Source organism: Hippopotamus amphibius, chromosome 6, assembly GCF_030028045.1.
Source record: "Hippopotamus amphibius kiboko isolate mHipAmp2 chromosome 6, mHipAmp2.hap2, whole genome shotgun sequence".
Lineage (NCBI taxonomy): Eukaryota > Metazoa > Chordata > Mammalia > Artiodactyla > Hippopotamidae > Hippopotamus > Hippopotamus amphibius.
Genome location: NC_080191.1, coordinates 162,548,956 through 162,620,165, shown reverse-complemented (window position 1 = coordinate 162,620,165; position 71,210 = coordinate 162,548,956). Strand labels below are relative to the sequence as shown.

Genomic DNA, 71,210 nt, shown 5'->3' with positions numbered 1-71,210 from the left:
AATTTCTTTTCTATAAATACGTGTGTGAGTGTACACGTATATATATATATATGTAGAAGGAGATATATTTGCTTTAACTTGGGAAGATATCTTGACTGATAAATGCTAACAGACTGAAGGAGGAAACTTTAAGTTCATTATGTAATGTTTAAAAAGAACTGCATAAGGGTAATTTTTACTTTTTTGGGCTTTTAGAACTTTTCAAATACAAACTAACACCTGCCCTCTAAGGAAGGAGGATCTGGGCACACAGGAGGCGCTTTTGTTCTCTGATTACTTACTGTTACCTAAAGGAGACCCAACGGAGAGAATTTTCTGTGCTTGGGGAGGGGGGCAGTCTGGAGCGCTGGGTGAGGACTTGAGATAGGAAAGAAGGCAAAGAAAAACCCCTGAGAAGGCTGGAGGCTGTGGGCCACCACTCGAGGGGAGGTAAAGCCGTCAGTAAAGACAGCCTAGCAGGTCTGGTAAGCGAAGAGGGATCGTATCTTCAGTTTGAAATTATTTGAACATTTTATTTTATTTTTTTGGCAGCACCACGTGTCTTGTGGGATCCTAGTTCTGCAACCAGGGATGGACCCTGTGCCCCTGCAGGGGAGGTGCGGAGTCCTAACCACTGGACCACCAGGAAGGCTCCAGTTTGAAATTATTTGAGTTGCTAGCATGCCTCCTTCTTCTGTGTCCAACCCTGGATGCTCTTCAGTGAAGCCTATTTCACACACATTCACTCACATTAAAATTAAAAACATGTGCACCAAGGACAAAGATGACTTCTATCCTCTCTAAGCTCCCTTCTGATTAAAATTCGGGGTGTCTCTGTGCCTTTATATTCGCCTGTCCTTATCTGGACCCACTTCCACTCCACCTTTATCACCAGCATCTACTAAGGTGGTTTGGCCGGTTCATCCCCCAAGTAAGCCACTTGCCCTTCCTCACCTTCCAGCTTCTACCTGTGATTCTCTTGGTCTAGGATTCCTCCGCTTTCTCTGCCTGGTGGATCCTACTCAGCCTTTATGGCTGTGCTCCACTGTGCTCTTCCTAGAAACCTTGCTTGTCCTGGAAACAGGACCAGTCACCATCATGCTCCCAACACGCTCCGCGCACACCTTCCTACTATTAAGTTGGGTAGACGAAGCAAAGTCACCACTGTTCCCTCCCTGAGGCCCATGGATGCGTTTATTTATCTCCTCAACCTCTAGCACAGTGCCCCACCCATTGTAGATGCTCACAAATTCTTGGAAAAATAACGAATGTACAAATTAATGAATCCAGCTTTGTCTAGCTTTGATTTCAAAGTCCTTCCTGGCCCTGAAATCTTTCTCCCTGTAATGCACACCCAGTGATCCAATATCTATGGGAACATTCTGTTCCAGGCACCTCCTGCTCCACCCACAAATATGCCCTAAGATCACTCCATCAATTGGATGTTCCAGGCTGTGCTGGCCCCTGGAGGGTCCCTGAAGCCTGTTCAGATTCCCAATGGTCAGTTTCCCCAGGCCAAGGGGCGTGGGCTTCCTGGGTCCCTGGCTGGGCCTGGCTGAGAGGTGGATGCTGAGCCAGTGGAGGTGATGTCGGCATGGGAAGAGGGTTTTTCTCAGTGTAAAAGGCTGATTCTGCCTTGCAACCCTGATTCTGCCCTGCAGCTGATGTCCTTTTAGTAGCTTAATGATCACGTGAGAGTCTTTGGCTGGCCTGGCCTTGTCGGGTGCTGAGAGCTGTCAGTGCCAGGCCTGGCACAAGAGAGCCCCACCCAGGTTAATTGATCTGTTTCAATCCTCCGACAGGCCCTGGGCAGGAGTCAGCACATTTTCCTCTCTGTCCAGATCTTTCCTGTGCCAGGCTTACAAACGAAATTTTTGTGAACTGAGCAGGTCAGGTAGGCGTTAAGTTGTCCCTGTCTTGTGTGTGTAACCTACACTCCATTGCATCCCTCTTCTCTCTCCCCAGCGTTTTCTCTCATTCCCAACCTAATTCTGATTTTCTCTCCGGATGTCTGTGCCTGTCTCTTTGTAGATTTTACTGTCCCTTCCCTCACTCCCTCTCTCCTTCCTTTCCTTCTCCCTCTCTTCCTTCCTTCCTTCCATCCTTCCCTCCCTCCCTCCTCCTTTCCCTCTTTCCTCTCTCCTTCCCACCCTCCCTCTTTCCCTCCCTCATTTCCTTCCTTCCCATATGTATTTGTTCTCAGTCTTTCTTATCTCTGTCTCTCATTCTTCCACCCTCAGTCCAGACTCTTCCTCCATCTCTTGTCCACAAGGACTTGCTCTCACTCCCTCATCCCCGTGCCATCTCATCTTTCACTACCATTTGAGAAGCCTCTCCTTTCTCTCTTGCCTGCACTGTTGGACAGAAGTCACATGGATTTTTATATTATCTCCCCCTCTTTCTCCTCCTCCAAGCTTCTGAGTAAAAAGACCAACTCAGTTCAAAATTGTTTCAGGTACCACTGTTCGTGGCTGTCTGGCACCAGCATCCTCTCCCAATGGCCAGGTTGACAAATGCTTATGCACAGAGAGCAGACCTAGGTCCCTAGCCAAAGTCAGTGGGAGGTTGGCTCTGGGATGCCCTCATGCTGAGACTGGCAACCTAAAGTTTAGGAGTTGGCTTCTTGCTCTTGTTCCCCACATCCTAAGCCTGGGCAGGGTCCCTCTGTGTACTCTGGCCACACAAGAGTGCTCATGGATAAGTTTACTAGAGAGACGTAAGGTAGGAAATTCAATGAAGCCAAGCCCATTCTCTGGCCTTTTCTAATTCCTCATAAAGGATGAAATGAAGGCCAGCATTATCCTCACTCTGAGGGGCTTCAAGGGCACAATCTGGATACGAATGAAGTGCCTCTTTCTTCCGTGAATGTATTCAATGGACAACTGAGCAGCATTTCTGGCCTTAAAAGTAGAGATGCAAAGATGTTCCCAGTCCTCAAAGAGCTTATGACTTAACAGAGGCGATGGATCTGTACACAGGGAAATTAGAAAAGCTCGAGGAATATATGGACAAGGTGTTGTAATATAGACTGACTGGCAGATGGGAAGATACACAATAAGGAGATAGTTCAGCTCTTAATTTTTGCAAAAATGGAAAAACATTAGTGCGTGTGCAAGGTAGTTGGCGGAAGTGGTATGAATTACAAGGCAGAAAAATGAAAAATGTAGGAGGGAGAGTATGAAAAAATGAGTGATGCCCTAACAAAAACTAATGGTCAAAGATTGAATCCACTCCCACCCACGCAAAATTCTACTGATATGTTTATTTAAAGTGGGCACATGTCATCAACCCCTAAGCCCTGTTTCTAGGTCAGACATACCAAAGCCAGAGGAAGAAAGACATGGCAGAAGGAGAATTTGGAGCCACTGGGTTGAATCACAGTTGTCTTTAACTTGCCACTTTGAGCAAATCTCTTCTCCTTCACCCCGTAACGATTCCAAGGTCCCATCAACTTTAAAAGTGATGCTTGTTTCTCAGGCTGATGGCGGTCTGCTGGGCTCTGCCATGGCCCTGCCAAGTGGAACTTCTGTGTCCTCCATGTCAGTCCTGTGTTCCTAAAGCCACAGTCTTTTGGCGAAAGGAGTATAGGGTATATTTTCACGCATTTTATGAGGAATAGAGAAATATCTGAGTCCTACACCTTACCTCCCAACCTGCCATTCACCACATCTTTCCAAGCAGAGTGGTAAAAAAAAGGCAGAAAAAGACTTGAGTTTTCAAAGGGTGAAAAAAACATATGGAATAAAGCAAAAAAGATAACCCAGTTCAGCCCCTAATTTTAAGGATGCAGAAAACGAGGCCCAGAAAGAGCAAGCGGCTTGGCCAAGTTTACAGAGCATTAGTGACACAGCCTGGACTTAGAGTCCTGTCAAGCCAGTGGCCAGTGCTCTGTAGCTCACCTCAGTCCTTCAGGGGCTCTGTGGTCAGTTTGCCACCACAGTCTGACAACAAATGCCACCAGTGAGACTCCATCCTTGACTGAGATATCCCGTGTCCTAGAGAGTGTGTCAAGGGCCACTGCAAAATGTGCACTGCTGAGTTCCTGGGAGCTGCCACCCTTCCTCAGGGTGGACCACAGAGTCTTTCTCCAACACCCAGGTATCTCATGGGCAAAGGTCAACACTGCCGAGTGGGCTTCTGGGAGCATGTCTGCTTGACCTCTTCTCACCCATGCGGAGGATGGGGCGAGGCCCGATAAAGTGGAGATGGAGCCCTACCTGTCTGCTAGAGGCCACACACTTCTCAGTTTCAACCAGGACAATATACACAGAATCATGGTTCTCCCTCCTAACCCTCACAAAAGAAAACTGATCCTTTAGCCATTGAAATAATGTGACCGAGGTCAGGAGGGGCACATGGAGGTCATCACTGTGGACATTTTTATAAATAATAATTTTCCAGTGGGGACTGTGAACTCGCCTTGTCTCTTCTACTTTTAAATGCTAATTGCTTCTGATTTTGTTGATGTAGGCGGAGCTAATAAGAACGTTTGCTTCCTAACCATTGAACTTAATGTATCTGTTTTTGGACACTTGTGATTTATTTTTGCACACATGCTCCAAATTGGTGCTAATTACTTGAAAGGATCAGGGTTTCTATTCCAAGAGGGATGACGACAGAATGTCAATTTGCAGTCTCTGAGCATAATGTCCCAATTATCAATGCATTCCAGACCAGAATGGACTTGGCATCTTCTTGAAGGGATTTGGCTGCACTTTTATCAGCCGTTCCCTGGACGTAGCTTCATTAAAACTTGCTTTCTAGTAACTCGTGGGTGTGCCTATTCTTTCCTCTGTCTCGAAGACCCTTTAGTGACATATCAGTGTCCCAAATACCTACCTTTCCATGTCCAGGTCGAATGCTTCTCTCTCAGAACCTTCTTTGATCTCTTTGGCTAAAGACAAGTTTCACTTCCTATCAAAGTCCCAGAGTACTTTGCTGATCCCTTCCTTAAAGGACACGGCACTTTCTACATTGTATTGAAATTATTTGACCACCTTCTTATCTCCTTTCTGCATTATAAGCCCCTGAGGGATAATACCTTATCTGAGTTATCTTTGTCCCCACTGACTACACACTGAAGGTTCACCTCGTGCCCTATGCTTAATATGTGCTTCATTCATTCACTTAATTGAGGTGTTTTTTTCCCTAACAGTTCACCTGCTTAAGAAAGGTTTTAAGGTGGGTGTAAATAAGTATGGAACAAAAGAGTGACTACATGTATACACACACAAATAAAATGACGAAAGTCTATAATGATTATATGAAGTACATCTGGAGAATCTGATATTTCACTACCAGACCTTGGAAAAAACAAAATACTGTGCCGTGGGGGATGGTTATGGAGTAGTGACAAAGGCTTTAAAACTTGGCCACTACCACCGAAGGAGCCAAAACTTTTGCGATGATGTCTGCTCAACACAAATGTGTAGATGAGCACCTCAGATGAAAACCACCTCACCGGGCTCACATAAAATGCACGTGGAGCATGCTGTGACCAAGGAGATCTGGCCGCAGCGGAAAAGGAGGGAAAAGGTCCACCCTTGCTTGTTCATTTTCCATTCACTCGTTCAGCCAACAAAGTTTCATGGAGGAGCCCCTATGTCCAGTACTGTGTCTGCACTGCGGATACAAAGGTAACTAAGGACATAATAATTTAGCTTTTTAAACCAGGAGTCAGCAAACTGTGCCCAATGGGCCAAGTCTGCCTCACCATCTGCATCACAGCTGAATAACGTCTAACTGGAAGACAGCCATGCCACTAGTTTGTGGAGTGTCCACGGCCGCTTTTCCTCTCCAACTGCAGAGTTGAGTAATTCTGACCGAGGCCATATGCCCTACAAAGACAAAAATATTTCTTATCTGTAATCTGCCCCTTTACAGAAACACTCTGTTGACCTGGTTTGTACATGGGTTTAAAAGTCCTTAAAATAGGATTTCCCTGGTGGCGCAGTGGTTAAGAATCCGCCTGCCAATGCAGGGGACATGGATTTGAGCCCTGGGCCAGGAAGATCCTACATGCTGTGGAGCAGCTAAGCCCGTGTGCCACAGCTACTGAGCCTGCACTCTAGAACCCGAGAGCCACAACTATTGAACCCACATGCCACAACTACCGAAGCCTGAACACCTAGAGCCTGTGCTTCACAAAAAAAGAAGCCACAGCAATGAGCAACCTGCATAACACAACGAAGAGTAGCCCCTGCTCACTGCAAGTAGAGAAAACCTGCACACAACAACGAAGACCCAACTCAGCCAATAAATAAATAAATGCATTAAAAAAATAAATAAAAGTCCTTAAAATACACTACAGACAGTACCATGTAGAGTGAGGACAGGGCTCCATGGGAGGCCTAACACAGACTTGGAAAGCCAAGGAATGCCACTTGGACTGGGACAGTGGGGGCAGAGATAACATATGTCTTGCTTGGTGTGGTATTACAAGTGCCTGTGTGGTGCCTAGCACATGGTAGTTTGCTTAGCAAATACTTAACAAATGAATGAATGAATGAGGTTACTTCTAAGGTGAGAATGAGAGGGTGAGTGGGGTAATTTAGCAAGGGTGTAGAGAGATGAGCAGGGAGGTGCATAGCACGTGCTAGGCGCAGAGGCAGGAGAGAGCCAGGGGCCATGGAGAGCAGAGGCAGCTCAGCTGCTGGGAGTGTGGAGTTTAGGAGTGAGGTTTGGAAGTGAGAAGGAGACAAGGCTGGAAGGTAAGCAGGAGTCAGACCAGGCAGGGCTGCTTAAGCTTCATTATGGACTTAGGTCTTTATTCTGAAGGCCGCAGAGAGCCATTGATAAGCACAGCAAGAACAAGTTCAGAGTATTGCTTCAGAAAGACCACTTTGGCTGCTTTGTGGAAAATCAGTTAGAAGCGGGGTAAGACCAGGGCATAGCTGGTTAAGAGCGTGACAGAAATCCAGGGACCTGCATTAAGGTAGTAACATTGGTGGTAGGGGTCAGTGGACTGATTTGAGAGACATCTAGGAAGGAGAGTTAATAGGCCTTGGTGGTTGAGTGTTGGGGGGATGAGGAGTTAATGGGAGGAGTTAAAGAGAATAACAAGTTGTCTATCTTGAGAAGCTGGGTGGAAGGTAGGACACTTCACTGAGATGGGGAACACATGAGGAAGAAAAGTTTAAGAAGAAGGAAGAATAGGGCTCTATTTGGGGCATGCTGAATTCGAGGTGATATCCACAAGGTGGTTACATATGTGGATTTGAAACTTGGGCGGCTCATCCATTCTAAAGATTACAACTCAGGAGTCATTAGAATCTAAAGAGTAGTTACAGCCATTAGAGTCGATAAAGTTTCCTCAGGAGGGTATGTAGAGTGAAAAAAAGAAAAGGGTCAAAGAAAAAATTTCAAAACCCCGAGGAATGCCAACATTTAGTAGAGGAACAGAGCTCAAGCAATCATTAAAAAAGCCTGAGGAAGAGCACCCAGGAAGAAAACCAGTACAGTTTTGTGTCCCTGGAACCAAGGGACATGATCTAGCAGGGGCGAGAGTTTCAAATAATTAAGAAATGTCTACCGCAATAAAGATTGAAGCAGAGACGGAGGAGGATGCATTTGCAATGACCCTTCAGGATGGCAGCTCAGATACGATGGTCAGAGCGGAAGCAAGACTCCAGTGAGCTGAACCGTGACCGGCAGGTGAGGAAGTGGAGACAGCGCAGACTGCATACGAAGGAATTCGGGTGGGTAGGACAGCTGCCGAGGGACGTTTTTCTTTTTCTTTTCTTTTCTTTTCTTTTCTTTTCTTTTTTTTCTTTTCTCCTTTTCTCTTTTCTTTTCTTTTCTTTCTTTGTCTTTTTTTTTTTTTAAGTTTGGAGAAATTTGATCATGCTTAAACATTAACTGGAAGGAAACAATGGTCTCATTGTAATAAATCACTAGGGAATCTTGGCCTCTGCTGATGACTTCACAAATCATATCTCATTAGAAAAAGAAAATTCAGTAACCCAACGTGTTCTCTTTTTGTACTTGGTTCCAGGAAACTTAGAATCAAATTCAGTTCCTTCTAGATGTCTGGTAGTATTTACTGCCACTTCCTTCACCTGCTTTCTGTTCTGTTTTGTACCTCAGTATCTTATTTCTAAAGAATAACTATCGTGAGCAGTATACAAGGCACTTTCACACATGATGTGTCACAGCACGCAGCCTCCACACAGCACGCGTTTAATGAGTGCCTGTGGGGCCACACCCTTTACTCCGTGTCACAGATACAATGGCGAGTGAAACAACTTGGTTGCTTCACATGCAGTCCAGCTGAGGAGACTGACAGTCACTGAATTAGTATAGCAATAATTACAACTGTGGTAAGTGCAACAAAGGAAAGTACTGGAAGCCCTAAGAATCTGAGGGGTTGGGAAGAGCATCTGAAGCATGAACAGAGACGTGGAGAGGGTGAGGGGGACTTCCAGTCACAAAGAAATCTCCTCTGTGGAAACCCTCTACATGATCCTCCAGCTCCTGCCTGGACATTAGCAGGGATGAAAACCAGTGCTGCATTTTTGGACAGTACAAATCATCAAAAATGAGTAGAATTTGGCTCACATAACCTCTGCCCAGAGACCTATACCTTGTGCTCACACAAATAATCTCTCTAGCATTGTCTTCCACAGCTAGAGGGTGGCAGCAGAAAGCCCCCATGTGCATACACTTGTAGAGTTAAAAACAGGTTTTCCAATTTTCTTTTCTTCTATTTCCAGATGATGTCTCTTTTTTTTTTTTTTTTTTTTTTTGGCTGCTTGTGGGCTTTCTCTAGTTGTAGAAAGTAGGGGCTACTCTTCATTGTGGTGCGCAGGCTTCTCAGGGTGGTGGCTTCTGTTGTGGAGCACAGGCTCTATGTGCATGGGCTTCAGCAGTTGCAGGGCATGGCCTCAGTAGTTGTGGCCCTTGGGCTCTAGGGCACATAGGCTTCAGAAGTTGTGGCTCTCAGGCTTAGTTGCTCCATGGCATGTGGGATCTTCCTGGACCAGGGATCAAACCCGTGTCCCCTGCATTGGCAGGTGGATTCTCAACCATTGTGCCACCAGGGAAGTCCCTGATGTCATGTTTAAAGAGACTTCTATTATTCACAAATATTTATCCTTAGCTCCTTCTATAGAAATACAACACCTTGCTCCCATAGACACCTGCTGCCCAGCTAACAATTCCATATATGGGAGTAAGGAGTTGTAAAAAAGACTACATTTTCCAGTTTCTCTTGCAGCTAGGTGCCGCAGAATACAAGCATATTTTTAACAATCAGCTTTCATGGAACGAAACAAACACCTTGATTCATAGCATTTGCCAGTTTCTGTTGTGTTAATTCTCCTGTGACTGATCTCAAGCTGCCAGCGTGATTCGCTGAACGTGGCATTCAGAGGAAATGCACATAATGGGCTTTCACATGCCCTGGGACTGGGACCCAGCACACTGTTGACTAAATCGACCATAAGATGAAGTTCTCAATTGGGATGTGAGTGGAAGCAATGTGTACAACTGCCTAAATGTGCGTTAAGTGGAAGTGGGGGACCCCTACCTCCCCTTTCCTCTTTCCAATGGTTTGGAATACAGACATGCTAGAGAACCCATTTTACACCATTGAGATAAGGGCAACATTCTGGAGATGGCAGAGCAACAAGATAGGAGGAACCTGGCTTCCAAATATTTTAGAGCTACCCTACTAGCCCTAATTTCCTTGTGGGTAGTTTTTTACGTAAAAAAGAAAGAAATTTCTAACTTGTTTCAGCTATTACTATTTGGGGTTTCTCGTAGAACAGGTGAAATTGTACCCCAACTGATAGAGTCATTCATTACAGAATAGCAACCAGACCAATGCTCTAACATTATGCAAAATCCGGCTACTTACAAGGCACAGTGTGAGCTGATGAATTAGACAGGCTGGTCTCCCTCCCTGCTCTAGGGAGACCGGCCAGGACAAAAGATGTCATGTACTCAAATTGCTATGAGGCAAGGTATAGGTCATGAGTGCTCTAAGGCAGTACAGGTGGTCAACCATGCAGATTTAAAAGAGGGAATGATGATGGTGGTGGTGGTGGTGAGTGAGGGTGATGAATGAGGCAATACTTGAAGTCAACCTTCAAAAATGGTTCTAATTTTGACAAGTAGAATGCGGCAACACAGCATTTCAGGCAGAGGGATTGTACTTTTCACTCAGCTTTTAGATTCCAATCATTCTGAAAATGTGATCCCTCAGAAAATCTCTAGATTGTTATTTTTCCCCTCCGTAATAGAACAAATTAATATTGTAAAACTATGACAAAAATGTTTCAGATATTGAAGAGAATCAATTGTTTTCTGACTCTCTGATCCCCCTATTTACAAAGAGCCCTTGATATGTTCATTTCAAAGCATTCTGATGGATTAATTAAAGCATTCCTCTAAGTGCTTTCCTAAGCAGATCTTTCTGGGCTTATTTTGAGCTACGAGAGGTGTATAGAGACACTAAAACGTCATTCCTTAAGAAAAATCTATAATGTAAAATTTTCACTAATGCAAAAATTCAATTAAATTTCCTTAAGGGAAGAAATGATGCCTTATGTTGCTTTTCCATTACTCTGTGGTGCCCAGTACAGTGGTGAGCACAAGAGAAGCTCTCAGGAAATATGTATTCATCGGAGTGTGTTACAGAATTTGAGATTATGAAGGAGGATGTTGGGATTGTGGGGTGAGGAAGGGACTGCATAAATGGCCTGGGGATGTAAAGAAAAGTCTGGCGCATGTGTGGTGAAGTCTTAGGAATGAGCCTTTGAGATCCCCCAGCAGATGCTGGCAGCAAAGCCTCAATCTCCTCTTCCCTTCATTTCACAGGTCAGATGGTAGAGTTGCTGAAGGAAAATGGCCTTGATGAAGGCGACAACCCTAGAGCTGGGTCTAGCTTTCTAGCGCTTTTCTGAGCTGACTGAGCCTTGTTTTCAAGTTTTTTTTTTCTTTCCAAATTTGTGTTACCATAAACATAATAAAAAGAATCCTATGCAATTTTTGACTTTCAAATTCACACTGTGTTCCTTCCTCAGAAAATCAATGCATGAGGACATATAAAGTGGTGTGAACAGAGCCACATGTTGAAATTCCAAGGCTTAACTGCGACTCCTTTTTGTGAAGGAACAAAAACATTAAAATTGGGGGTTTTCCCAACCCATCAGGACAGCCAGGTATTATCTGCTTGGCTTCTCCCTCTCTGTGGAGTGAGTGTACAAGCCAGGCGGGCAGATTCCCTAAGGAAAGCAGAGCAAAAGACATCACATCCCCATGGGGTTATGTGAGGATGGAGTGTGGACTGGCAGAGAGGAGATGAAAGAACTGAGATGGTGGGGTCAGGATGATGTGGGTGGACCAGACTCTTGTCAGGTGTCCAAGAAATGGAAAAGACTGGGATTCCTAACAGGAGCAGTTGTAAATGATACACTTCAACCCCTGGAACACATTAGCAACAAAGTATATTTATAAGGAAAACTTTTTATGGAGGAGGTTTCATGCTTAAGCTCTGGTCCAAACTTAGTAACTTTTGTGTAACTTGGACAGTTTATCTCCCTCCTGAGTCTCAGTTTCTTCAGGGACAAAGTGGGATCTCTTCCACATCTAGCGACTTGTGCCTCTTTCACATGTTAAGATAACACTATTTATGTTTCTGAGAGAACTTCAACTTTTCTGATTGCAATATACTCTACTTTACCATTAACTTCTGTAGAGTCCTAACAATTATTTTCTTTTGCTTCTTTTATCACTTAACAACTGGCTAAATTATTCAGCTCAAAACCCATTTCATGATTCAAGTCATAGAAGAATTGAAAGAAGTGATAAGGAATGTAACTTGATTTTCCAAAGTTGGAAGGGGAAATTGCCTATATTTTTACTTACCAAAGACAATATTTGTATTTCCCTAGAGAGGTAGAAACAGTCACATAACTTTACATTGAGTTTAAATTTTCCTGAACTCTCTCCCATAGTTCAAGCCTTTAAATATAAATTATCCCTAAATTTGACCTAGAGATTTCTCTTTATTTGGGCCAACAGTATAGACTATTGTGGTCCAAGCCACAATCACTTTAGACTTAAACTCTCAGAATAGCCTATTTATCCATTTTCCTTCTCCTCGCCATACCCACCTCCCAAGTCTGCTTTCCACACAGCAGCCAGGGTGATCCTTTTGAAACCCAGGTCAGATCGTGTGACACCTCTGCTCGAAATGCTCCAGAGGCTTCCTGTCTCACTCGGAGTCAGACCCATAATCCCATGCAGGCCCTGCCGGACCCAACAGCCCCCCCGGCCCCCTCTGCCCTGCCGATCTCGATTCCTACCCCTCCCCCCTCAGGGACTTTGCTCCAGCTACACTGGCCTCCTTGCTGTCCCCAGGCCACCCAAGCACCATCCTGCCACAAGACCCTTTCAGATAACGTTTCCTCCTTAGGGAACACTCTTCCCCCAGATGGCAGCAGGGTATACTCCTTCCTTCAGACCTTTGCTCACATCTCACCTCCACTAAATAGTACATCCATGCCCTTTGTCACCCATCCCCTAATGCACTCTGCCTAGCATGTAGCACCCCTGTTATATTTCCTATCCGTGTCTGTCTTGTCTGTTTCTTCCCACTAGAACGTAAGCTCTGTGAGCTCAGAGATTTTGTCTGTTATGTTCATTTACTCTTGTATCTTTAGGGCTGAGAAGTGAGTGTGGTGTATAGTCAGCGTTCAATAAATATTTATTTAAAAAATATTCAGAGTGAGTAGCTTTTTACATATTTTGTATGTATTTTGTATATTGATTTTATTTTATTGGGCAATGCGTATAGAATAATTCGAATTAGGAAAATTTAATTTTTTTCTCAGATATAAAACAATGACCACAAAAAAATGTCAAAAGTCCCTCTGAGATCATTGCCAAGCATGGCAAATATCAGGGCACTATAAAAAGGCTGAGCTAGTGGTCAACTAGGTAAAGTTCAGGAGACTTGGAAATGCAGAAGTTTGACTCCATCACCCATAATGGGGCCAATTCTACCAAGCTGTAGTGTTTACCTTTCCTCCTGGGGAACTTAATTTTACAGAGAGATGTGCTATGCAGTTATGTCACCTGACAGTAGCTGTACTGATGTGGAGATTTGCCTTTAGATTGTAAGGCCGTCCTATTATTTATCTTGATTCTACAAGTGTTAACATTATCAGATGACTTGGGCTTGGGCAGGCAGTACTCCTGTTTAGCTGGCTGAGACATTGGGAGGTGGGAGAGATGCACACAGGGAGAGAGCGCTGGGAACAGGGCCCAGAGCCTCAGTGGGTGATTTCAAATCTGGGCTCAGCCACTCCACACTGGGTGAGCTCAAGCAAGCTGCTTAACTTCCCCAGACCGCAGTCTTCTCTTCTGCAAAATATGAGTCACAAACAATTCCTGCTTTACCACCTCATGGCATGAAATAACCAGTGTTAGAATTTTTCAAAGTGAATAGGATTCCATGCAAACCACTCAGTAAATGACTAAATGGCGTTAACCTGAGTTCCTTAGACCGATTCCTGAAAAGATGAGTGGGCGTGTCTAGGTAAACAGTCTCACTCGAGTCCCACCTTTCACCGAGAGAATGAAACCAATGTAGAGTTTTATGCCAGTTTTACAGCATTTGATTTTAGGAGTTATACTTGGGGATCTGTTCATTCATGCAACACCACATCCTCCGAGCACAGCCCTGATAAGGGGTTTAAGTTCATACTAAGGGCTCCTTGCTATTCTACTAGGGAAGTCAGTTCTGCGATCTTGGACTCTTGAACATTTCTGAATCACTTAACCAAATATTAAATAGTGAGGACTAGAGCAAGTCATGTTACTCCCCCTCAGATAGGTTAAGTACTGTGAAAAGGTTAAGAGCTGTGAAAAGTAAGGTTTAGAACAGATAGGTTAAGAGCTGTGAAAAGTAAGGGTTAGAACAGATAATGTTTGGAAAAGTATTAGGAAGTCAATAAAGGACTATACAACTGGTTTGCTTCAGTAATGACTCATGCTTTTCCTAATCCAAATGTTAATGCTGATATTGTTTACACTATTTTATGGTAAGCCTTCTCAAATATGTTGATTAAATGGGCAGTCTATAGCTAATAAGTGCATGAATAATTAAAATCTTTCACTGAATTTTTTTTATTTGACATCTTACCAAAAAAGAGGAAGTTGGTTTATAGCTTCTAAATCCATATATATATCACTGTGCCAAGATGTTCATCTAGACGAAAAAAATCACTGCTGTCATCCCAACAAACACTTATTGAGCACATGCTATGTGCCGAAGACCAGGTTAAATATTCTCCATCATCTCATTTAATTATCAAGAGGCAGGTACCAGTGTTTTCTCCATTTTATAGATGAGGAAACTGAAGCCCAAAGCATCTAAGTAACTTGACTAAGATCACACAACTATTAAGTAAAAAAAGACAACTTTTTAGGCGTATACATAGTGTATTTGATATCACTTTTGTACTACATCTGTCAAAATAAAACTTTTCAAATGTCTCGAGTGACTGACAATCAAGGTCTGTGGCACAACAGAACACAAGCAAAATGTTAAAACATAACTAGTGAACTTGTGTGTGTGTGTGTGTGTATGTGTGTGTGTCAGGAGGGATGGAAAACAGGCAAAAAAGCATACGAAAATGCTAGCTAAAGAAAATCCCTGTAACTGACCACAAGTTGTCACTCTGCACTTCTTTACATGGAGAGACACCTGCATGCTTACTAACTGGTTCACTAACCAACGAATGCCTGAACACTTACTATGTGCAGGGATAAGTGTTCAAGTCTAGGGAATAGGGAACAGTTAGTCACAGGACCTCCCCCTTGGACCACACAAATTCCTGGATAAATTGTCAGATAAATACACTGAAATGATTTTGTGTGTGTATGTGTACTGCTTAAGTAAATTGCCTCTGAGGTATGCTCGTAAGTTGGTTCTTACCCAAAGTGCCCATTTATACAATGGCTTAAGAAAAGAAATAAGGGAGAATGTCTAATTTTGTGAAATATGAGGATAGGATTTGGAGAAGGTGAGTTATGTAAACTGATCAAGATGTTGGGACATAGGATACTTTTATCTTCAGTGGAACTTTGAGCTCTTGGAGAAAAAAAAATCCAATGTCCTGAACGCTAAATAAAGCAAACTGGGCCTATGATTCCCCAAGGTTCAGACGAAGAGCCTAACTCTTCTGTGGAGGACCATTGTCAAATCAACTGCCCAGTGACTCAGGAGCCCAGAATACGGGCTTGTTCTTTAACACCTCCATTTATTTGTTGGGCTATTTCCACCTCCTGGAATGCCTTTCCCCTGCACATCTGCATATCCAAACCTGCTTAAATGCAGCCTTCTCCAGGAAGGATGCCGTCTCTGATTTTCCCTGTTTGTAAATCATCTCGACTTAACCTGAGCAAAGCCTAGCATTTTTATTTGTACTTCATATTCTAAAAATTTATATTCCCATGAATTTATGGGTTCCTTGGGAAGGATTATGTCTAATTCCTTTTTGTTTCACTTACCAGGGAAATGATAATAGCTAATGGTTAAGATTTACTGAGTTCTTAACATGTGTGATCTCTTTTAATCCTCATAGCTAACTGAGGATATTGATACCGGTATTTTCCTCATTTTGCAAATAAGGAGATAGGGGCTCAGAATGGTTAAGAAAGTTGCTCAAGTACACAGCTATTAAGTGGTGAAGTTAAGTTGGAAACCAGGAATTTCCAGTATAAATCCATGGTTCTTAACACCCATGCCTCCACTTACTGCATGTTCTTAGCACAGGAAGTACTCAGTAAATGCTTATTAATTGGGTGAACGAACAAACGGATGAATGAAGAAAGTGTGAGTCTTCAAGCTTGAATACTCCCATTCTATGCACAGCACTTTGGATGTTCTTTCAGGTAGTGGCCACTCAAGGAATATTTGCAGAGTTAATGACTGAAAGAATCAGTACTAGAGCAGATGTCAGGGAACTGCTAAGTCTAGAAAGTTCTCAAAAGGGAGTCATTAGCTCATTCTTTCAACAGTTACTCACCACTATTTACTCTTTCAGCATGTATCAAAGGGCTGCTATATACTGGGAAGATGATATAGAATAAAGAATAAATCGGACATGAGTCCTGGTCTGTGGGTGCTCACGTTTTGGTAAGATGAGAATTGACTGGTGTTTTCCAAGTCTGTAAAAGAGCAGACGTGGGTAGAGTAAAGATAACTCAGGCTCAGGGAATGGCCAGCAAAACATTCAGAGCTGACCAGTAAGGTAAGGCTAGTGCTAAAGGGGCAGGGGCCTCCCCTTAAAGAGGAAATGCAGCCGAAGAGCATGAAGAGGGACTGATGCCTCACCCATCAAAATAGGAAGCTCTGTCTGGTCAGGAAGATGGTGGCATCCAGGCCGCTGAAACCACGAAGATCCTGAGCAAATGCTTACCCCAGTCAGCTTCAGCCCTGCTCCTTGGACTAGCAGCGGAGGCATGGAGGACCTATTCATTGGCCAGGGTGGAGGCAGGGCAGTGCTACGGTGGGACATCCCAGGCTCTCGGAGTCACTGCCTCACTCTGAACAAAGACTCCCTCGTGTAGCAGCTCTGTAAATTTGGGTATTTAGGAAGTAGATAATCACAGATCCTTTTTCACTGAATTGCTGTAAAGACCAAAGAGTTAATACCTGAAAAGAGCATAGAACGATGCCTGGCTTATAAGGAGCAGACACGTAAGGTTAGCTATATTTATTATACTTCTATCATTGATTCTAATTGTTTGTGTATTTGAACTGAAGAATCCCTAGTGAATTTTAGAAGGAAGAGAGAATGCTTACATTTCACTTGGACACGAAATAGGAGTATAAATAATACATCTTGCATCTTGTAACCACTTCATTCCTAAGATGGCAGTACTCTTGTCGGTCCGGGGATGGCTTCTCTCAAGTACCATCCACTTGTCCCCTGTGGCACAACTTCGAGGAGATTGTGATGGTCCGTGTTTGTGAACGTTATCCCAAGACCTTAAGAGGAGCATAGAATAATTCTGCCAAAGTCACATAGTTACCTTTTCTTTCACTTTACCAGACCACTGCATCTATCAGAATCCATGATCTATTTTTTGGTATTTAAATGTTACTCTAACCTAGAAAGTAGATATTTCTTTACTAAGTTAAAGGCTGATTTAATCCCTGTATTTCTTTTCTATTTAAAACATCAAGTATATATTTTAAGAAATACACATTAAAGAAAAAAATTGTATGTATGCAAGGAATTTATAACCAGATGCTGGACCAAACTCTACAGCAAAAAAAAAAAAAAAGAAAAAAAAAGGAAAAGAAAAAAGAAAAAAAAAATATGATTTTACATTTCACTGTTTTTCAATATAAACATGTATTAGTACAAACAACAGTTTTTAAATTTATGACTAATTAATACATTTTTCAGAATGTATTATTTCTATCTATTTATGTTTACATATCAAACATTGCAACTTTGTCCTTTTTTCTATAAGATGCCTTAAGTGAAAGAACACACCAATGAAAGCGGGAGATAGTTTCCAATCTGTCTGAGGAGATAACTAAGCTGAATAGTCAAGGAATCAAAAAAGAATTCTCAACTGATTCCATACCAACACCAGCCACAGAAAATATTTAGGTCCTGTTTGTGGGCGAGGCACAGGAGTAGGTTTGAGATAATCTAGAGAAGGTGGTGGCTGTAGTGTAAATTGCACAGGCTTTGGAGCCAGGAACATTGGGTCCCAAATCTGTGCCACACTGGCCATGTGTCATCCAAGCCTCAGCTTATTCATACGAAAAATAATAACATCAACCTCACAGAGTCGTTGGGAGGATTAGAGTTAATAAGTTAGGTAAAGTGCTTGGAGGGACTTCCCTGGTGGCGCAGTGGTTAAGAATCTGCCTGCCAATGCAGGGGACACGGGTTCGAGCTGTGGTCTGGGAAGATCCCACATGCCTCGGAACAGCTAAGCCCGTGTACCACAACTATTGAGCCTGTGCTCTAGAGTCTGCGAGCCACAACTACTGAAGCTTGCATGCCTAGAGCCCATGCTCCGCAATCAGAGAAGCCACCACAGTGAGAAGCCCTCGCCCCACAACCAAGAGTGGCCCCCACTCCCTGCAACTAGTGAAAGCCCGTGTGCAGCAATGAAGACCCAACACAGCCAAAAATAAATAAATAAATAAATTTATATAAAAAAAAGTGCTTGGAACATAGTAGATGCACAATAACTAGAAGGTCTTATGATCACCATTTTGATGTATTTGCGTGTAGATACAATTAGATGGTGTTCACAGTTGTCATTTTTGGTGTCACTGTGTGTGAATATCTTAAAAGGCATGTTAGCAATCCTTCCTCCAAGAGGTTGCCATGTAGGGAGACGGGAGCGTCTGGCTCGTTCTTCTATTCCATAAAACTTTCCATAGCAGCTGTCGCAAAGCACGCTAGCAAGAGCATCACTCTTTGTATACACTCAGCATATTACCATGGATAATGGAGAGCAGAGCATTCTACTAGGAGTAGGGAGACCAGTGGTTTAGTCCTACTCCATCCCAAAAGGGCTCTGTGACCTCGGGTCAGTTGCCACCTCTCTCTGGGCCTGAGTTTCCTAGTTTTAAGAAGAAGAAATCAGATAAGCATTCTTCTGGCAATCTTCCAGTCCTAAAACTGCATTAGGCACCCAAGTCTATGATTTTCTGACCTAGGTATAGGTTCAAGAGGAAGAAAACCTATAGAAATGACTAAGCTGGTGGGAGAGATTAAGTGTCCATCTGGTGTCTGAAAAAGTATGATATTGACCTTAATTTCATATGTTCTCTTAAAAGTGAAAGTCAAAAGATATCAGTTCAAGTTCCTTTCTCTGTGACCAGTGAAGGATTTTCACACAAGCTTTATCATAAATACCTAAGACTATCGTTTGCATATATGATAGTCTTATACAAATATATCTTGTATATAAATATATCTCTAGTTCTGACACTGTGTGCAACATCCAATATTTCTCTGTTCACTCTGCTGACCAAGGATATGGGTTGGGATTTGGGGTATAGTCTGTGGTCATGAATCCTGTTTGCAGCATTGAGGTCACCAACCCACACACAGACCCAAATATCTTTGGTGAGTGCTATCTTGCTGTGATAAATCCCTTCCTGTAATTGAACCAATAAATAAGTCCAAGTTTAAAACACCCAGCTTCTAAATCTGATCAACCATGGAATGGGCCACCTTGGGAGGTAGAAAGTTCCCAACCTGGAGATATCTAAGAAGGGGGATGATGAACACTTTGTTCGGCGTATTATGTTGGAGATTCAGATGTGGAGTGATCTCTGAAGTCCTTCTGAACCCAACATTTTTACGATTTTCTGGTTCTATCTAATCTTATCAGGCTAATTCTGAAATGTGGCTGATGGGTTTTATATTTACACTTAAAAAAAGAAATGAGTTTTTCAACCCTGCTGAGGAAAAAGAAAGGCCAACTCTGCACATGGACTAATTGAGTCCTTTAATACTAAAGACACAAATACTCCAGGTTTCTGAGCCGTGGGTTATAAATTTTGATTAAATATGAATGGCAGCATTGTGCAAAAAAGTTCAGTGGAGGTAACTGACATGCCCAAACCTGGACTTGGCATACAGGAGGGGGCAAGATCACCTAGCTGGTATTTGCTGTGCTGCCCGACCATTACCTGCCTGCCTACTTCTTCCTGGATCCTCCGAGAATCCCAGGACCTGGCTTGGTTGCTGCCCAGGTCAATGCCCATGCTTAAAGAATTGTTCTCTAGTTTAATCAAGTCCTCCTTCTCTTGGCATGTTGCCTGCTCCAACTCAGAAGTTAAAAGTTTGCACTTCCTTAAAATACAGTATTTCCCAACTGAACCTGCATCAATCCACTGATTGGTATAACTACACATGCATTGCTCAAGGCACAGCATGGGCTAATGATCAGTGGCTTTGTCTTGGACCAGGCTCGTCTTTCCTTGATCCAGTGGTGAAATGACCAGTTGAAAAAAGGTGTATGGGAAGATCTAAAATGCAACCAGGAGGAGACTATGCCAAATTGTCACAGCCCTTGGAGGCAGCGTTTGGAGCATCTATCCAGATCTGGTAAGGCGGTTGAGTCTTGGTTTGCACTGTGGGGTGTGGAAAGTGAGTCAGGAGTTAAAGAATGACATGGTAAAGGATCCATCACAGAGGTTTCCTGCCCTAACTCTCTTCTTGGGCTCTCTACATGGCCCTGTGTGCCGCACCACCCCCTCTCCCCCAACTCATTTTTCTGATTCCCACACCTCACCTTGGGTTTGCGTTGATTTGCTGGTTGGATGAAGGAGGAGTGCAGTCCAGCGCTGGCAGGCATGGCAGCTTGGTCTGTGTGGATCCAGAAGGGTTCAGAATCTTTACAGGACTCACGCTGGCTTCAGGCGGAACCAGAGACCAAGGAGAGAAGCCCATCCCTAGAAGGACTGTACCTGAAAGGCCAGGTCCATGCTTGTTAAGGCAAGGCGGGGTGTTAAGGCCTGGCTTGCTCCTCTGTTCTCTCTCAGGAGTCACAAATGGGTGGTAACATCACCAGCTGGAGAGCAGGCCTCACGTTTCTGCTCCTGCCTGCTCCTGTCTGGAGTTGCCTTAAACTTCTCTGTTTGAAAGAAAAACTATTTGGCTCTAAACTAAAATATGAGTCTCGTTAACCATCCTCCTTCCAAAGAATACAACCTTACCTCTCTCTTTCTTCTCTCTCCTCTTCCTTCTGCTCTGTCTTCCTTTAGGTTGTTTAGGTTATAATACATGTATGCAGGGGAATTAAACGTCTAATGTGGTCACCAGAGAAGCCCAAACATAAGAGTTTTGAATCTGTTGGGAAAAAAAGGGAAGTGATACTGGCTATGGGGTGAGGGTGACATCAGAGAAAAGCCGTGCTCTGTTCTCTACAATGTGGCTGGGATTTTTTACTCCAAGAAGAGGATTAAACAACAGAACTTTCCTGGAAAAGAACGACTTTTTCTTTTTTTCTTTTTTCTTTCTTCCTTCCTTTCTTTCTTTCTTTCTTTCTTTCTTTCTTTCTTTCTTTCTTTCTTTCTTTCTTTCTTTCTTTCTTTCTTCCTTCCTTTCTTTCTTTCTTTTTCTTTCTTTCTTTCTTTCCTTTTCTTTCTTTCTTTCTTTCTTTTCTCCTTCTACATTTTTCCCCAATCCATTCAGAAATGTGCAGATACACTTGATACCCAGAGACCTATTTCATTTTATGCAGAGACCTAATGCTGTTGAAAACTAGTACTAAACTATTATTAATGAAACAATAGTATTCAAATGTTTTTAAACCTACTGTGTTGATCCTCTAAACAGCCCAGAAGAGTTTGAAGGGGAAAAGTATGAATACTACCCCAGGTTTTGGAAAAAGCAGGGCCCGAAAGTGAAACGCCTTGCCCAGGGTTGTACACCTGACAAACAGAAGCATCAAAACATCATCACTTTTTTGACTTTAGGCACAATGTGAGTTTTACTACATCTCACTGCCTCTTCCCACACAATAATCTTTTAAGATTAAGTCTTTAGATTCTAGAGTTGAGTCCGTGGAGTTACTAAAAGGACTCAGAAAAAAGGAGCTTTGAAAAGGTTATATTCTCATTCTTCTTTCTCTGCACAGTGTCTGGGAATCAAGGGAAAGGATTATTTTTTAAGACTGCTTTGAAAGTTTGCTGGCCTATGATTACTTGACTAATGCCAGTAATAAAATCCTGTATATCAAAACCATATCCTCTTTGGTTTTTCTTGGTTCATTACTTGTTTAAGCTGAGTGGCCAGCTATGTGCAAGTTTACTGGTAGGGAGGTCTTCTGGGAGCAAAGATCGGTTATGTGGTTTCTGTTGAGATTCAGGAACAAATTTCGGCAGGTCCATATCTGTTATCAGGGAGAGGGACCAGATACAGAGCACGCTTCAGGCTGGTCGGTCAGACTGCCAGGGGCTTTGTCTAGCAGAGTCTAGACTGATCACCTCTGGAATATGAGGGAGAGAAGTGATGATTATTGATCAGAAGCTGGGTCTGCTGCTGTGGACAAGCCAGGATCTTGAAGATAACTAATCAGTTTAGGGTGCCTACCATGGAAGAACGTTTCTAGTTCCTACCACATAAGGCTAAGATGAAAGGGCCCTTCCTCCCCTCTCTCCTCCTCTCTCAGTCCTTTTCAGCATCATCAAATCAATCATGGGTGGGACCTGGGGGCAATCAAGGTGTGGTGGCCAGTGCACTCAGTGAGGAGCCTGTTTCTCTCTCTATGTGGTCTTAGACAAGTGATCTGGGTTTCAGTGTCCCCATCTTAAAGATGAGGGGGTTGGACTACGTAGCCTTTGACATTTTCAGGCCTGACATTCTTTGACTCTATCTAGAATATCAGATTCTGGTCTGTACATGCTTTGCCAAGAATGTTAAAAGATCCTCAAGCTTCTTGCCTTTGGTTTTCCTCTCTCTTCTCAGGGTTGCCAGGGCGACAGTGAGCAGGAGAAGCAGCACCTTTTCCCCCACAGTAGTCAGAGGTCTCACTGTGATCACCCAGCACCCGCCTCCCAACCTCCCCAGTCCCCCGTCTGCCAATGACCTTAAGCTCCGGCAAATGAAATGCACAGACATGACAGGAAACCCCTTATGCAGAGGGCTCTCACTTTAGAGAAGGGAAAAGCGAGTCACAGGGAGGGTGAGATGAGCCAGGACTCCAGCCCAGATGCACTCACCTCCCAGTTGAGTGCCTGTTTCATGGCATCACCACGCTGGATATTTCTTTTTTTTAAATTCTCACCTGGATGAGATAATATCTTCTGTTCCTAACTTACATCAGGTTCAAGTGACTCTCTGTCCTACCCTCCTATCCCATATCCATCCTAGCTCCTTCTTGTTACTTCCCGATAATTAGCTTTATAATCATAAGGATTTCCAATACTTTGTCTTGTGTTTTTTTAGAGAAAAAAAAAGATGCTAGGTAAAGAAAGAAACAATAAATATTAACAATTAAATAATTCCTGATTTGAATACCTGTTTAGTGTACAAAATTAAAAAGGAAATAAATGATAGTAAATTAAAACCTCTCATTATCCCATCACTCAGAAATATCCACTGAGAACATTTTGGTGAGTTTCCTTCTAGTGATTTTTCTATACGTACGCACGCCTATTTACTATTTTTACCTTTTCGTTGATATGTCAAAGAGGTTTTTGGACTTATCATAATGATACACTTTTGGTCTTGTATCAGTTGTGTAAGATCTAATTCCTCTAATTCCATGTCACTTCTCTTTCCTAGTTGAACCCTGATTGATACAGAGCATGTTGTTGAAAATCCTAAAACATGTCGGGTCTGGATTTTGGTACTGGCTTCCCCACCTAGACATAGTCCAGAAATGAATTTTTTTTCTATTCTTTTTCAACTCTGCTCAATGCTATGTGGCAACCTAAATGGGAGGGGAATTTGAAAAAGGATAGAAAAAAACAGAAATGAATTTTGAAACATTGGATAGTATGTTTCAAAACAGCTTCAGGGTTTTTAAAACATCAGCCATTGACTATTACATTTCATATTTATTAAATATCTGCTGTACATGTCAGACATTGCTAAGTGATTTACACGTATTCTATTACTTAATCCTAACTCCCTGGGGGTAAGTATATCATTGTTCCCATTTTGTAGGTGAGGGACTGGGGCTTAGGGAAGTTCCATGGCCCGGTTTTGCACAGCTAATAAGTGGCAGAGTCATGATTCAAGCCCCGGCAGTTTGGTTCCAGAATCCATGCTCTGGACTCAAAGTCAAGTCACTCACTAACACACCAAGCTGGAAGGGAATCACCTATGGGCAGGAGGGCAGGGTCTGGGGCAGTCACTGGTACTGCAGGAATACATAACCTTGTGAGACAGGCCTGCTGAGGCAGGCAGCAGGTGTGCTGCGGTGAGCACTGGATTCTGAGTCCAAGAGGCACCGCCTCCAATCCTACTCTCCCAACACGCCAGCCTTGTGACCCTGGACACGTCACTTTCCTGTCCTAGCATCACTGCTCTCACCTGTAAAGGGGGGATAATAGGATCCATCTTAGGGGTGGTGGCGAGGATTAAGAATGATAACATGTAAGAGCACCTGGCATGTTGCCAGGCATATAGTAAATGCTCATAGAGTTTAGCTGAATCTGCTTCTGCGCAGAAAGTTTCAGGTTGGGACTTGGTGTTTAGTCTTCGATCCAACACACTTGGTATGTGATTTTGAACAAGATACTGGGGCCTTTCTAGGCCCGAGTTCTTCATCTTTCTAGGTGGCGGTTGGACCAGATGATGTCTGTGATCCTGTCTGGGATCCTGGGTCTTCAGCTGATCTTAAGAGGAAGGAATATGGCAGATGGTGTCTTCCCTTCTCAAATCAACCTGAAACGAGGCCAGCGTACTGCTCCTTAGCCCCTCTGACTGGTGGTGGTTCTTAACTAGATCCAGGTCCTTGGAGCTTTCTGAAATGTCTGATGTCTGATGGAAATCTCAAATAGCTCTTGGAAGGAAGGGGGTGAGGCCTTTGATTGCCAGAACGCTGTTGCTTTTATTAGCCCTTCTAGGAAAAGGGAGGCCATAGCTTTACAGTTTTCCCGGTGATGAAATAAAAGAACTTGCTGACTTGCTCCAAAGAATACAGTTGGGAAATCATAGAACCAGATGATTTCTTGGGTCCCTGATACTCCATCCTTCTGTGATTCAGCTGTAAGACAACCGGCTGAGTTTTAACCAAAGGGCTCCTACACGCTGAGCACCATACAGACTGGTTCTTGCTCTCAAGATGCCTGCAGTCTGCCTCCACCCAGCAAATATAAGCCAAGGGTTGAAGAGGGTAGACAAGTTTATCAGGATCTCACAGAAAGATATCAAGGTTTTCCCTTATCTTCCTGGCCACTCCTCATTCATCTTGGCTCCTGAACTTCTCCCAAGCCTCTGACCCGGACGTGTCCTAAGGCTCAGCCAACCGGCCTCTTCATGTTTGCGCTCACTGCCCTGCGGATCTTATTTGGTTTCACAGTTTTACTAAAATCTGAACAGTGACAACTCCTAAACTTCTACCTCCAGCTTCGATTTCTCTCTGGGACTCCAGACTCCGAAATCCAGCTGTCTGTTTGGTCATAGCCCTTTGCCTGTGTATTTGGCTTCTCTGACTGAACACCGCCAAGTTGGAGTTCCCAGTGTGGCCTTCTTTCAGACCTGCTCCATTTGCAGTCTTTTCTTTTCTGATAAATAACAATTCCACTTGTTACAGTGGCACAGGCCAAAGAACTTGGAGCTGTGCTTGACTCCTGTTTCTCCATGACCCACATCCAAAATACCAGTAATACTACTGGCTCTGCCTTAAAAATATGTACAGAATTTGAACACTGCTCACCATTTCCTAGTCCAAGTCACCATTGTCTCTCTCCAGAATTGTTATAATGTCTCCAAAATAGTGTCTATACTCCCACCTTGCCCATCTCAACAGTGCAGCCAAAGGGATTCTGTGAAAATAAACTTTAGATTCTGTCCAAACACTCTATAGCTATCCATCTCAAACACAGCCATAGAAAGTTCTCCCAATGCCCGACAGGATGTGTACCGTGTACTTCCCTTTCCCCTGTCCTCCTCTCCCACTGCTCTGGCCTCCTTCACCCTACTCTGGCGACAACAGCCTCTGGTCTCACCCCAATATTCAAACGTCCTCTCCCTCGCCTCCTCTCCGCCTCTAGTGTAACTTGCTCAGTGTGCTTACACTAGCAGCCTGTCTCACTTTGCATCCTTACCCCTCACACAAGCCCTGTCCCTCTTCTCTGCTTTTTCCCCCTTTTAGCTTTTTTTACCATAAAAACTAATGTACATATTTATTCTTGAGTTTATTGTCTGTTTCTCCGCCCTAGAAGACAATAGAGCACAAAATTCAGTAAATTTTATTTTATTTTTTAAAAAATTTATTAATTTATTTTTATTGGTTGTGTTGGGTCTTCATTGCTGCACGTGGGCTTTCTCTAGTTGTGGCGAGCGGGGGCTACTCGTTATTGCGGTGTGCAGGCATCTCATTGCAGTGGCTTCTCTTGTTGCAGAGCACGGGCTCTAGGCACATGGGCTTCAGTAGTTGCGGCACTCAGGCTCAGTAATTGTGGCTCACGGGCTCTAGAGCACAGGCTCAGTAGTTGTGGTGCATGGGCTTAGTTGCTAGAGGCATGTGGGAACTTCCTGGACCAGGACTTGAACCTGTGTCCCCTGCATTGGCAAGTGGATTCTTAACCACTGCGCCACGAGGGAAGTCCCCAGCATTCAGTAAATTTTGGAGGAAAAAGCGGGTGGGTGGTTGGCCAAAGGCTTCGTGGAGGAGCGTGGGTTTAAAGTGATGCTCTGAACCATGGGGAGGACCTGAGTGACGAGAGGCTGAGAAGGGAGTGCCCGAAAGAGAGGAACACTGGACAAAGACAGATGGCGCCCAGTGGGGATGCGGAAGGCAGACTAACAGACTTGTTCTCTGTCAGTCTATACCTTCCCGGTTTTATTTCTTTCAGAACACCTATTGCCTGTCTCTTAGTATGTAGCAAAAATCCCATGGCTGCCTGGTATAATAGAAAGCTCGTGGATGGAATTCAGAGTCATAGAGCTGCATCTGGAGCGTGACCCTGGACTAGCCACTTAACCTCTTTAAGCCTGAGCTTGCTCATCTGTCAAAGAAGGATAACAACACTGGCTTGTGTTCTCATGGGGCTGTTGTGAAGATCAAATGAGGTGACGGATGGGAAAGTGCTTTACACTCTGAACGCAGGACGATTGCAGGGGATTAGTGAAATGCATGAGAATGTCACTGAAATCGTCCCTCAACACATGTAGCACATGTAGATTATCTACCTCCGTGGCAAGGAGAGGGGAAAGGAAGCTCTAGATTGGTGGTGAATTCAGAAATCCTTCATCAGGGCTTTCAAACATGGGAGGCACATGGCAGGTGGGATGGGAAGATGTACCTTCCTGAAGACGTGGATAGTGTCCTAGTGAGGTGCCGTTTATCCCCTGTGCGAGATAACAATTCCATTTCTTACACTGGCTCAGGTCAAAGAACTTGGAGCCATGCTTGACTCCTGTTATTCCCTATACACCAGGTTCTGGGAATTACTTCTCTTTTCATCCTTACATACATTTGGGAGTTGGGGATTATTCCCCCTTTCTTCAGAGCTAAGAAAACCGAGGCTCAGAGAAATTAATTAACTTGCTCAGGGTCACACAGGTATTCGGCGACAGAGCCAGAAGAAACTAGCTTTGTTCCAAGAGTCTGTGCTCTTTCCACAGGCTGCCTTGTCAGAGACCTAGATGCAACTAACTCAGCAACCAACAGTGCTGCCTCTGTCACTGACTTTGGATGAGTGAATAGCACACGAGTCTAACATCAGGGGCCCAGGCAGATAACAGACTCTGAGCTGTTAAATGTAATCCTAAAAGCGAAAAGGAAGCTCCATGTGCCACCTGTGAGTCTAAACCCTTCTCTAGGCCACTGCCTTGTGTTGTGGATGTACTATGTACAGCAGCACATGGTGACAATTTAGAAGAAATCAGGATTTTGAGCTAAATTTTCAGTAGAGCATAAGAATAATACAGCTCATAGCAATGCCCTCTGGTCTTTCTAAGCATCAGACTTTTTTTTAAAAGTGATGGCATAATAAAAAACTTTTTTGGATAGTTAACAATCCAGTCTAGACTTTAACCTGTGACACTTCTGCAGCAACTGGCCTGTTACTGGTCACATATGGGGTTTAATCAATGTCCACCAAATACATGCAGGTGTCTCCATGTGCATGTATAGCAAGTATGCAATAGGTGTCATTTTGGTAATTACGTATGTAAATTCATTTGAATGGATAATGGAATGACAGATGAATGGATACTGGGGCCACAAGCCAGAGAAATACTCCCCCCTCAAAAAAAAAAAAAAGGAAGAAGAAAAGAAAAAAGCCAGTAACAGTGCATGGGATGCTGAGAGAATGCTTGCTTTAAAAGTTTATGCACGTTAAAGTGTATTAAGCACCTACTGGGTGATAGTGGAAGGAAAAGGAAGATAATTTCTTTGCACTGGCCTCAGATAACAGTAAGAAACACATACAGACAATTTTAAAGAAGTGATTTTGGCAGGTAAGAACTACTTGGATTTGCAAGCAAAGGAGGATGCTTTCCTCTTTGGTGTGAAGCACCAATTAGCTTGTTAGGGGCGAAAGAGGCCTGGGGCATCTGGCGCATTTAAACATTTTAGATTGTAAAGTTGAGCTGTGTAAAGCAGGGGTAAAAAAATAAAAATAAAAACAACCCCCTCCCTAGCCACCGCTGCTTTCTGAAGGTGCTGTGGAAGCCTTGAAAAACTGGTCTTTGCAAAGCAGCAGAGAACCCAGTGAGACGGTGTAAGGTCAAGAGCATGAGCTTCGGATTGAACTCAATCAGGCTTTGAACCCCACTCATCAGTTTATTAGCTGTTTGATCTCTGGAGGCTATTTCCATTTGGCACCTCTGGGTCTTGTCTTACGAAATGAAGACCCCTACCTGTGTCTGCTGTCAGTATGAAATTAGATTATGTCACAAGAGGCTCAGCAAAGCTCTCAGGATCTCTCTCCTTCCCACACCCACAACCCCCGCCTCAGCCTCTAACTTCCTCTGCACCCTTGGGCAAGGCACTTACTGCCTTCTTCCTTCTCTTCTGCCGCATTCAGGTGTTGGATCAGGTGATTTCTAAGTTTCTGTTAAATGAGTGTAACTGTGCAGTCCCACTTTTTACCAGATGGCTGGGGTAGCTGGACAGGATATCAAACAGTCTATTTTCTACACCTTTATGTTAATGAGCCATTTACTGTGCTTTACCACATTTAATCCTCAAAAGAATACCCAAGAGCTAGCAGTTGCTTTCCCTTTTATAAATCAGCAAGCCAAGGCAAGAGGTATGGGGAGAAATCATCTTGGACCTCTGGCTTGGCGTCCAGCTTGCAGGGAGACTCTTATGAAAGGCTTGACAACAGCTTTAAAAAACAAGCCCCTTCATTTTACCCATGGCCTTGAAAATCAAATGGAAACTTCCCAGTTTTCACTCCATCCATTCCCCCTCCTCTTTGCACTAAAAGCTTTAGTCATCTTATCTCTCTTTTTTGGTGTCTTTTTCCAATGTTGCCCTTCGAGGCTGAGGTCATGACTCTCCTAAGAGCCTTAATCACATCCGGAAGGCAACAGGACTGAAGACAGAGTCTTCTCTACCTGATTCCCAGACCAAACATGCACAAACAAAGCTAATGCTTGGGAATCCAGCCCTTGCTGCCTCAGGCGAAGGGGCCGGCTGTGAATTTTTATCAGCTCTCGCCTGATCGGCTTTCTTTGGCATTTGGCATACATGTCATTGGATCCCTGGCACAGACAGTCTTTTTTTCTAGCCACTAATTTATATTTCCCCCAGAGGGCCTAGAACTATGCCCTACACTGAGAGTACTCACTGAGCTGGAGACAGTACCGCCAACCAGTGCGGACCCAGATTACATCACGTATTTTGGCAATTGCAGGGAATTGCTGGCCAGCCTTGAGGATTTGGGCAGCCCCGTTCCCAGCCTTTCCCCTCGGAGATTCACAAAGCCCGGTTTCAACTAATTCTTAATAATGCAATTAAATTTTTGGAGACTGAGCCGGGTTTCATATTTAAAGGTTGACTTTCAACACACAGGAAAGTTTGGCCAAATGCAGGAGTGACTGGAAGATTTTGGTGAAGAGATGAATTGGGATTTTCCATTTTTAGAGAAGTTGCCCGTGCTCAAGCACAGGTAATACTCCAGCCTCAGGGGTTCCCAGGGACCGAAGAGTGGACATAGCCTGAACCTAAAAATCCACATGCCTCATAGGGAATCATTAATATTCTCCAAAAAAAAAAAAAAAAAAAAAAGGTAGAGGTAGAATTGTACTGTTTCCTCTTTGGAAATGCAACCACACCTAGCTCTCAGGGCCATTGTGGGCATGAAATTAGAGCATTTATGAAAAGGCTAGCTGGGGCCTTGCTCAGAACCAAGAGCAATGAATATATTTAGCTGCTAACACCACAACATGGGAGAAGGCACTGGTCTGAAGTGGAAAGACTGGGTTTTGAATTTCACGCTGCATCTCACTAGCCCAGCTGGTGCCTGCCCATCCTGGCTCCCAATTTCCTCTTCTTTCTCATTGGAGTAATAATCATGGCATACTTCACAGGATCACAAGGAGAAGCACGGTAAAGAACGGCTGAGAAAGTTCTTTGCAAACTAGACAGCTTTCTAGGCAAAATAAAGCATTGTTGGGTGCATACCTAATCTCTTGGCCTTTGGTTCAGCTCTTCTCTCTGGCTGAAATGCCCTCCTTCCCCACACCCCCTCTTCTGAACTTGGCTGTTGAAGTCCTAACCTTCATTCATAAGGCAGAAGAGCATAATGGCTAAGAGCAAAGATTTCCATCAGTGGGGTTCAAATCCCCATCTCTGCTGTTTGTTAGCTCTTTGACCTTAGGACTTACTTTCTGTGCTTCAGTTTCTCATCCGTAAAGTGAGGATAACAGTACCGCCCATTCCATAAGATTGCTGTGAGGATAAAACAAGCCCACAAGTGTAAAGTACTTTAACAGTTCGTACTAAGTCCCATATATGTGTTAGCTCTTATTTTTTTCAGAGATTTGTTTATTATTTTGATGTTTATTTCAAGGATACGTTCATTATTTTACACTATCGTACTATTATGTTCAAACTCCATCCCTCCGAGAAACGTTTTTAGATCTCTTAGTTTAAAGCAATCGTGTTCCCACATTTAATCAAGTATATTGGTTGTAACTCAGTGATGGCCCTCGTCATTGCTGGTGTCCAGTATTCCTCTCTCCTGCACTGGCGTTATAGCCCTGAGCGACAGAGGCGTCTCCTCTTACCTCTGTACCCATGGCCAATGCACAACCTTTGTTAAATTAGATGGAAGGTATGCAACTGTATGCAGAATACGCCTAAATACGCTGGACAAGAGCTAATTGCAACCATTACATGATACCTGTATTTTAAAGACGGAACACAATTGCAACCTTTAGCACCATACCTGACATGTAGCACGTGCTCTGTAAGTGTATTTACTTGGAAGGATGGAAAGATAACTCAAGGTGCCTTAAGTCCAATGGAAGGTTTCAGTTTATTGGGTCCCTCTCATTCAAAACATGTTTGGATGAGTAAGTTACTTATTGTAGGAGCCAGGGTGAGACTAAGATACATACCAAGGAAAGTAAAAGTAGCTCCTGACCTTCAGGCACTCAGATTCAGGAGGAAAGACGGTCTGGTTACTAAATAATTGCAGGGGCCACAGGTGCTAAGCTGAGTAGGACGGAGCTGCACAGGAACATGCCTTCAGCAACTCAGTCCCCACTCTAAGGTGCGGACCCCCTCGGTAGCAAATTGCCCAGGTATATTCATTTGGGATGACTGCATCATCTTTTCAATAAGTAGGGGACCAGCAGAGAAGATTCCAAGTTCCAAGCTGGAAGAGGGGAGCAAGTTAGTTATGAGGACGTGGTGTTTTACATGCAGCATATATAAGATATAAAATAAGAGACGTGACAGCATGAGCCATACCTAGATAATTATGTCTCACTTAGATGATTTCTCGGTCTCCCCCATTTGGATGTTGAATGTTGACAAAACATTGTAAAACAAAAAACGCCCCTTTCCAAAAGGGAGACCTAGTCTCCTGTCAATTCCATTTCCACCAATGGCTTCACTTTAGCCCCCAATTTTGCTATCAATTGAGAAATGAGCCTGGACTGGAGTATTTCTAAGAACTGTTCCACCTTTGCTGTTTTTTATTCTATTTTTCAATACCTGGTCTGATATGAAAACCAATCTTTTCTCCTAGCTTTAAACACTACCTCTATTTTGATGAATCCCAAATTGATATCTCCAAAGCAGACATGTTTTTTGAGAGACGGTCTTAAACACCCTACTGCCTACTTGGACATCAACTTCAGAGGCATCTCAAACATACCACGTTCAAAACTGAGTTCTTAATTGCCAGCAACTACCTCCCGGCAAGCTCCTCCTTTGCAGTGTTTCTAACTCAGTAAATAGAAACACATCCACCCAATTGCTTAAACCAGAAACTTGGGATTCATTCCTGATACCTTTCTCTCCTTTACCACCCACTCCTACTCAACCCTTTTTTTTTTCAATCTTGTTAATTCTATCATCAAAGTGTGTCTCAAACCTTTCCGTACCTCACCACGTACACTGCTACCTCCCCAGTCCCAGCTACCTTCATCTCTCACTGGAATTCCTACCATAGCCTCTTTAAGAATCTCCTTGCACTTTTTCTTTCTTTCTTTCTTTCTTTCTTTCTTTCTTTCTTTCTTTCTTTCTTTCTTTCTTTCTTTCTTTCTTTCTTTCTTTCTTTCTTTCCCTTTCTTTCTTTCTTTCTTTCTTTCTTTCTTTCTTTCTTTCTCTTTCTTTCCTTCTATTTATTTATTTATTTATCTAAACTTTTGGCTGTGTTGGTTATTCATTGCTGTGCACCGGCTTTCTTTTGTTGCAGTGCTCAGGTATGTCATTGCAGTGGCTTCTTTCGTTGTGGAGCATGGGCTCTAGGCACACAGGCTTCAGTGGTTGTGGTGCGTGGGCTCAGTAGTTGTGGCGCATGGGCTTAGTTGCTCTGTGGCATGTGGAATCTTCCCGGCCCAGGGATCTAACCCGTGTCCCCTGCATTGGCAGGTGGATTCTTAACCACTCGCCACCAGGGAAGCCCTCCATGCAACTTCTTTCTAATTCACCTTCTACACAACAGCTGGGGTGCTTTTCTTAAAATATAAACCAGATCTTTGCATCACCCTGCCTAAAATCGTAAATAACTTCTCAACACACTTAGAATAATCTCTAAATTTCTGACCATGGTCTATGAAGACCTACATGGTCTAGCTCCTGATTCTCCCTCCAAATGCATCTTTACCACTCGCTCTGTGCCATGCTGGCCTCTTGCAGGTCTCCGAATATGCCATGGTTATACCCCCTTGAGGCTTGTTGACCTCTGTTCCTCCGCTCAACACGCTTTCTGCTCAACACGCTTTCCTCCACACTCTTGGCCTGGCTAAGCCATCCTCCTTTTTCAGATCTCAGCTTAAAGTTTACTTTAATAGAGAGGCCTCTACATTGGGTAAATTCTGTCCTTCCCCCATTTCACAGCACCTGACTTATTTCTTGTATCTCATTTATCATAGTTTACAATGTATACTCATCTGTGGATTTACTTGTGTAATGCTTGTCTCCTCAACTAGACTACAAGCTCCTCCAAGGATGGGACTGTAATTGTTCTCTGTACATGCAAAGTCTAGCCTGGTACTTAGCACAGGTGCTCAATTCATAACTTTTGTGGCTGCATATTGATAAGACCTGAAAATATCAACATATGCCTCTTCCATGTTGAAAAAGTCCAACCAAACGGGTGATAAAATAAGGGAATAGAGTTGAATATTTTCTGTTTTTCCAACCTTTTCAGTTCCTAATCCCTAGAATCTTACAGCACTCCTCCATTTTCTTACTGAACCTTCCGCAGCTTTCAGAATTGAGAAGGAAAGTATCTTTGTTTATGTTCCTTTGTTTTGCTCCTTCCCTGTTTTCACAGGTATGGTTGGATGAGAAGTGTTGGGAACAGGAAGGGTAGAAAGGAAAAAAAAAAAAAAGGAAGCATATGGGGGAGGCGGCTGCCCTTGTTCAGCTTGGAGATCATTCCAGCCCTCCCACATTGGACGTTTTTGTTTTTTTTTTGTTTTTTTTTTTAATGCCATATACATCCAGTATTCTCTTCTTCCCACCTCTACGAATCCAAAAATAAATGAGCCGTTGGTCATGGATTGGTGCTGGCAAAACTGTGGCAAGTACAGGCAGATGCGGTCCCAATTCTAGGAATTTATTCTTGCTACATGCCCTGGCCTCTTTGGAGATTGTTGTCCTATTTCCCCTGAGTCCATTGGATATTTTGTTCCTTTTAGGTACCTATTGTCACGGGTTGTAAGAAGTAGGATATGGACTTTGGAGGGTTGTTTTGTTTTTTTAATTCTAACAAACATCTGTGGCTTCATCTTAATCACTGCCGTGTTTTGTTACTAGAGTGAAACCCTTACCTTCTCTCCAGCAACCACGCTCATCTTTTCTTCCTCCCTATCAAGACCAACTTGTTCCTAATCCTTTTTTATATTCACCATGACATTCGTGAGATGTGTTGTGCATTTGTTGTGGAGGTAGGAAGGATAGAGAGATGCACAGATTCTCTTAGAGGACAGAGCTGGCCCCAGGTTCTCCATCATTTGGGTCAGGCCTTTGGTAGAAAGTTATCCTACCTCCCTGTTTTAGTAACTTACTCATCAACGCAAGGACCTAAAAAATTTATAAAATTCCACCTTATTGCTCCTAGAAAACAGCCCTGATAAACTTGTGCTTTGTTTATATCTTTTTCTAAGACTAAAGTTCGCTCAAAACAAATGATTTTTTTACATCTGGGTGCAGGGGAGGGGTAGGGAGGGGCTAAGGTAGAAAGAGGAAGAAGGAGAAGAAGGTACTATAAAGGAGGATCTAATACTGGATTTCAGTTCCCACTACTGGGAAATGGTTCATTTCCAATTCTGCATTTCAAGAACATAAAGACTTTCTGATGATCTTTTTTATTCTCTTTGGATGAGTATAAATCCTCTGCAGTAATTTATGTCTTCCTGTACTGAAAGGGTTAAAATATTTCGGGAAGTGAAATAACCATTTTTAAGGATGGTTACAAAGTCAAGGCAGGACACTTCAGATACGTTGTTCCTCAGATATAATTTGAGTCACAGAATCAATTATGGAATAGCCCGATGGATTTGCTTTACTAGGATGGTTCACTCATTAGTTTGTCCATTCACTCAACATTCAAAACCACTCTGAACCGCACATTATAATTTCCGAAGTACTTTCCCCTCCATGATACTTGATTCTCATGGGAATCCTGTGATGTAGTCTCTGAACAGAGATTACCATTTTAGAGAACAAGAAACTGAGACTCACAGAAGTTAGTCAGTTGTGGAACTTTAACTGGAACCCAGATCATCAGATTTCACATTGAATTCTCTTTCAGTTCTACCTCCCTGAAATTCAGTCGACATTTTCTAAGTGAGTACCATGTGTTGGACGCACGTCCAATACGACAAAAATGAAGTACTCTTGTCTTTGAGCAGCTTCTAGCCTATGAAAGGCATTGATCAAAGCCTGGGTGTGGAGTGCAGGTAAGTGCTTGGTTCCTTGGAGAATGCTGAGTCTGGGGTAGAAAACTGTTACATTAGACGAGATGGGAAAGAAGTTTGAGGGCCTGAAGTGCTTGATTTATTGATTCACGGTCACCATTGTCAAGTCTTCTTGATATAATTTCCCAAATTATGGCCTTTATTAGTAATATTATTAACCTTTTTCTGTCCTATTTTCTTTTGAGCATTCTGCTGGCATTTCAGTGCCAATGCCTCCAAAGGGTGAGTTGTTCTTAGCAATCTTGATGTTTAGACATTGAAAGCTGCTAGACTTTCGACTAATGTTAAGATTGCTGAAATTGTATCTGGTGTGCTTGTGTATGTGCCGTCTTTATATCCAACTCATCCTTGCCTGGCCATGCAAAGGAAATGGTTACAATTCCTGGCACATGGGCTCAACCCTCAGGCAGGCTGGGCCTTGGCAACTAGGGCGCTGTGAAAAGTGGTCTGGGTGCAGGGCTGGCACCTGTTTATATTACCTGTTAGTACATTACCCAAAGGTCTAGGATGCCCAGAGGGTTGGGGTAAACTTGGGTTTAGCTGAGTAGGGTTCAGGATCTATTAGGTGTCTAGGTCCTGTCAGAGATGGTGTTGGGTTCTAGAGTCCAGGTTGCAGGTTATTTGAGGCTGTGCGCTTTTGGAATAGCATGATGCTGGGTGATCTGTCTGTTCATGGTAGAACCTGTCAGGCGCTCAAAGATATAAAAATCATGGTCCAGGCAAAGCTCTGACCTGCAGGCTGAGCCAACCTGGTGATGGTGGTGGTGAGTCTGTGTGTGCTGCCGGCTCTCATGGATTTTTTTGTTTGGTTGGTTGGTTTTATTTTGCACTGAGTATTGGGTATTACTGGATGGTGCATTGAGGCAGCGGGGTTATGTCCTGTTCTAATCACTACTGGATGAAAAATTCATAGGCTGAACCTACCCAAGGAGGGGTCAGTGTCTCACACTGGTGTTGGAGTGGGAGGTAGGACACAGCATCTGAGAAAAAGCCAGAGTTTTATTTGGCTTAAAATCAGGACGTTTGGCTTGGCAAGGGGACTATCTTTTGCATGAGGACCTAAAGCAAGCTTTTGCACCATTCTCAGCCTTTGTTTTCTCAGTAGACTGTGTGTCTGCTGGGGTCAGAATCCCCTGTTGTATTCATATGCATGTCCCCAGTATCCAGGGAGAATGGTGTCTATCCCGCAAAAGACTGCCAATGAACTGTGTGTTGCGTGAATGAGGGAAGGAATGAGCTATGAGGAATTAGATGAGCGGTTTAAGGCAAGAGGGCTTAGCAGAACCACAGTCCTTACCTCACCTCCTAGATCCTGATGTCTACCCGCATGCCCTTTACTGAGAATCAGTGATTCACATAATGGTAACCACCCACCCCCAGTTCCTAACAACCTTGTCATTCTCTGAACCAAAAAAAAAAAACATTGATAGAGTTTATTTTTAAATTGTTTTCCTTAGAATTCACTAGTCAAACATGTTAGAAGAATCAAAAACAAATCTCCTGGAGCCCCAGAAGAATCTCAAAGCAGGTCTCTTTACTAGGAGATCTCCTAGGTGGCCTCACAGAGACAGTAAATTAACCAGGAAACCCTTTGACATTTGCAAATGCTGTGAAACTCTAACATACAAGATGAGCACACTAAGACCCAGGGCGTGGAGTCAGATCAAAGATTTACAGGATCTATTTAATCTTGTTATGGTCAATGTGCTCAGAAAGGGTGATGTTTTGTTGGTGTGGAGACCAGTGTCTCCCAGAGTGAAAGGTCTTCTCCAAGAATGAGTGAGCAGTTCTCACTTTTGCTCTCCACCCTAAAGATGTGGGAGGCTTCAACTTTAGGTCAAACATTCAAAGCTGTAAATTAGAGAACTAATTGCTTGCCTTTAAAAGACTTCACCTAGGGCTTTTCAGTGTTTTGAGTGTGTGTCTGTGATACAGATCAATATTAAACTGCTAGATAAACATTATACAATTTGGAAGATAAAGAAAAGAATAAAGGAGAAAAAAGCATCCATAATCCTACTACCCTAAGACAGGCAATGTAAATGGTTTTTCTTTTTAAAAAAAAAAACAATTTATTTATTTGTTTGTTTATTGGTGGTGTTGGGTCCTCATTGCTGCACATGGGCTTTCTCTAGTTGCAGCGAGTGGGGGCTACTCTTCGTTGTGGTGCGCAGGCTTCTTATTGTGGTGGCTTCTCTTGCTGCAGAGCACGGGCTCTAGGCGCGTGGGCTTCAGTAGTTGTGGCTCACAGGCTCTAAAGTGCAGGCTCAATGGTTGTGGCGCATGGGCTTAGTTGCTCCATGGCATGTGGGATCTTCCTGGAGCAGGGATCGAACCTGTGTCCCCTGATTTGGCAGGCAGATCCTTAACTACTGTGCCACTCAGGAAGCCCAATGGTTTTTCTTAATTGTGCACTTTTGTTTATATCCAGTTTATCTTTTATGTGTAGTATTTTTAAACATAGTTATAACATACTACATACATATATTATGTATATACTTCTTTTCACTTTACCTGTTACTGTATTTTCCAATCCTAATTTTTAAAAATTAGTTGTAGTATATTCAACCATACTCCATCCAATACCCTTTCCCCCAATCCAGTCATGATGGAACATGTAGGTTCAACTTTTTTTTGTTGCTAGGTATAATGCTTGAATGCACTCATTCATTCAGAGATTCTCTTTCCTCCTATATGTTGACTTGTGTCTTGAAGATAGATTCCTAGAAGTAGAATTACTGGGTCAAAGGGCATGACTACATTTATGATTCTTGAGACATGTAACCAAACAGACTGCTGAGACTGATAATAACCAAATTGGACTATGAGAGCATTCAGTCTTACCTCATTCCACCAAGAGGGATTTAAATGTCAGCCTCCAGAGTGAATATAAGCATCGGTTCAAAGATCTTATAACCACTTGGCAGAGAGGCCGATGCAAGTGGGAAAAGGTGAAGGAAAGAAGGAAGAGACACAAACTCAGTGCAGCATTGGAACTGGACACCACTGGCAACTGACAGTTGGTTAGAAATGAATGAGGCATTTCTGAGATAATGCATATCAATGCATCCGCAGTCCTCAGTTTACTAAAGTGAATACTACAGCAAAATAAAGGATTCAGGGTGCATGGGAATCAACTCTACCACTAATTTGTGGGATGGTCTTAACAAACCATTTCCCTCTCTAGATTCTTCTGGTTTGGTAACGGGGTGGTACTCAGATAATGAAGACAAACTCATAGAGTTGTGGGGTCCAGTCAATGTTCTCCTCTAGACCCAGAGGTAAACTCTGATGAGATCCACAGTTCTTTTGGAGTTGTACAATGAGATACCAGACACTCTAGGAAGGTCCTGGGGCCCCCCAACCTCAGTGATGAATCCCTAAGTATTACATCTCCCATATGGACTGATGGCTAGATCCTTCAGGGCCTGGGAGGGCTTTCAGAAAATGTGCAATAAGCAGATTGACGAGGTGCCTTGAGTCATCCGCCACCATGACAACACTTGGCCTTCGGTGCTTCCCTAGTGTTCTCCTGACAGTTCTGTGTCCAGATGGTGACATACAGAAATTAGCTAAATTGCCTTCAATTTAGCAAACTAAAAGAATAAACGCAGGTCCCCTCATTTCCCTGACTCTATTTGGGGGGCATGGTTGAGTGGGAAGCAAATCTCTCAGATTTCAAGAGACCTAACTCATTTTTGGAGGTTTCTGGTACTGGAAATAATAATAATGAAGACATGCACCGCCCCTGCAAATATTTTTTAAACAGAAAAACTAAGATAGGATATAGAACAACCCTGTATCCAGTTTCCTACTAATATTAACATTTTATATTACTATGGTACCTTTGAAACAACTAATGAAACGTTACTGATACAATGTTATCAACTAAAGTCCGTCATTTATTCAGATTTGTCTGGGTTTACCTTATCTTTTTCTGTCCCATGATCCCATCCAGAATACTACATTACATTAAACTGTCATATCTTCTGAGGTTACTCTGGACTGCAGCGATTTCTCAGACTTTCCTTGATGGTTCTGAGGAACACTGACGTCTTTTGCAGGATGCCCTTCTGTTGAAATTTATCTGACGCTTTTCTCATAAATAGATCAGGGTATGGGAGGAAGACCACAGAGGTAAAGAGCCATTTTCATCTCCTTCGATCAAAGGTACATACAGTCAACATAGTTGTAATTGCTGATGTTGACCTTGAGGAACTGGCTGGTGTAGTGTTTGTCAGGTTTCTCCATGTAAAATCATTCCCTCCCTCTTTTCCTCCCTTCCCATACTATACTCTTTGGAAGGCAGTCACTATGCATAGCTCACACCTGAGGAGTGAGGCGTTATACACACACCCATGCCCTCATCCTTGACGGCAGTGTATCTACATAAATTATTTGGAATTCTTCTGCAAGGGAAGAAGAATTCTTCCCAGAAAATTCTTTTCTCCCATTTATTAATTTATTTAATAATTTATATCAGTGAGAATTCATGGATTTTTTTTAATACTTTGGATTGTAATCCAATATTAATCAATTTCTTTTTTTGCTACAAATCTTCCAGCTTTGGCCACTGGGAGCTCCCCAGGTGGCTCCAGTGTCTCTTTGAAATATTCCCCATCAATATAGTTTTTGTTTGTTTTTCAGCAATTCCTTATTTATGGTGCCATAAGATGTTCCATTCTCATTCTGAATACTTCTTGCCCCAGTCCTAGATCTAGAAGCAGCCATTTCTGCAAGGAGCCTTGCTTTCCATCACTGCAGAAAGGTCTCAGAAGTCAAGACCTGGCACCACGTGGGCTCTCTGCTACTGTAGCATCATTGTTTCTAGGCCAAAAATATATTAAAGTTTACTTTTGCAACACCAACATACACACAATTACAATGCAAGTGCACTAGTCATAATCATAGGTTTATTAACAGTATTAAATCACAATACTGTAGGAGCCTGTGAGGGCTCTGACACTGGGTCCTATACTGGGATCCACACAATACATCATGGAAGAACATAGTGGATTTAGAACCAGGATATGAAAGTTCTGGACCTGACTCAGTCTGATCCAGTGTGTGTGGTGAACACATTCTGTGTGGGCCTCAATTTCCGATGATGTGAAATCGGTCGTGTGGGATTGGACCATTGCTAAGTGTGAGCATATTATATATAACTCTCGATACTTTTTCATTGAGAGAATGTAACTGGCTGCATCGCTCCTTGTACATGGGCATCAATATTCCAGAAGGTCTAAGTGGAGGCACGGTGGTGGTGGGGAGGTCACTGTCAATAAATAAGAACTACTTTTTAAACTATTTCCTGAAGATGCCGAGGTCCGTTAAAGGCCTTCTTTTGTCTAGACAATCAGGCCTAAAAAACTTTAGACCTTTCTTTTTAAAGAATGGAGATCAAAAAAGTATAGGAAATATTGGTGGAAAGTATCTCTTTCATTGCCTTCAGTTTGTTCTTGTAGAGCAAGGCTTTTTTTTTTTTTTTTTTTTAGTATAAAGGCAAACTCCTCATCTGTTATTTCCTCTGACTTCAAATAATTACCTTTAATGCAATGATGGCTGAGCTACCTCCAAGTTTCTTACCAGGAATCTCTACTCTCTATCTAGGTTTTTTTTTCTTTTCTTTTTTTTTCCTTCTTTTGTAAAGTGTGTGTGTGTGTGTGTGTGTGTGTGTGTGTGTGTGTGTGTGTGAATGACATATTTTTTACATCCACATGGGGCCCAGTGGCTTAAAGTGTGCCCAGTTTACACGTGTCATCTCCTTCCTGTCATTGACTGGGACCGTTTCCAGAAACAAACAGAAGAAGAAAAAAAAAAAAAAGAAAAAAGAACTGTAGTGCAGAAAAGACACTTGGGAACTGTCACATCTGATTACGAATGCAGGAGATCAAAGGTGCAAGGTCTTAGAATCCACTGCTTCCAAGTCTTAACATTTAAAATCTTCAACTGGCTTTTGGACCTACTCAACATAATCCCAGACTTTGGTCTACATTTAGTTAAAAATTGATAGAGGTGAGGATTCTGAGACTGCCTTCTTTACTTAGAAGTTTACATTTTAACTCCTTCTCCCACCCCAGGGACACATATACACTCAGCTCCTTTCTGTCCCCCTCCACCTTAAAGTTACAAAAATATATATTTAGACATAAAGGTATCGAATTTAGAATAGACATCGTGCAAAACATCTGGGATATTCCTTCACACATTTGAGGAAACTGAGTCCTGACAAGTGGTTTTGCTCCACTTCCCATAAAGGAGTTCCAGGCAGAACTGTAATTAGAAACCAAGGTTTTCTGGCAACAAATCCAGTTTTTTTTTTTCTCCCCTACCTCACACTGTGTCCCCACGGAGTTACACGTTTGTGCTTGTGTCTCTGTATGTACATATGTTACATAGACACGGACATGCAGGAAACATGCACCAAGCATCTGTGGTCTGACCTCAGGGAACAGTGTACTGACTCGGATTTCAGGCAGCTGAAAGGGTTCTGCCGGTGGAGGTTGAAATAAACAAGAAAAGTCACTGTGGAGATGTGAATGGAAAAGTACCGAGCACTCCCTCCCTCAGCACGTTCTTCCGCGCTCCAGCTCTCCCTGCCATCAAGCCGGCTTCAGATAGGTCAGGTGTACAGAGGGCGGTGTGGAGAAGAAAAAAAAAAAAAATGCAGGCACAACACGCAAATCAAGTTTTTCCACTTCTAGCCTTAGGTAGTAAAGACAGCTAAGTACCGCAGGGTGGGAGGGTGTGCCAGCCACCCGGAGTTTACAAACACTCAGATGCTCTCCTCCCCGCATCCCCTCCTGGTCCAGCTGCTGCTTTCCCTCATGCTAAGGTTTCATAGGAAGTGAAAACCCTGTTATTCAAAACAGTGATAGAATGCAATAAACAAATGATTATGACCCCCCCCATCACTTCTCTATCTTAAGCTCCTGATATTTATTTCCATTTTAAATAAGTGAGAAAAGTGTGGAAAAAAATCAGTGCTTTGGGGGAGAGACTCTGGGCTAGACTGAAAAGGTTTCTAAAGAAAAAAAAAAAGTCTCAGAATAATACAGGCTGAAAGCAGGCAGCATATGGATCAAAATTAAACGTTGACACTTCTTTTTCTGAAGGTAGTGGCTGGAAATCATCTTCTGGTTTTTTTTTTTTTTTAAATGTCTCAAAACTTTCTGCTCAATTTCTCTAAATCATACCAAGAAAATGCCTTTCTTTCTCCAAGGATAATACAAGGAGCTTGTTTACAATAGCTCTCAATGAAGGATTTGAAATAAAATGAATGGGTAAATAAGATCTCCCACACCCATCAAAAGTGGTTACTGAGTACCTCGGCACAAGGATAACCAACCCCAAATGACTCTCGAAACTCAATACTCAGCGTGACTTGGGGTTTGTTCTGAGAACCAGTTTACAATTTATACAGAGCCCAAAGCAGCCTTGCTTTCCTCAATTCTGCCAGAAAACAAGATACCCACCTCCAAACCCAGGTAGTCAGATCACCCGGATTCTCTAACACAGGACCATCAAACCACAAAGACCCGTTTTCAGTTGTGTCCTGGGGTCCCGCACGCCTCCAGCGATGGCTGCCCCATCCTCTTGAAAGAAGGAAGCCGCGGGAGTTGAGTGATTGATCCACAGGGTTCCTTCCAGTTCTAAAATCTATAATTCTTTGATGTGACAGCTTAAAGACCTACCGAGGTGCCAGAAGTTCCTGACAGGTGAAACCAATTTCCTGTTTGGAATCCCCTTAGAAAGAGGACAAGACAGTGTTTATTCCAAGGATAGTCTCCTTTTCAGCTATGACTGAATTGTGGGGAAGATTTTGTGAGGGGAACTGGATGCAGAATCTGTTCCTTTCCTTGAACAGATGCAATATTAAGACCAAGCTATTTTATTTTGTAACAAAGTTTATATTTACCCAGAACCTGTGATTAGGAACCTATTACCATGCCCAGACCACCAGGCAAAGGGGTGGCCTGGTCCCCTACTCAGAGTACTAACAGCCAGAAACCACTAAATCATAGGACTGGTTGATACACAGCCCCTTGAAGCCCACAGGAATCACACATAAGACCCCAGACATGGACTCTCTTTAGAGCTTCTTAAGGATTATTTAAAAGAATCTGAATATATTCAAGTGAATCCTTTCTTTAATCCTAGCACTGCTGGAGTGGGGGAAGCCCACAGAATGATGACAACTGATTACTAATGGGGAGAGATCTAGAATGAGAGAAGGCAGGACATTCTGGAAGAAATTCAGTTGGCATAAAATTTGATAAAGTTGCTTTCCTAGGAACTGAAGAGAGATTGAGAGGTGGGCGCACCGTTCATTCGGTAGAGAAAAGGGGACCTACTTAAAAGTATATCTTTAAAATATCTTCAATAATATCTTTTTTCATTTAACGGTCTCCTGTTCTGAATAATTTCTTTCATTGCAAACACTTTAATTTGGCCAACTCCCCCTCCCCACCCCACCCCCCCAAAAAACAAAAAATCCCTCAAAGTAGTAGAAATGTGGGGCTCTGGTACTTGGTCCCAGAAATAACCTGCTGAGAAGGTTTGAGGTCCCTGGTGGTGGGATTAACTATCTATACACCGGGCCTGATGGGGTCTTCCTCCAAGGGCTCCCCGCGGAGAATTAAAGAGGGCTGAAGTACAGGAAGGGTGCATTCACTCCCCGCCCCCACTCTGGTTGGTTCTGCTGCCAGAGGGAGCGGATCTCCCTTTGCTCTGCAGCGCCCCCATGGGGCTAAGACTGGAGTGGCAAAGTGGACGCGAGAGGGACTAACTGTGTTTAAGGTGGTGGCGGCGAGGAGCCTATGAGGCAGGATGGCAACTTTGACAGGACAAGTGACCCCAAATCGCAAACGTAATCTCATTGCAGGATCAATAATAGGGCGGAGCCAAAGAATTCGCATTCCAAACCATGTGGATACACCTGAGAAACCCTAACGTTCTTATTACTCATAAAAGATAAAAAAATTATCACCCATACAAATGCACAAAGACGATCACATCAGCAAAACTGGGGTGTGATTTTGAATCCAGTGGGATTCCTTGAAGACTCTTTGAAAATGAGGGGGAAGGGACAATTAAAAAAAACAGTCTCCCTTCTGGCAAAATGAATCTGCACTTGAAGATATCACGCGTCTTTGGGGGTAAAATGTTCACTCCGACAGCAGTGACAGGATTAGGCCTATGTATATTTTTCAAAAATCCTTCACAAGACAGGCTTTTCTGCAGAGGCTGCAGTAATCCATCTGTCAATAAGTATTAAAATATTCAGATTTTTACAGGGACAGACACATGCATATTTTCTAAGCTCCAGGCCTTGTGGAAAATAATCGACCCTTTCGGATCTTTCCTGGTTCTAAAAACCCCAACACAGCCTTTATGAAAGGGGGGCTGCATTGACAACAACATTTTCAGCGATAGATCTGAACTTCTTATGGACTTCTGGGAAAGAGATCCCAAATATCCCAGGAAACAGTCAGCAATCTTTTATAGTTCTGCTCAGTTCTCTACTATAAACCCAAATCTGGGGTTGGGAGAGGGTAGATTATTTGGGGAGATACCTTCACTGGAAATTAACATGTGCAGAAATTTTGTGGAACCTTTAAGAACTCGTCTGTAATTTAATGAGTCTCCTGAAGGACTCTCATAGCCAAGGCTCAGAACAGCCTGACCTTTGAAAGGTGCTTCTGGTCCAAACATTTTGGGTTAATACTTGAGGAATCTGAAATATTATTTTCCCCTCACACCCTTCTTTTAAGAGAGAGACATAAAAGAAACAAGAGTCTCCCTCATTCAGGGATGAGTAGGAGGGGAAAAAACCCCAACCAACATTTAAATAGGGAAACTGGCAGTTCTGAATAAACAAACCAAGGCCCACAGTGAAATGATTCTGCACTGCATTTGCCTTTAAAAAGAAAGGAAGGAAGGAAGAAAGAAAGAAAGATCTTCCCCTTTTCCTCCTCCTCCAAACTCAGCTCTGAAGCTAAGAGGGCTGTGCTGCGTGCAGCGTGTTGTAGTTGTAGCACAGTCTGTTCTAAATACACGCAGTATCTGTGATACTGGCACGGCAGGCCTTTAGAATTCCCTCCGGCTGATCTCTTTAAACACAGACAGGAGAGATTTTTTACAACGACCTTGAAACGAGCTGGGAGGGAGGGGGTGGGGGAATCAAGATCTTAAGAGAAAAGCAAAACACAAACATGTATTTGGCTCACAGCATTTTGTAGAACACACGCGTACACATAGCCACATACACACACGTTTCTTGCAGCAAGAAATTTCCAAAGAGTCAACAATAACAGAAAGAGTAAACCCACCACTTGCTGTCCTGGAAAGAAACAAACCCAAACAAAATACATCCTTTGAACGTGTCTCTCAAGTGCAGGAGAGCGTCCTCTCAGTAAAAGTCCAAGGGGAAAAAGAAAACTGCACCCCCCTCCCCCCCAAAAAGGGGGGGGGTTGGGATTCTTCCATACGACCAAAAATTCAAGCTTCTTTCAATAGTATCAGTATTAAAATAACACATCTTCCTTAAAGCGCTTCAGAGATTAGATAGGGGGAAAAACACTCAACACAAAATCCAACCGATGCGGGATCCTACGGTTTACGTAACATCACAAAGTTGCAAAAGGCAAAAATCAGAAGCAAAAATCCGAAAACCATCAAAATACAACCACCCCACATGCCGAGCCACCCCAGCAACAAGGAAAACAAAACAACAAAACCAAACCAGACCGTCCCAAATAAAAATAAAGCAAAGGAACCCACCGAAAACCGCCTGGCAAATATTTTTTCTCGTGGTGCCTAATATTCTAGCTGGAAAGAGCTGTGGTGTTTATTGTTTTTTGTTTTTTGTTTTTCTCTTACTCGCCTCGAACCCTACTACATATAACAGACTTCGCCCAGAGGTTCGAACCTCTCGCTCCCTTTGTGTACTGAGCTCGAGGAGCTGAGTTTATGGGGAAGAGGAGGAATCAGCCCCAGACCCCGGGAAGGCGAAGCGCACTCCCCCTCTTATGTCACCGAATAGCAAATTAGTTCTCAGAATTCCAGAGGCCGAGCTTTGCTACAGCTAAGACGCCGACGTCACAGAGGGGGCGCCCACGTGACGCTGGCGGAGCGGGCCGTACCATCGCCCCGGGCCCGGGGAGGGAGAGCCACCGTCCGGCCCCCCGAGCCTCGGGCCGGCACCTCCAAACCCGGGGCGCCCAGCCCGCGAGGACCCCGAAATCGGCCGGACGGTGGGAGAATACCGCGGCCTCGGGGGCTTTTTACCGGCCGGGGGAGGCAAAAGCCGCGGAGAGCTGACACCGAGTCCTCCCCTGCCGCGTAGCAGTGGTAGAGTCCGCAGCTCAAATTCCGAGAATTGAGCTCTGTTGATTCTTAGAACTGGGGTTCTTAGAAGTGGTGATGCAAGAAGTTTCTAGGAAAGGCCGGACACCAGGTGATTATTGCTGTTGCTGCCGCCGCTGCTGCTGCCGCCGCCGCCGCCGCTGTTGCCGCTGGTGCCGCCGCCGCCGCCGCTGCTCATGATCATTATTTTACCTTTTCATTCTTTTTTTTTCCGCTCTTGCCAAATGCTTTGGCTCCAAGTTTCCTATGTGTATCTATTGATGTAAATGTGTTATGTTTATCTATTGCCGTTGTCAGGTGTTAAAATAAATGCCGAAGAGTAGCCCCACGTCTCTCCCACTCTAGGATGTAGATTTTTTATGTATTTATTATTTTATTCTTGCTGTCTTTGAGTGAACTGGCCGGTTTGGGGAGGCTTTTGCCACCCTCCCTTGTGTTGTTTTGGTTTTCGGAAAGGAGGTGGAGGAGAGGAAGGGGGGGAATTAGGGGGCGGCCGGAGCAGAGAGGACGAGACAGTGCTTGGGGGGTGATTCGGGCCAGTCTGGGGGCTGTCTGGCCCCAGACGGCGGAGAGGACGCGCGCTCGCGCTCTCGCTCTTTCTGCTGCTGCTTGCGTACGGCTTGTGATCTCGCTGGATTCGCGCGGCTGTGTTTTTCCCCTCTCTTCTCGCTTGCAAACCGCCTTCCTTGCTCCCTCGCTCCAGCCTCGCCTTCCCTCCCTCCCTCCTCCTCCTCTCCCTCGCCTCTCCTTCCTTCCCCTCTCCCGTCCTCCTCGGTCACTCCGGGAGGCGAGGAGGGAGGCTGCCCGCTCGCTCGCCCCGCTGGCTCCCTTCCACCGGCCTCGGTCCTCTAGACTCCCTACCTCCGAGCCGAGATTTGGGAGGAAAAATGCAAGCGAACTCCTCGGTGTTTTGCTTTGGTTTTTTTTTTTTTTTTTTTTTTTTGGTTTTTTCATTAACCCAGATGAAGTGTGGGTTCTGCTGTTTCCTTTCAGAGCCATGATCTTCTTAATGAGCTCCGAGTGTTTTGGTGTCCCCTTCCCCTGCGTCTGGGGGGAGGTTTAACTTGCCCGGGGGCGGGGATGTTGAATACTTTGAAAATTATTCTTTCTTGGTTGCAGTCTAGGGAGTCGGGAACCCCCGCGCGCTCCCTCTCCCCATCCTGGGGAGAGAAGCTTGTGGCGGGACGGGGACTTGGGGGGTGGGTGGGAGAGGGGTGCGCGTTTGCACCTGCGGTGCTGTTCGGCGTGCGGGGACTCCGGGAACCTCCGCAGGACGGCCCGGCCAAGCGGGAAGGCGGCGGGATTTCTGCCGGTCGCGGTGTTTGTATTTTGGGCGCTGCGTGACTCGGTGTTAGCTCCCAATGGCTGTTCCCCCGCTTTCCTAAATTTTATTTTTCCCGTGGTGCAAGCTTGGTGAAAACAAACAAAAACTGCGGGCCGGAGAGTAGCCGGCGTCAGGCTTCAGATTCCCGAGGTCTTTGCGCTGGGCGAGGGGAAAAACAAACAGCCCCAGCCCGCGTTCCTACGTGCAAGACCCGGGAGGAGAGAAGGGCACTTTGTGGCCCTGGCTGGGGCATCTGGCGCGGGAGAAGGGGGCGCGGGCGCGAACGGGAGATCTTTGTGAGTGATTTTGCAAAAACGGATTGCGAGGTTGGTTGGATTTGCAACCTGTGGCTCTCCTCGAGGGAGTAAGAATGGGGGAAGGCGGCGGCGGCGGCGGCGGCCCGGGGCGGGAGCGGGTAGGGAGTTGGAGCCTCGGAAATCGGCTGCGCTGGGGAGCCGCGGGAGCGAGGGGCCACCCCGCTGCCGGATGTAGTGACCGTGGTAAATGTCTTAAGAACTGTGGGTTGCGTTGCCTTTGTGATGCCGTGTTATTGGAACTCTGGCCCAAAATGGAACTAGTGTTGCAATAATGAGTTTTAAAAGCTATCCCATGGAAGACAAGTACACAATCTTACAAATTAAAAAAAAAAAAAAAAAAGGCATGAAAAAGACCCTTTTTATATTGTGCACTTTCTCGAAATGTTTGACTTGGTGGTGGGGGTCCTGACAGCTGAGCAGACGAATGACCCCAAACTGGGTGCTCAAAGTCCAGAGCTGTTACTGGGTCCCTGACCTCTTCTGTGAGCTGGCCATCCCCCCCCCCCCCCCAAGAAACTGATTTAATCCTTTATGGATTTTTATTCAATCAGTTTATAGTTTCCAGGAAGAATATCTTGTAATGCTTTACACTTTTTTTTTAATGTAAAGTGAGTCTCAGTAGATGCATTTTTTACTGTCAAAAAAAAAAAAAAAAGTGGGGCAGGAGAGAAGGAACCAGGGAAAGGGCTGTTTAGAAATACAGTTTGTGGCTCTGAGCGATGCCACTGGCTTCCTCTACAGAGACTGCCAGTTTCCCTTTTTCTTTGCAAGGTGTGTGTGGTTTTAATAAATAACTTAAAAAAAAAAAAAAAAAAAGAGGGGGGCCGGCAAGATCCGACAGGAGACAGGTATCTATTTTGCTCACTATTTACTACCAAGAGCCTTTGGCACTGGAACAGAACCTCGTAAATCTGCAGCCCAAGTTGAAGTTCATCTGGCCCTAGTCCACACTCTATTCCTGGAGGTAGCAAACATGAGCTCAAAGGAACGAGGTGAAATCACATTCTCCTTTAAAATATATGTATATTTTAAAGGAGAAAAGATATTTGTCTCTGGGGGAGGAGGAATGGAAGGAGAGTACCAGGAGATGGGCATGCCCTCGCTAAAATGACTGTAGTTGAGTCTTCAGGCCAAAATAGAAACCTGTAGGTGGGAAATAGTCCCCCCTCCCCCCATTTATAAATAGAAGTTTCCAATATCCCATTTGGAAGACATTCCAATACTGCAGGCCCAAGCACTGACTGGTTTTAAGGGTCTGTTGATAGTGACAATAAGGCTAAAAGCTGTTTGTAAAAACCCGGCAACTTGAAGGAGAAGTCAGCTGGAAGTAGGAATTCTCCAATTGGCCATTTCCTCTATGCTCAGTTTTGAAGGATTCTACCCCTTGCTTTCTTGAAAAGACTGTTCCATTTGTATTCTGGGTTTGGTGGACAGGAATGGGACTCTATAAACTATTAAGCTGTCGTTTGCTGAGCCTTAAAGAGTTCCAGTTACTGGTTGAGTAAATGGTAGCCATGACTAGATGTCAAAATTCTTCCTTCCCTCTCTCCTTTGCCGGGTAGCCACACTCACAACCCACTTTGTTGTGAAAAATTTAGATTCAGAGGAGGTAGTGCGACAGCGCCACCCGTCGGTGGGTGAAACTATCTATTATATTTGCAAAAGTCAAATATTTGAAAAATATTGTGAAATGACCTTATGAGGATTTTTTTTTCTTTAGGAAGGGGAGATAAAACTAGCTTTTTTTTTTTTTTTAAGGACTTTGTGGTTGATCTCTCAAAAGGAGGGAGAAAAAGCTGCTTTCCAGCTAGGATGGTGTCATGACAGGCAAAGTAGTTCAAGTGTCTGTGTCTGTGCTCGTGGGGAGGGTTGCCTGGCTGGCTTTAAGTAGGCGAGTTTTCTTGGCGGAGGTAGCCCCCCTTCCTTCTTGGACTTGACCTCTCAGGGCACCCGAATTCTGCTGCCTGTCTGATATTGAGATAAGGAGCAATGTTTTAGTGTAAAAATCCATAGTGACGGGAAGTCCTGTAGTTTTGCTAGCGGTGAAGGTGGTGTATGTGGGGGGTGGGTTGGGGAAGGAGGTTTGTGGATGGACTAGGGCAGTGGTAGGCTGATTTGTAGCGGGGTTTGGAGCCCTCTGGGAGTCAGAGCGGTGTGGCGCGTGTGCCAGTTTCCTGCACTGCGCAACAAGTGGGAAAGCCGACGCAGTGATCCGAGCTAGGGTGCTGTGTTGTGGGAAAGCTGGCCGGTTTCTCTTTGCCCCACTGGAAGCCAGGAACGGCTCCTCCCAACCCTCCCCGCCTCCCACTCCGAGACAACAGCCCCACCAAAAGAGCAACTCGTCCGCACCCCCCCCCCATACCCGGCTTAGCCGAGAGCTGTAAGCCTGTATGGGACCCTCCTGGCCTTGGCCTCCAGGACCCCTTTTCTACGTGGGAATCAGTTCATTCCCAGTTTTTTTTGCTGGTCGACCAGTGTTTGGCAGGAAGCTCTGATACTACCGTTGAGTGCCATTCTGCTTTTTGAAGACAAGTGCACCCTTTCTTTATCTTCCCAACACATTCAGCTTTTCGGGCTGGGAAAATCGACGTATAACACCTGAACGCAGCTCCAGAGACTGCGTTTTGGTTGCTTAGAGGCGTTAGCATTGGGAAGAACGAATTACATCCAGTAAATTAAATGTTTTCCAGCTGTGCCCCATGGAGGCAACCCCCTTCCCCTAATAGCAGCAAAAAAGTGGGGGGGCAGTCGGGTGTGGAAGGCTGTGGTCGCTCGGCGATTTTGGGACGGGCTGAGTCCGCCACCTAGTGGTAGGTCCTGGCTGAGTTCCCCGCCTTGGGCAGTGGACCCACCGCGTCACCTTCGGGTCCTCAAGTATCCCAGCCAGGTGCTGGGACTGACGGGGGGAGGGTACCCTCCAATGAGGGTGACACCCGACATCCAAAGTTCTGGTAAGATGGATGAAAATTAGAAAGCCCCCGGATGCTTGCCCCATCCACAGTTGCTCAACGACGGGCATCTGCCTCCGCTAAGAGAACCAGCGAGTACCCCGTTTTGAAAACACCATCTCCCAGTCGCTGTGGCCTCTCCCCCGGAAAAGTCGATAGTGGAGGGATGCCACAGGGGCTCTAGGACGTATAACTCTTTACCGTTGAGGAAACAGGCCTGCTGAGAGGGATAATGGTGAGTTAGTGACCTAACCGGAACCAGAGTTTTAAAGCTTCTGAATTCCAGGTCAGTGACTTCAAGTCAAAGGCGAGTTGATCCCCGCCCCTTTGAGGCATCTAAGAGAAAGGAGCATAATAAGTCAGAGGGAGCCATGATTTTAACCTCTTAGGTAACCGTTGTTGGAGAGGGTTTCCCAGCCGTCTCCGAGGAATTTGTTGAGAAAGTATGGCCCAAGATGTCCGGTAACAGACACGAAAAGCCTACGGTAGTGCTGAGGGGTGGGTGGTCTCAGATCGTGAGCAAGGGGTGTGCGTGTGTTAGGGCGTGATTAAAGCCCAGTCCCCAGGCTTGCAGAGATGCACCTCGCTGCTCCCGAGGCTCACATTTGGATCCTGAAATAGCTCTCTTCCCCTTCCTTCCAAACTTTGCTTAGTGGCTTGGCGAGACATCAGTTGTGTGTGTGTGTGTGTGTGGCGGGGGGGGGTCCTATGGACAAGCAGAGTGTGATCCACAACAGCTTCTCCGCAAAGTTTTCTTTCTCGGAGCTCAAAACTTAAGATGGCAAAGGCGCGTCCGCGTGCGGGCGGCCCCTAGTGACCTCCGGCGCGCACCCCCGCGGGAGAAGCCGTTGTTGCCACCGCCCCGGTGCGCCGGAGCCGAGTTCTGCCTCTCCCACCGCGGGAGCTGTTGGAGGCCGCGTCGGAGAAACGCGCCTCTGTTCGGGTTGAAACCAATCTGGGGACGTGTTTGAAGAGCGGTCAAGTTTGACTCATCGCTTTCCAAGGACAGTTAGTGCCTTCCATCTTCATTAACGTGAATAAAGACCTTGGCTGCCTTCTGTCCAGATCCGACTTTTAAAGGCATTGTTTGCTTGGGGAGATCATGCCTCTCCCCTCCCCCTCCAACCACTTTTTTTTTTTTTTTGCAAAGGCCGAGCCCGGTCTAGCCAGGATGGCCAAAATATCTTTGCTCGTGGTCTGCTGGCATTGACCGCCGCCCCTTTCTGGAAGGCTGTCGCGAGCTGGACGCCTGGGGAGCGTCCCTTCTGCAGCTCCTCTTCAGATCTGGATGATAAAACACATCCCTCTATTTTATTGCATTTCCTAGAAGCTTGCAGGCTTGCAAGTCTGCTGTTGGCAGGAAGTGTGATAGAAATGAAAGTCAGGACATAATGTCCCTGAACACCTCCTCGGTCACCCAAAGCGACTGCCGAGGCTATCGCGTTATCAAATTCACTTTCATCTACTGTCTTCCTACCCCCTCCCCCCCCCACCCACTCCAACCAAGAGCGCGAGGAGTGTTTCTCCCCTAAAACAGAAACAACTCGGCGGTTTGACCTGCCACCTCCAGATCACCATGGCTAGACCTGAGCCGCTCATTAGCTGAGAAGCAGCGGAGAAAGGGAGCACTCCGGCAGGAGCCCTGATGCGGGTTCTACTGCGTCAGCTCCAGCCTTATTAAAATCCCTTATTAAAAGTCCTTGCTCCCTAAATAGTGCTTTGCACTTCCAGATTCTCCTTTGGATTTCTCAGCGAGTTATTGGAGTTATTAGATTACCAATAATCCAGCACCCGAGCGGGATAGAGAAGGGGGAAGGGCGGAAGGCATTCTCCAAATCCGGAGACTGTGTCTAAACTAGGTCAATGGGAAGGAGGGGCGGGGCGACGCGGAGCTGTCGGTTTTAAGCCTTGATGGAGGGCTCTCTCTAGTGTTAGGCAGCGGTAAAACATCATTCGGTTTGAGCTCCCGGAACCACGGGACTCCTAATTTCCAATAAATGCATTTACTTAATTTTAGCTTCCTTTCCTAGATTCTCACCCCATCCCATATTAAATTTCAGCCTTCGCTTTTACCTTTATCCCACCGGGCGAAGGGATGAGAAAGTGGGACTTGATGAAGCCAAAGAGGCCCAGTCTTTCCTGACCCCGCCTCCACTTGCTGATGTGATGCGCGCCGCAGTGTGACGCTACCCGCCAGTTTTAGGACTGGATTGCGGCCTTACAGGCTGCGTCTTTCGCGCCCCCGCTTCCCCCACTCCCCACCCTCGCCCCCCAAAAGTGCCTCTCGGAGCCGGATACTGAGACCGGTTAGGCGATGGCGCCCTGGGATTATAATTCCGAGGAAGGCCACGCGAGGGCGAGGGGACCTTGGAGCGCGCCCAGGAACGCGCAAGGGTTGGCGCCAAGGCCCCTGCCGAATCCCGACCTTTTCTCCTTGGTTTCGGAGAAATCGGATTCGGAAATTCCGAAATCGGGCCAGGTTCGGCCTGGTAGCTCCTATTCTAAAGACCTGGGGCGGAAACCGAGCTGGGTTCCCCTTCTTGCCAACGTAGGCGGAAGGGGCTTTCGGTTTAGTTTTCCTCCAACTCGTGTGGGGCGTGCTGGTTGGAGACCCCCAGCCCTGGGGACTCCATCTTTTCGACCTTGAGGCCTCGCCTAATCACTCCCTTTAAAACAGGGAGCGCGCGGGGGGTGGGGGGGGGGGAGAAGCACAATGAGAGAGAGAGAAGGAAAAAAAAAAGACACACCAGGCAAACAAACACCGGAATTGGGCAACTTGAAGTCATGAAATAAGCCTGGGATTGGATCCGAAATCCTGGGTTCTGGACCGGCTGTGCCTGACTTTCCCCATTTATAAAACAGTTGTGGGGGAAGGGTTGGACTAGGTGACCTGTAAGAGTCCTGGACCGCGAGCGGACGAGGTATTTAGGGGAAAGTGTACCGTATTCCCCGCGAGCCTCCCCGGGTGCCCCCCACCCTCCCCCCAAGCCGGGTGAATCCCCGGCGGCCCGCGCGGCGCGGGCTGCGATCCTGGCGGCCGTCGGGGCCGGCAGCTTCCTGGAAAGTTACTTCTCGTTGGAGCCGGAGATAGGCAGAGAGTGTTCTGTGAAATCCGCTGAGTTGAGATCGACTAGGTTCCGGGAATGAGAGGGCTGTGCCATTCCCCTCACTGCCCCCTGCCTTGACGGCGTAACAGGGAAAAAAGAAAAAAAAAAAAAAAAAAAAAAAGAACAAGGCACACATAATGTTAGCTACCGAGGTGCACGAAAAGTTTTATTTGAATGGAACCAAATTAAGGGCCGCCACCGGGGTACCGCGGCGCCTGCGGGGGCTTCGAGGTGGACGGGCCGCCGTGCAGGCAGCACGCCCGGGGGTGGGCGGTCCCTGGCAGACAGGTACGGTGATGGGGGTGGTGGGTGAATCGGCGGATCTGCGCGGGCTTGCCCCGGCCGCAGGGCTCGAGTTTGTGCCCTGGTGTGTGAGCAAGAGACGGGGGATGCTTCTGGAGGCGGGAGGGAAAGGATGGGGTCTTTCGTACTGGCTGGCTTCGCTCTTCTCATCTCTTGTCTGTCTCCCTCTCCTTTCTGCTGTCTTCTTTCTCTTTGCCTTTTTTTTTTTTTTCTTGAGGGGGAGTTCCCTCTTTTTTCTTTTTCAAACCCTTTAAAGGATCTGTCTTCTCGAGGTGCTTCATTGAAAATACACAGGGAAAGCGCCTAAAAAGAGAAAGTGTGTGGGGGTGGGAAAGACCACGTTTAACTCTCACTTGGTGGTTATTGCGGCTGGGGCTGGGCTGGGGTCGGGAGAGTCCAGGTCTGGGCCCTTGCAGATGTCAGTTTCTCCTTGACAGCTCTGCGCTCTTGGTTGTTTCTGTAAAACGAGGAATCTTGTGTTTGGCATTGGTGGGATGGCTGAAGCTAGTAGACAGGGTTTGTCCTGGGCTTTGCTTGGACTTAGTTCTGAGATCTTGGGCAAGACTTATCCCCTGGAGCCTCAGTGTCCTCCCAGTAAATGGGGGCTGTTGTAAGGATCAGAGACAATAATGGATGGAAAAGAGCTGAGTGGTCTGTGAAAAACAAACCAAATGCTAGTGGTGCTCCCACACCTGCAAGCATCTAGGGGGTGGCAGCGTTGCCCACATCCACCATAACCCACATACTTACTAGTTTCGGGGGCTCCTAAGACAAAGCTAGCTTAGAAAGGAGTGGACCAAATAAGGACAGGGGCCTTAGTGTCTGTCTGTGCATTGTTTTTGGTCAATCCAGGACTAGAGGTTTACAGTGAAAAGTGCCAGAGTCTAGGGCCTGGCTGATGGTGGACCCAGGGGGATTGTTTTGTTTGTTTGTTTCATTCCGCATCTGGAGTGAGTCATTGCCACTTGTCAAGGTGAAGTGGCAAATCTGGGCTTCCTGTGGTTCCAAAAGTCTGTGACTGGAAATCCACAAGCGAGATGGTGGTTGAAGCTGATTCAAGGGCAGCCTCAGGTATTCCAGAAGTGTTGAGGGATCCCTTCCATGGGGGAGGAGGAGAAGGTTTATAAATAAACCTCACATGTGTCTTCAGCATTTGTTTTCTAAGGAGACTATCATCGCACTTTGGTTAGGACCCATTCAGTATATCTCTGTTTGCCCATCTTGAGTTAGGATGGGGAGAGGAGGAAATAGGTTCTTTGGTCTTTTTCTATCCTCTCCCTTCCCCCATTTCCTTCCCCCACCCCCACTCACTCACATGCACACATTAACCTTGAAGCCGATGAGATTGAGTGACTGGCACTTGGGAACCACAGAGAAATGTCAGAGTGTTTGGTTACAGACTCAAGGAAACCTCTCATTTTAGAGTGCTCATTTGGTAAGACTCAGCAGCCTGGAATGGGGGCAAAGTGTCTGTGTGGGGGAAGGAACTTAAAAATGAGATTCACCCACATCAGGGTGCTGTCTTGCATGTTCTGCAGCACGTAGGCTGATTTGGAAAGGGGACAGGAATTTGAGCCAGAGGACCTAGGGCCGGGTCACTCACCATTTATGTGGCCCAATATGACCTCCCTGGCCTCGGGCCCCTTTACTGGGAAGATAACTCTAAATGGCTACGCTTTAAAGAAAAAGACGGGGGGGGGGGGGGTGGGGGGGTGGGGGGGGGGCGTGTTTCAAATATTGTTTTGTTTTGAGCCTACATGTGATCATAGGTGAGAGTCTTTCACCTATGCTTTAAATTCTTTTGTTTTAGAGACACCCATTTGGAGAGGGTGCATATTTCATAAGTGCTTCTTGGCCAGCTCTCAGCTAAGCCACACAGTTAAATCTTTCCCCAGCAGAGGGAAGCACAAACTTGGACGTTTGTAGCACTGTATCTGGTTTTAGACCCAGGAGGGACAGGAGAGGAAAACTTCAAAAAAGGAGAAAAGGGTAGATACAGCATCTCAGGTTGTATTCTGCAGATTCCTATTTCAGTCTTAAGTGTTTCAGATGGTCAGGAAATACTGCTTGGCTGTTTGTCCTGAGCAAGCCATTTGAACCCAAGTCTCAGTTTCGTCATCAGTGAAATAGGGATAAAGACATTGACCCTGTTGGCCTTGTGGAATTATTCTAAGCCTTGAAAGATACTATTTTAGCAGGTTTTGAAAAGTATCCAGAGTTTTTAAGCCCCTGAAGGATCATTCTCATAAATATTGAATCACTTTTATTTTTTTTCTTTCCCATAAACTCAAGGGCCTTTGGATGACATACATTTTTTACTTTGAGAGAGGAAATAAATGTGTATGTGTATATGTAATTAATGTATGAAATTGTATTCCCAGTACTCAGGGTAAAAATATTATTATCGCATCGCTTCGGGTGCCTGTTGTTTCTGTAAGAGCCGAGCTGGAAGAAACGTTTGCTAGCTTGTGGTAAAACTGCACCAGCTGGCAGGCTGCAGCTATCAAAGTAAAACTAAATATGCGTGTCCTAAAATAAGACTATAGTGGACAATCTTACATTCATTAAATCAATTTCTGTTTGCTTCTTCTCTTCCCTGCAGGTTTTAAGCAAAATTTTGGACTGTGACTCAAGACATTGGGTAAGTAAATTGAATTATATGCTTTACAGTTTTGTGGACAAACTGTTTTTTGTTTTGTTTTTTAAATTTGCCAGTGCATGTGTTTCTGTGAATGGTGCCACTTTTCATTAGAAGAGATAAAGGAGAGCCGGTTGCCTGTCCATCACCCCCAGCCCCACCCCTTTGCTCCTGCGTTCGACTGTCTTAACACTGCTGTGTGATCACTCGTTCCCTTACTCGTCACGTTAATTTAGCCGCCTACTGTGCACCAGCAACGTACTATGTGCTCGAGATACGTTCAGACAATTCTGAAGCCTAGCAGAGGAGAGACAGATGGTGGCTGGGATGATGAAATGAGATACTGATGAGAATAGCTACAATTTTGGAGAATCTACTGTGGACCAGGCACGTATCTCTAAGTTTTACAACCACATAGGAATTACTACTCCCATTTTGGGAAACCGAAGCCCAGAAACTGTAAAACAACCTGCTGCGAGTCACACAGCCTGCACAAGTATGGCCCATGTGCTAACCTTCAAAGCATACTTTCTCTCCCCGTCACACATTCGCTGTCTCTCAAGGCTGGCAGCGTGTTTGGTTTGTGGAAAAAACAGTCAACAAACATTCATTCCCTTCCTCTTTCCCCTATAGGGTTTTCAGTTAACAAGTCGGTTAAAGATTATTATCTAGTTGTATAGACATGAAGAGTAATGCCCAGAGATGGGCTGTGAACTGTTCAAAAGCCAACACAAGGGAGTGGGCTGAGCCACCTGCTCTCACACTCCTGGTAAGAAGGAAACAGGTTCTGAAGGACTAACAGGATTTTGACCTTCTTTCAGGTGAAGAAAAAAATGGCCTCGCCGGCTGATAGCTGTATCCAGTTCACCCGCCACGCGAGTGATGTTCTTCTCAACCTTAATCGCCTCCGGAGCCGTGACATCTTGACTGATGTTGTCATAGTTGTGAGCCGGGAGCAATTTAGAGCCCATAAGACGGTCCTCATGGCCTGCAGGTGAGGGGTCTGGAAGCAGAAGGAGGATGATGGATGTAAGGGGAGCGATGGTGCTCGCTGCCAGTGTGGAGCGTGGGGGCCTCTTGCTGTGTTTGGGATCACGTCTCGTTTGTCTCCAGACCTCCAGCACGTGGCCTGGCAGAGTGGGTTTCCAGGAAGCAAATGAATGAACACACTTTTAGAAAAGAAAGCGTTTCCATTCTGTGGGGATGGGGGAGAAGAAATCATATACTGTCTCCAGAAGAGATGTGTTTGGGGCAGACATGGAGAGTAACTTCAGTGAACCAGTGAAGAAATGAAAAGCAAAAGCAAGTTTTAAAATATTTTAAGCAAGTTAATTTGAGATCTTTTGCTCTTTTTTTCCTGTGACTGTATTTATTTATACCATGACTATATTTCTATGGGTGTTTCAGAGCATATGTAATTTGGTGAAAGTTAGCTGGCTAATTCTTCATATTTGTCAAGTATTTCAAGTGTTCAGAGCAATTTATGTTACATCACTTCCCTGGATCTCCATACTGGCCTGTGTTATGGGTGGCACGATTAGGTCCATTTTATAGATGATAAAATGAAGACATTCATAGGTGAACTGACATAGAGCCAGGGAGCTCGATTGCTAGTAGAGGACTTATTCAACATCTACAGCAAGCACCTTTTTTTTTTTTTTAAATGGTGGACAGATTTTTAGAGAGATAAAAATAATAGTTAACACTAACTGGATGCTTACTGTGTGACAGGTATCGATCTGTCCCCTTTACGTTTCATTCTTGCCACAACCCTATAAGGGAGACACTGTTGTTCCTGCTTTGCAGATAAGGAGACCAAGGTGCAGAGAGGGGAAGTCACTTACGCAAGGTTGCATAGCAACTTACTGGGTGACGTCTAGCTCACTTCCAGCAACATGCTCAGAAAGAGTAGAATCCAGATGACAGTCCAGAATTCTGGCCTCTCACTGAGTGCTCTTCCCTCTACCAGACATCATGGTACCTGGAGGCATGGCTTGACGTTGACTTGGCTCTCCTAGGAGTATTGACCTTGTGATAGTCTATGGACTTATAGAAAATCAGTAAACTGTAGATGTAGGTATCATTTTATTTGTCATCAATACCCAATTTGCTTCTAAAAAGAATACACTAAGATTTTTAAAATAAGGATGTGATGGAACAAGAAAGGAAATGCTTATCCCAAAGATATAGACTAAAAATAGTTACTGCAAATGAGTGCTAAATTTAGCTCTGGTAATCTGTGCAGGTAAGACCAAAAGAATACAGGTTCTGTGACTCTGAGAAAAATCACTTGACCTCTTTGATCTTAGTTCCCCCATTTGTAAAGGGAGAGAAGGATAGAATCTATCCTGCAAGGGTGTGAGGAACACAGGATAGTGTATGTAAAGTGTGTGATGACTCTTGGCATTTAGTAAACTATCCATAATTGGCAGCTATTATTAATTGCCATGGAAGTTCTGGAGCTAGATCCAGGGGAGAGGGACTGAGCATCCATGCTGACTGTGAGTGATGACAGTTTCTATGTGTCTGATATAGTGAGACATTTCTGTGTTTTGCAGTGGGCTGTTCTACAGCATCTTCACAGACCAGTTGAAATGTAACCTCAGTGTGATCAATCTGGATCCTGAGATCAACCCAGAGGGGTTCTGCATCCTCTTGGACTTCATGTACACATCTCGGCTCAACCTGCGGGAGGGCAACATCATGGCCGTGATGGCCACAGCTATGTACCTGCAGATGGAGCATGTTGTGGACACTTGCCGGAAGTTCATCAAGGCCAGGTGAGCTGCCCCCCAGATGGAAGCCTTGGAGATGGAAGGGATCAGAAAGGATCAGAGAGCATTGATAATGCGTGCACACAGGAAAAAGAATCCTCTGTGATACACCACAATCTACCTTTCTACTGCTTTTGCACACACCTGCTATCCAGATATGCCGTGTGCATCCCCACTTCTTGCTTCCTTCCATTCACTTGATAGGCCCATCCTGCAAGACCACGCCTGGATGCCAGCTTTTTCATAGATGTTTGTGCGGTTATCACTTTGCTCTTTCCTCTGCTCTTTAGCTGCGTCTCAAAGCCTTCTGCCTGTCTTTTAGACCTTGCTTCTGTTTTCACTATTTGCATACATGTTTTAGTTCTCCTTTAGGCTTCCATTATAACTATTTACATATGCTTCCTAGTTCCCCCACCAGACTGTGGGCTGCTTTAGTCATCTTTTATGTCACCCCTGCTCCTACTAGAGAGAACATTTATTGAATTAAATTGGGTCCACTGGGTCTAACCCCCTGCCTGATGGCTGGTAAGACATGGCCATCATTGAAGGATGAGGAACCTGAGACCTGAAGAAGTGAAGAGCTTTGCTAAGTGGAACAGAGACTCAGGCCTTGACTCTGTAGAACCATTTGATTCAGCTGCTCCAGGGTGATCTCATCCCTTCTCAGACAGAAAGGTTTCCAGCCTCTGTTTGAACTTCTCCAGAAGCCGGGAACTCATTGTTCCTAGAGCCATGCAGTTCTCCCTTGGACAGTTTGAAAGCCCTTCTTTATGGCGAGTTGAAATCCGGCTCCCTTCAGTTTCACTCCTTGGTTCTAGCTCTGTTAACTGCGATCAGACTGAGCTGGCCTTTTTTTCCGCCCACACAATGTCCCTTCAAGTATACGCAGCTTGAGCTCTTTGTCTCCTGTGGGTGATAATGGTGGCAAGATCATCACTGCCGTCATTTACGATGCTTTCTTGGGGTCAGGCCTTGTGCTTGGAGTGTTCAGTGACTTGCTCCAGGTCACAGAGCTACGAAGCGGCACAGTGGGGACTGGAAACCAGGTCTGGCTGCTGCAGAGCAAGGGCTTCCTACACTGGCCCGTGCTGCCTGTTCTCCAAAGTAAACTTCCCCGCGACTCCAGGCAGCATGTAGGGCGAGTCCCTTCTTCACAGGGCACCAGTTTGACAATGAGCCTCCAAACATGTGGCACCAGCATCGTATAAATTCTTCCCTCCCTGAAGCTCAGTTTCTATGTGTGTAAAACTGGAGACACTGATGCCTGACCTACATCCCTTCTGTAGGGATGAAATGAGATAAGGACTCTGAAAGCTTTACATTCTGTAACATTCGAATAATTATAGATTCATGCCTATACATAACGTATGGGACTTAAACATACAAAATCACATCTAAAAAGGCACTGATTGTGTGGGTAACTCACTTCCCTTCTCTGGGCTTCATTTCCCCAGCTGTGGGCTCGATTGCTAGACTTTTAGCGGAACTGCCTTGTAACTACAAGTGTTTCCCTACCCCAAGGCCACATCGCCTGCATCTAGCTGACCTAAGTGCAAATGTGGTTTCCTAGACCAGTGTCACTTGGAAGGTTCTGATCTGGAGCCCGGGATCGTCTCTCTTTTTCCTCCTGCAGTGAAGCAGAGATGGTTCCTGCCATTAAGCCTCCCCGTGAAGACTTCCTGAACAGCCGGATGCTGATGCCCCAAGACATCATGGCCTATCGGGGCCGCGAGGTGGTGGAGAACAGCCTGCCCCTGAGGAACGCCCCTGGCTGTGAGAGCAGGGCCTTCGCCCCCAGCCTGTACAACGGCCTGTCCACACCGCCAGCCTCGTACCCCATGTACGGCCACCTTCCGGTCAGCAGCTTCCTCTTCTCCGACGAGGAGCTGCGGGATGCCCGGATGCCTGTGGCCAACCCCTTCCCCAAGGAGCGGACCCTCCCCTGCGACAGCGCCAGGCCAGTCCCCAGCGAGTACAGTCGGCCGGCCATGGAGATTTCCCCCAGCGTGTGCCACAGCAGCATCTACTCGCCCAAGGAGGCAGCCCCGGAGGAAGCGCGGAGTGACGTGCACTACAGTGTGGCCGAGGGCCCCAAGCCTGCTGCCCCCTCGGCCCGGGGCGGCCCGTACTTCCCCTGTGACAAGGCCAGCAAGGAGGAAGAGAGGCCCTCCTCGGAGGACGAGATTGCCCTGCACTTTGAGCCCCCCAGTGCGCCCCTGAACCGGAAGGGTCTGGTTAGCCCGCAGAGCCCGCAGAAGTCTGACTGCCAGCCCAATTCGCCCACGGAGTCCTGCAGCAGCAAGAACGCCTGCATCCTTCAGACCTCTGGGTCCCCTCCGGCCAAGAGCCCCACCGACCCCAAAGCCTGCAACTGGAAGAAGTACAAGTTCATCGTGCTCAACAGCCTCAACCAGAACGCCAAACCAGAGGGGCCCGAGCCGGCTGAGCTCGGCCGCCTTTCCCCTCGAGCCTATACTGCCCCGCCGGCCTGCCAGCCGCCCATGGAGCCCGAGACCCTTGACCTCCAGTCCCCAACGAAGCTCAGCACCAACGGGGAGGACTCCACCATCCCACAGGCCAGCCGGCTCAATAACATTGTCAACAGGTGATTTCAGAGGCGGTCAGACCTGGGGTCGGGGCTTCCCTGGGCAGGGTTCCGGGGTGACTTCTGGTGGATGCAGGGGATGTGTTCGTTTCTTGCCTGTAATGCTGAGCATGTTAGAGGTATGGGAATTGGCCTCAGGAAGGAAGGACCTTACGCTTCAGTATATTTTCACAGAGAGAGAGAAGTCCCCTCCGTGGTAGACGAGCATTCCGAGAATCCCAGGCTCCTGTGGTCTCTGTGGCAGGGGGAGCCCTCTTACTTGCCTTGGACTGAGGGAGGCGGTGGGCTGCAGCACTGAGGGGAGGAAACGGGGCCCGGGAGTGGGGTTTGGGCTCAGCATGGCCCCCATCAGTGATGTCAGTGCGTCTCAGTGGCCGTGGATCCCAGTAAGTAACTCTGGGCTGCGCTGAGCACAGGGAGGCGTGCTCTGCCCTGCTGCAGCGGCTGAGGCCTTTCTTCCTGCCCGCAGGTCCCTCACCGGCTCCCCCCGCAGCAGCAGCGAGAGCCACTCGCCGCTCTACCTGCACCCCCCCAAGTGCACGTCCTGCGGCTCGCAGTCCCCGCAGCACGCGGAGATGTGTCTCCACGCGGCCGGCCCCACGTTCCCCGAGGAGCTGGGGGAGACCCAGTCTGAGTACTCGGATTCCAGCTGTGGTGAGTCCCTCCCCTCCCTCCCCGGGCCACTGCCTCCGCTCCACGGGGGCTTGTGTTTCCATTCTGTGTACGCTGTTGTCACTGATTGGGAGAAGCCCCTGATTGGAAGTCCATTGGCTTTTAAATCACTAGCCCGTACTCCCACTCTTGACCTCACAGAGAACTAGGCTGACCAAAGCAAGGGACGGAGGATTTGAGTGAACCTGGAGGCATACAGAAGGACCACACAGCCCTTTCAGCTTCCCTCCAGCAAAAGTAGCTGTGGGGCTGGCTAGAACTATCTCCCGGAGCCTTCTCAGGCCCTCTGAACCCAAACTGATTGGTGTGCATGTTGGTTCACCCTGCTAGGCTGTACGTTCTAGAAGGAGAAGCATCCGGCCTTATTTATGCCTGCATTTCCCATCGGGCCTAGTGAGTCTAGCATACAGTAGGCACTCAGTTGTGTTAGCTGAGTTCGATTCATTGAACTGATTATTACGTTGGTGTTTCTGGATAGTCTGTGAGTGGCCCTCCCAGTTTGTACCTCTTCCTCCAGCTCTGGCTGTAGCAGGATAGCACAGTTATACCTCTTCAGGGGTAAACCACCATGATACGTCATTTCCAAAGCGTTGAAACAGAAGGAAGAAAATTGGTTACTTACACTGAGAGGCTTGGCCCAGGGTCATGGACCGATAGTTAGGAGAGCAGGGACTGTCCCCTCCTGGCACCCTGGCCATTTGCCTTTGCTCTGCGCTCCGGTTCCTTCTCTCTGGGCCTGTGTTTCTACTTCCACCATCATCGTTGGTCTCCCTGTCTCAGCAGTGTTTGGGAGACGTGAAGTCCAGATAGGTGCAAGGGTGACCATGGTCATCGTTCATTCCTCCTTCGATGACCTCAAAGTGTCTTTGACTTTGATTCATATCTTACATTCCTATGATGCTTTGTGCTACACAGTATGCTCCTGTGAGGTAGGCAGGATGGGGATTTATTATCCTGATTTTGGAGACAGGGACACAGGCAGAGGCTCTCTCACCCGAGGGCTGGTGTGTGTGAATGTAAATAGAACTATGACCTGATAAAGCATGTCCGTGCGCCGAGCTCTCGAGAGATGGAGGTGCCCTTCTGAGCCTTCCTCAAGCTGGCGCAGGCCACGTAGGTACCTGTGGGTTTGCGTTTCCCTTCTATACCTTAATGTTCACATCTGTCTCCTTTCTCCTCCGTGATCAAAACTCTAAACATTAAGAAAAAGAGAATCCCCACAGGCCCTGTGCTCTGGGCTCCCGTGAACGTTGGGCAGACTGGGTGCCGGGGGCCCGGTGTGGCCCTGGGGGTACCTCCGGAGGAGAGCGGCCGGAGAGCCCTACCTCCCTTCCTCGAGGTGCTGACACTGGTGTCTCCTCCCACCCTCCGACAGAGAATGGGGCCTTCTTCTGCAATGAGTGTGACTGCCGCTTTTCTGAGGAGGCCTCCCTCAAGAGGCACACGCTACAGACCCACAGTGACAAACCCTACAAGTGTGACCGCTGCCAGGCCTCCTTCCGCTACAAAGGCAACCTCGCCAGCCACAAGACCGTCCATACGGGTATGGCCCTGTACCGCCCCCCACCCCGCAGGCTCACCAGCGTTCCCCAGGGGCAGAACGGGGAAAGGATTTAGAGAAAGCAGTGAGGGCCTTGGTGCCCAGTGGGGTGAGGCAGGGGGCGGGTGCTGTCCTGGCCCGAGTGCGGGCCTAGCCCTGTCACGCCTTTGCTTAGTGACCCTGCCACTCCTTGCATCCTCTGTCTTTCCTCTGAGATGCTCTGTCTTGCTTCTCCACCTTTGCCGGGATCAGAAGTGTTAATCCTACTGTACAGGGGAAGAAGCCTAGGCTGAGAGAGGCAAAGTCGATTCGATTTTTATAAACCAGAAAAACATTGAAGGCCTCTTGATTCCCTCTAAGGGCTTATTCCTTATCGACTCACATTCCTTTACCAGGTAGCGTCTAATAACCTGATTGTTGTCCAAAGTTGACTCTCTGCTGGTATTTTAAGTGGGTGTGTTATCCCAGAAACTTTCCATGAAGGAAGCCTCGGCCCTTCTATGAGTTTCTTCTGTCTGAGCATCTACTCAACTTGGGCCCCACCTCTCTTGCAAATGGAATCCAGCTGTAGTTGCCACAAGCCGAAAAGCATGTTTGTTCTCAGAGAGAGAAACTAGAGCGGCCTGATTGTATCTCTCTGCGGAGTGTGTTGATGACTGAATCAGTCTTACCCAAGGGAAGAGCTAGAAGAGCCTTCCCAGGTCATCTAAATTCACCCTTCGGGTTCCAGAGAAGGAAACTGAGGCCCAGAGAAGGAGAGTGGCTTGTCGACGTCCTACAGTTAGATAATCCTGATGACAACGCTGATTCCTGGAACCTCGCTCCCTCATGTCTCATGTTTCCCCTCCCCCATGTCACCACCTGCTTCTTGACCCTGGTCTCGCTAGAGGTGTGCCAGTGCGTGTGTGAGAGAGGGGTGGCAGGCAGGGGTGGCAGGCCCATGACATCTCTCTCTGACACCTTCCAAGGGAAAGAAAGCCAAAGTGGCCCTAGGAGGGGTCGCTTGCTTTAAAATCCAGGGCCCAGGGGCTGTGGAGACCTCCGCTGAGTGTGGCTCTCCTTTTCCCCTTCTCTCCATAACAGGTGAGAAACCCTACCGTTGTAACATCTGCGGGGCCCAGTTCAACCGGCCAGCCAACCTGAAAACCCACACCCGAATTCACTCTGGAGAGAAGCCCTACAAATGCGAAACATGCGGAGCCAGATTTGTCCAGGTGAGCAGGGGGCGTGGCGAAGGGACCCCAGCCCTGGGCGCCGCGGAGAGGCTGCGGGGGGTCTGCAGCCCACCCCGACAGAGCCTCTCAGTTTGCTCTTTGCTCCCCTGTGCAGGTGGCCCACCTCCGCGCCCATGTGCTCATCCACACCGGCGAGAAGCCCTATCCCTGTGAAATCTGTGGCACCCGTTTCCGGCACCTTCAGACGCTCAAGAGCCACCTGCGGATCCACACGGGAGAGAAACCTTACCATGTACGTCAGCCTCTCACGGCTGTTGGCTAACCTGGGGGAGCGTGGGGAGCTGGGGGGCTGGGGCCACAGGACCGTTTGCTCCAGTCTCAGGCACACAGTGGGTGACCACGGAACGCTGTTGGTCCTAAGACCTGGATTTAGGCCTGATTTTCAAAGACAACCAGCTTGACCTTGGCCTGAGTTTTTGTTTGCCCATCTTTAAAGTGGGGGTATGAGGCTAGGTGATCCGGGCCTTAGCAGAGAGGTGTGGATTGAGGATACATAGATATTGGAGCCATTCATTCATTCCACAAACACTTATTGAGTGCTTCCAACATGCCCCTAAACTGAGCTAGATGTCTACTTCAGAGGAGCTAAGGTATTTGAGAAGGAGCAGTCACAGACTAGGAGGAGAACCAGAAGAATGCAGTGATATAAGGGAAGAAAACAGAGAAAAGTCAATTGCAGGTGACCAGCCGCGAGAGGCGGTCATCGGGCCATTGGAATCACAGGGTTCTAGGGCAGGGTCTCAGCCAACTATGGCTTGTGGGCTCATTTTTGGAATTCCATGAGCTAAGAATGGTTTTTATACTTTTAAATGGCTAAAACAAAATCAACAATAATATTTTGTGATATACAAGTTATATAAAATTTAAATTTCAATATCCATAAATAACTCCTGGCTGAGTTGGCACACAGCCAGGCTCACTTGTCTACGTATGTCTCTGGCTGCTTTCACGCTCCAATGCAAAGCTGAGTAGTTGTGTCAGAGCATGTCAGGCCCACAAAGTGTAAAATATTTACCATCTGGCTCTTTACAGAAACAGTTTGCCGATCTCTGCTGTAAAGGGGAAAGACACTGGCCAGGTAGCTGAGATATCTGGGCTCTTATTCTGATTTTGACAGTGACCATTTTTAGGGCCGTGGGCAAACCCTGACCCTCTCACTGGGCCACAGTCTCCGTTCTCCATGAAATGCTGCAGATGAACAATTTTCAAACTGTGCTCTTTCAGTCACTGAGGCTCTGCAGCCCCATAGGGCAGGACTGGAAGGAGACAGTAGCAGCCTCTTTCTCTTTCCAGTTTCCATTTAATTTGAAAAAAGAGTCCCATGGTTTACAAGTGTGGAAACTACTTTCCATACTTGGGAGGCCGGCTTTGCCGAGTTTGTGGCATCGCTCTAGGCAGTGGTGGGCACAAGGATGAATGAATGAATGGTTACCCCGTATCGCCAGTGTTAACCTGAAAAGGTGGTTATTGTCATTCACTTGTTTATCAATCCTTGAATGAATATCTTCTTATTTGCTTTTGTTCTTGGGCAAATTAATTACCTTCTCAGCACCTTAATTTCCTGTAAAACGAGCCTGATCATAGCACCTACCTCATGGAGTTGTATTAAATGAATGCATTCCCTGAAGTGGTCAGAACAGTGCTTGGCCCAGGGTAAGAGTCCAAAACCTATCTGCTGTTACACTTATTTGCTGGACGTTTAGATGCAGAGGATGTTATAGTTAAAAGTGACCTTCAGAGTATATTGACTCAGTCCCTTACAGAAGGGAAACCAAGGCTCGGAGAGAAATGCCACACTCAGGACGCACTGCCGTGGCTGGCCCAGATATGAGGGGCCTTGTCTCCCAAGACTGGGGCTCTTTCTACTCGCCGCCTGCCCATTTTATTTTCTCATTCTTCTAAACTTATTTCCATTTTTATTTTAAAACATATTCTCTATGTGAACATATTTTATGACACTTTTATTAGAGAATAGTTTTAGATGTATAGAAAAGTCGCAAAGACAGTGTGGCGACTTCCCATATGCACCCAGTTTCCCCTGTTGTTAACGTCTTCTTCCTAGGATACAGTCGTCACAAGTAATGAACCCGTACTGGTATGTTATTATTAACTACTAAATAAATCCATACGTTATGTGGATTTTCTTCATTTTTACCTAAAATGTCATTTTTCTGTTCCAGGAGGGTGTCAGTTTACCCCATTATATTTAGTGATCCGTTTTACGTTTAAGGAACTTTCCCATTAAAACGGTTAGCATCCGTTCACTGAATCAAAGCAAGAAACAGCTCTCCTCGCTAATGCTTTGTTAGCTGATCTGAGGTGTATACACTAAGTTAAAGGAATATAACTGCATTTTTAAAGCATCTCCTAGATTTCCAGAATTTTCATGAATTCAGACTGTTCTAATCCATTTGTCCAGATATGTTCAGATTTATTGCATAATTGTCTGAGAGATATGTTCTCTTAGGAACTGGGACGATTATGAAGTTTAGTAAGACGTGGTCACCACCCTCAAAGGATTCCCTACCTGAGAAGGAAGCTAGTGCGTGGGATGGCAAGGCTACCTGGCGTTAAGTGGCAAGACTAGAAATCTTACAGAGGTCAAAGGAAAGAGGGATTATTTTCATCCTAGAAGGATTCAGGAAAGCCTTAAATATTAGGGGAGTTTGCCTCTGAACTGCGTTTTTGCTTTAGACTTGAACTTGTGAAGCTAAAGCAGGGAAATGCATCTCAAGCAGGGGGAGAGCATGCCCAGCACTTTGGAAAGCAGGGAAGGGACGTTTGCACACAGCTTACTTGTCCCTTCGCAGAAGCCAGCATTCATGTGGGTTCTCAACCTGGCCTTCCAGGGGGAGAAGCTGCCCATCCCTGGAAGGGAGAATCTCCTTCTCAAGGTCCTTGAGTAATGACACGTTGTTTCCTGAGTTGATGCCTGACCGTCTGCCTCTGGTTCTCCTCTAGTGCGAGAAGTGTAACCTGCATTTCCGTCACAAAAGCCAGCTGCGTCTTCACTTGCGCCAGAAGCACGGCGCCATCACCAACACCAAGGTGCAGTACCGCGTGTCCGCCACTGACCTGCCCCCGGAGCTCCCCAAAGCCTGCTGAAGCATGGAGTGTTGATGCTTTCCATTGGAGCCCCTTCTCAGAATCTACCCAAAGGATACTGTAACACTTTACAATGTTCATCCCATGATGTAGTGCCTCTTTCATCCACTAGTGCGAATCATAGCTGGGGGGGAGGGGGTGGGGGGAGGGGCGGGGGGAGGGGAGTCAAGGCAGCTTCCCTTCCCCCACGGCCGTAAAACATTAAGAAAATAATAATGCTTCTTCTCCTATGTGTAAGGCGAACCATGTCAGCAAAAAGCAAAATTTTCATTTTATATATCGAAGCTGGGGGAGTATGCAAAAGTTCTGACTTGACTTAGTCTGCAAAATGAGGAATGTATATGTTTTGTGGGATCAGATGTTTCTTTTGTATGTAAATGTGCATTCTTTTAAAAGAAGAGACTTCGGTATGTTATCAAAGAGAGGGCTTTAATTTTTTTAACCAAAGGTGAAGGAATATATGGCAGAGTTGTAAATATATAAATATATATATATATAAAATAAATATATATAAACCTAAAAAAGATATATTAAAAATATAAAACTGTGTTAAAGGCTCGATTTTGTATCTGCAGGCAGACACGGATCTGAGAATCTTTATTGAGAAAGCACTTAAGAGAATATTTTAAGTATTGCATCTGTATAAGTAAGAAAATATTTTGTCTAAAATGCCTCAGTGTATTTGTATTTTTTTGCAAGTGAAGGTTTACAATTTACAAAGTGTGTATTAAAAAAAAAAAGAACAAAAAAAGCTGCGGAAGGAAAAATGTGTAGTTTTGTTCTAGTTTTCGGTTTGTATATACCTGTACAACGTGTCCTACGGTGCCTTTTTTCATGGAAGTTTTCAACGGGGGACGACTGCGCCATCCCTTTTGGAAGTGTAGGCAGACACAGGGACTTGGAGTTGTCACTAACTAAGCTCTCTTTGGGAATGTTTGTCTCATCCCATTCTGCGTCATGCTTGTGTTATAACTACTCCGGAGACAGGGTTTGGCTGTGTCTAAACTGCATTACCGCGTTGTAAAATATAGCTGTACAAATACAAGAATAAAACGTTGAAAAGTCAAGTCGGTTTGTTCTGGGGGTTTTCTCCTTGTGCCGGAATTGAGACTTGAATGAGTCTGTTTCTCCAGCCCTTCACCTGGCGGGAAGTGCTCACGGAGGGCAGCTGCTGCTGGCTGGGGCTGCTCGAAAAGGCCTGGGCTGGGGCTTGCTTCTCGTGGCTGGGCAGGGACCCACCTTCGGCTCCTGGCAACAGATGCACCACCGACTCCAGATTCTGGTCATGAAGTGCCCAGGTGGGGGGTTTTGGATGTACCTCTCGCCTCTGTCTCTGGCAGGTTCCCTCCTCTTCCTGGTTTTCTCGTTTGTTTGTGTGCTTTTGTTTTGTTTTTGTTGTTGTTGTTTTAACCGGCTTCATTCACTTTATTTTTCACTCAGAGATCTAGGCTGAGCTTTAAATGAATGACCTGAGTTCCAGCCCTTCTGACACCAGTGTATGCATCCTTTCCTCCTCTGGGCCTTGGAGGTTTTGCCCATTCAGTGAAGCGAAAAGGCTCATTGCCTCCTGGTTTCATAAACAATTTGTCCCTGCTGGAGTCCAAGGACAGCATGGAGGCAAAGGCCTCAATGCATGCCTTCTTCAGCCTTGGGGCCTTTGGTGACGTTTTGCTGTTTGCTGGGCGATGGACAGACATCTATAGACTCAGAAACTTTATGAATCGCTATGACCCAAGCCAATCTCCATCCCTACAGAAGTGTCCTTTGTCCTGAGAACTCTGTGTTGGAAGTCAGCCACCTCCTCCTGTGTGATTTGGGACAACCATTACCCTTCTGGGTCCCCTTCCCACCCACCCCCGAAGGGATTGGATTAACTAGATTGTTTATGATTCCATAATTCACACATAAGTTCACCCTAGCCTGCTTTGGCACCCGGTTTTATTTTACCTCAAAAAACCTCAAGAACCAAGTCGGATTGACGAGAACTAAGAATGGTGAGGACACGTGTGGT

At 45.7% G+C, this 71,210-nt stretch overlaps 1 protein-coding gene across 5 annotated transcripts; it reads left to right on the top strand.

Moving 5' to 3' along the window:
* Positions 1–46,675: 46,675 nt before the first annotated feature.
* On the top strand, positions 46,676–70,266 carry BCL6 (BCL6 transcription repressor). 5 transcript variants are annotated; one of them, XM_057738158.1, is made up of 11 exons: positions 47,819–48,455; positions 54,887–56,065; positions 57,233–57,271; positions 58,090–58,262; positions 59,827–60,048; positions 61,676–62,647; positions 63,117–63,301; positions 64,695–64,862; positions 65,943–66,073; positions 66,189–66,326; positions 69,056–70,266. In XM_057738158.1, the coding sequence occupies exons 4-11, from the start codon at positions 58,102–58,104 to the stop codon at positions 69,197–69,199; spliced, it is 2,121 nt and encodes a 706-aa protein (XP_057594141.1). In that variant the 5' UTR covers positions 47,819–48,455; positions 54,887–56,065; positions 57,233–57,271; positions 58,090–58,101; the 3' UTR covers positions 69,200–70,266. The 5 variants fall into 5 exon arrangements, with proteins under 5 accessions (XP_057594143.1, XP_057594141.1, XP_057594142.1 ...); XM_057738160.1 differs by lacking the exons at positions 47,819–48,455; positions 54,887–56,065 and adding an exon at positions 46,676–46,722; XM_057738159.1 differs by lacking the exon at positions 47,819–48,455 and having other exon boundaries at positions 51,902–55,701.
* The last annotated feature ends 944 nt before the right edge of the window (positions 70,267–71,210 follow it).

Coding starts and splice junctions, on each gene's coding strand:
- BCL6 (XM_057738160.1), top strand. CDS start 58,102: ATGGCCTCGCCGGCTGATAGCTGTATCCAGTTCACCCGCCACGCGAGT. Junction 60,049..61,675: donor CGGAAGTTCATCAAGGCCAG/GTGAGCTGCCCC, acceptor TTCCTCCTGCAG/TGAAGCAGAGATGGTTCCTG. Junction 62,648..63,116: donor CTCAATAACATTGTCAACAG/GTGATTTCAGAG, acceptor TCCTGCCCGCAG/GTCCCTCACCGGCTCCCCCC.